Source organism: Xenopus laevis, chromosome 5S (assembly GCF_017654675.1).
Source record: "Xenopus laevis strain J_2021 chromosome 5S, Xenopus_laevis_v10.1, whole genome shotgun sequence".
Lineage (NCBI taxonomy): Eukaryota > Metazoa > Chordata > Amphibia > Anura > Pipidae > Xenopus > Xenopus laevis.
The window spans coordinates 113,217,712-113,275,247 of NC_054380.1; the positions used below are offsets into that span (position 1 = coordinate 113,217,712).

The 57,536-nt window shown below is 40.4% G+C and overlaps 2 protein-coding genes across 2 annotated transcripts; one reads left to right on the forward strand and one right to left on the reverse strand.

Moving 5' to 3' along the window:
- The first annotated feature begins 269 nt into the window (after window positions 1-269).
- Window positions 270-27,570, forward strand: iws1.S (IWS1, SUPT6H interacting protein S homeolog). The gene is given in 14 exon segments (NM_001089061.1): window positions 270-418; window positions 2,584-2,687; window positions 6,917-8,027; window positions 17,693-17,885; window positions 18,200-18,257; window positions 19,132-19,241; window positions 19,473-19,623; window positions 20,555-20,637; window positions 22,012-22,141; window positions 22,250-22,367; window positions 22,775-22,886; window positions 23,295-23,351; window positions 23,988-24,099; window positions 27,128-27,570. Coding segments are annotated over 14 exon segments (2,505 nt in total). The 5' UTR covers window positions 270-384; the 3' UTR covers window positions 27,260-27,570.
- Window positions 27,571-42,191: 14,621 nt separating this feature from the next.
- On the reverse strand, window positions 42,192-54,873 carry proc.S (protein C, inactivator of coagulation factors Va and VIIIa S homeolog). The gene is given in 9 exon segments (NM_001086955.2): window positions 42,192-43,129; window positions 44,560-44,674; window positions 46,641-46,738; window positions 47,856-47,996; window positions 48,520-48,630; window positions 50,709-50,733; window positions 51,759-51,919; window positions 53,580-53,666; window positions 54,833-54,873. Coding segments are annotated over 9 exon segments (1,368 nt in total). The 5' UTR covers window positions 54,840-54,873; the 3' UTR covers window positions 42,192-42,506.
- Between the last annotated feature and the right edge of the window lie 2,663 nt (window positions 54,874-57,536).

Sequence of the window (57,536 nt, forward strand, 5' to 3'; positions counted from 1 at the left end):
ATAATAAAAAATGAAAACCAATTGCAAATTGTCTCAGAATATCACGCTCTACATCATACTAAAAGTTATCTCAAAGTTGAACAACCCCTTTAACAAATTAGACAAGGGGAAAATACGTAGTTGAGGAAATCCCGCTTTAGGGAATGCCACGCACAGGAGCACATCAGCTGACTATTCGTAGGACTTTGCGGCTGCGCTTTCTAGCCCCGCCCCGTCTCCCTATGACCTTTGCGCAGGCGCTTTACGAATTTCTACATTTCCGGCCTGATGGCTTCTCCATTGACATATAGAGTGTAGCGAGGTGTTTGGGAAGTATTGGGGGTTATAGGTTTTGTTGTGGGGAAATCGGAAGTTTATCGTAAACTGGCTCAGTAAGATTGAGCCATGGAGGCGGATAATTACAGCCCGGAACATTCAGGTAATGAGTGCGTGACATATATAGAGATGGTGCATGGGATTCCCGCCCGTGTGACCAGACTGCTGCCTAATTGGTGTTGTTCAAGTAACAGCGCACGTGATTTCTGCTGGGGATCATGGGAGACGTAGTTACATAGTAGTGAGACCAGTGCAATGCTCGTGATTGATGAGAGGGATCATGTTGATGATAAAGGCGTCTGGGCTGCCTGATATTTCGCTTCCTGGGAGTCATGGGGACATGATTTGTCACATCCTCTTTAATTGTGTTACAGATTATTAGTACTAATTGTAGTGATGTCTGACTGACTGCCGTGTCCCCCGCTTCTACAGTTTCCCCTCGTGTAGCTCTGTAGATACCCAAGGATCCTCAGATTCCTCAGTAAAGGGGAGAACAAGCCTGCAGTCTAAGCTTTGCTTACCAAGAGCATGCTGGGAGTTGCAGTTAGAGGAAGCATGCTGGGAGTTGCAGTTAGAGGAAGCATGCTGGGAGTTACAGTTCGAGAGGGAGCATGCTGGGAGTTACAGTTCAAGAGGGAGCATGCTGGGAGTTCCAGTTCGAGAGGGAGCATGCTGGGAGTTGCAGTTCGAGAGGGAGCATGCTGGGAGTTGCAGTTCGAGAGGGAGCATGCTGGGAGTTGGTCGCCAGAGGGCTGCAGCCGTATAAATACTAAACATACTATACAAACACATTTTCAGGGACCTGGAAAAAATTTGTAAAATCTGGGAAATGTATAATGCATTATATATATATATTGGTGGTACCACAGAAAAACAATGTAAAATACTGGAAAACTTTAAATGAGGTTATGTAACAAACTGTAGTAGTGTTTTTGAAGCAAACATGGAAATGTTACCAGTGCTTTTTGGCTCCTTTTAGCCCATCTCACCCTAACCAGGTTCAGTTTTCTACAATGTATATACTAAACATACTATACAAACACATTCCCAACTGCTGTCCTTTATGTTTTTCTTTCTTCCCTAAGGGGCACCTCTGATGCCTCAGGGCAAATGCCCTCTCTTACCTTAAAACTGGCCCTAAAAGTTCAAAACTAATCTGATTTAAGTGAGAAGGGAAGTTTACCTTTATATATTAGAATATAACGAAGTCCCTGAGCGAGTAGCTTTTCATTCAGACTGGCAAGTTTGTACAGAAATTGGGTGCATCCTTGGCAATGGCTCCTGCCCACAACTCTCCTCTGGGACTTGATGGGGGCTCCACAGATGCTGCCACAGAGCATATTAAAGGAAAACTATACCCCAAAATGAATACTAAAGCAACAGTTTATATCAAATTAAGTAGCATATTAAAGAATCTGACAAAACTGGAATACATATATATTTAAGAAAATATTGGACTTTTACATCTCTTGAACCACCCTTTTGTGTGTGCTGCCTCAGAGATCACCTGACCAGAAATATTACAGCTCTAACTGTAACAGGAAGAAGTGTGAGAGCAAAAGGCACAACTCTGTCTGTTAATTGGCTCATGTGACCTAACATGTATAGTTTGTTTTTTTTGTGCATCGTGAATCCTACGATCCCAGGGGGGTAGTGGCAATTTTGCAATGCAAATAATGCTAAAAAAGTATATTATTATGAAAATGGTTTATTTACATGAAGCAGGGTTTTACATATGAGCTGTTTTATGCAATATCTTTTTATAGAGACCTACATTGTTTGGGGGTTATAGTTTTCCTTTAATGCTATTAGAAGCAGATGACCTTTTTACCAATGCGGGATGAACTTTTTACCAATGGCGGAGGAAGTAGGACTTTTTCTTAAAGACATGAGCACATGCGTCGATTTCGGGTTCTTTGGAGCCCACAGTATTTAGTGGTTTTGAAGGGTATTTATACCACTTTATTTTTTATTTCAAAAGGGTTGCCCTATAACAAGTGGTTTTGAAGCAGCACCAAATGACCCCCTGCTATTTTCTGCTATGGTAGTTGCCTAAAAGCGTCTGTGCAAGTTGTTTTAAGTTGCACAAATTGTATATATATCAACTCTTGCATATCTCTCCTCTTTACTTTACAATATAATATTTGGAGGATGGTTAAGAAGCTTTATGAGTGGGAGCCTGTTCTAAGACCGCAGCTTCTGGGCCAGGCAGGTGATTCTCACATACAGCTTGTGACTGAACTAATCCATTTGCAAAATTTTGTTCAGATGATGGTGGTGCAACCCCAGTGCAAGATGAACGGGACTCTGCCTCCGATGATGAGGGAAATGAGCAAAGATCTGAACCAGGAAGCCCCGAGCACCAGTCAGAGGTTAGTGATTGTCTCAGTTTTGGTTTTTAAATGTTCTGCCGTGTTCCCACATTGCCTCTGTTAAATATTGCTGCTTAGGTATTAATATTTTAGTGGCAGCTCTCATTTCATGGTTAAATAAAATCCTCATCTGCTTTATTTTGCAGTAGGCAGTGACTGGTTTATAGAAACACTGGCAGAATGGACGTTGTTGGTTTGCAGGACCTATTATTGGAATTTACAAGCACTTTGTAGTTTCACCCCTAAAGTTGTGCTTGTCAGACTTCTTTTGTTTGTCTTTCATTAGAGGTTCAACATTTGCTCAGGGCTACCCCATAACCCATCTTTCTCACTCTACCATTTTATTTTTTTCTCTCTCTTTTCTACAAAATGTTCAGATCATGCACTCTGCACCCCACATTTAGGCACAGTGGGACTGTCCCCTTGCTTGTACCCTCTGTCCTTTTCCCCAGCACACTAGCTCCTATTATAGTTAAAGGAACAGTAACACCAACAAATGAAAGTGTTTTAAATTAATGGAAATATCATGGAGTGTTGCCTTGCACTGGTAAAACAGATCTGTTTGCTTCAGAAACACTACTATAGTTCATATAAACATGCTGCTGTGTAGCAATGGCGGAAATTGAAGGTTATATGGCACAGGTTAAATAGTGGATAATAGATAACACCATTATGTTCTACAGAGCTTACCTGCTGTGTAACCTGAGCCTTTTCTCCTTTGAATGGCTGCCCCCATTGCTACACAGCAGCTTATTTATATAAAAAATAATAGTGTTTCTAAAGCAAACACAGCAGTTTTACCATTGCAGGGCAACACTGCATTATATTTTATTACATTAAAACACTCATTTTTTGATGTTATTGTTCCTTTAAACATTAGCACCCAAAGAACCTATCCGCAAATTTGCATGTGCTGAGCCCAGTAACACAAATGTCCCCATAGGTATTACAACAGACATGTAATATGCTTGAGGGTTTGCCTATTTTGTTAGCTACTGTGCCTTTACTTAATGCACTCCCCTGCACTATGGGACTGTTTCATGAAAATATGTGCTAAATTGCACAATAGAAACCAATCAGTAATTCAGTTTTGAAAAGCTACTACAATCTGGAAATGAAAACAAAGACCAGCCGTGGGCAAATGTAATTTTTCCACCTATGTAAGTAAATCGGCCCTTGTGTCTTTTTTTCAGCTGAATATTTTGACGTGTTCAAAGCCAAAGGGATATAGTGTTTCTCTTCCTTTATCCCAGTCTAACTCAGGATATATGTGGACAGGACAAAGGGCTCTTGGACACACAGGTTTCCCCCTGCTCTGTTGATTTGAATCTGCCTGTGTGCGCACACATGGTGAAGCTGAAGTCAGCCTAGAGATGCCTCCTTTTCCATATCGGGGCTGACCTCTGTTTCATCTCCACTGCATGTGTGAGCACACAGGCTGATTCAAATCAACGGAGCCGGGGGCACTAAGCAGATCTGCTTCTCTCAGCCTGCAAAAATACGCAGACTGACAACACCTGGAGCCTTCAGCCTGTGTGCCAATAGCATAAGCAGGGGCTTTAGTGCAGCATTTGTGTAGGAAGGCCATCTACCCTCAGTGTACACCTTCACCAAGTTCTGTGGTTCCAGTGTGATAGGTTCTTTCTAAGACCAGGATGCAGTCTGTCTGCTTATACAAAAATGGAGGAACAGCAGATTAATCTAATAGTAACAAGGTATAACCACAAGGTCACTGTCTTCTCGCCTAGGCATCGATGCCATGACATTCTCTTTGAAGTTCCAGCTAGCCTACATATTACCCCCACTTATGTTGCCAAACATGCTGAAATAGATTTGCAGGGGGATTTCTACATCGAGCTGTGGATAGACTGCCTATGTCAAATAAGCACAGCCAGTCTTTATTAAAATGGAAAGAAGCCTCTAATATAACTTATTTATGGAGGGTATAAAATTTGTTGACTATACTATATGCTATACCTGGTTTAACTCTGCCACCAGTAATTGACTTGCATCTGGGCTCCCCAGATTTGCTGAATCATTGTTGGAAATTCAAATTTTACCCAAGGGTATATAGTTTCACTAGCCTAATTTACTCTAGAGGCAACTTGGCCCCACAACCACTGATAAAGATGCTTACATTATTACTAGGTTGATCATCCAGAATTAGAAACACAGATACCCACTCGTATCAAAGAGTTCCCTGCTATAAATGAGAACACATCGTACTGTCTGATGATCTGGGAAGCCTTTAAGGCATGCATAAGGGGTGAATAGCCCACCCAAAATATCTTAAAAAAAAACACAGAAATTCATATGCCACAACAGAAGCTTCATGTAACAATAATCCCTCTCCTGAAACCTTCCAAATATGACAAGACTCCTAGGCGGTGTTTCTTTTAACCCAAACAGAACCAGTTAAACAGGCTAGTCTCTATCACAGAGCCATATTAAAGGGAGTGTTCACCTTTAAATTAACTTTTAATTTTTGAAACAATTTTCAGTTGATTTAAATTTTTTTATTAATTGTAGTTTTTCAGTTATTTAGCTTTTTATTCAACAGCTTTCCAGTTTTCAATTACAGGAATCTGATGGTTAGGGTTCCAATTACCCTAGCAACCATGCATTGATTTGAATAAGCGATTGGAATATGAATAGAATAGGACCTGAATAGAAAGATGAGTAATAAAAAAAAAAAAATATTATTACATTTTATTAAATAAAATAAGAATACATTTGCAGCAGTACAGAGCATTTGTTTTTTAGATGGGGTCAGTGACCCCCATTTGAAATCTGGAAAGTCAGACTAAGGCAAATCATTCGACAAATATTAAAAAATAAAATATTACCAAGCAGGCTCTGATTGGTTGCTGTGTTAACTGCACTGGTTCAGTTTATTTTCTGTGTAAGTAAATTAGCTTCATTGTGCCAACAGTGAGAAGTTTATGGCTGTATCAGAAGTGATATTAAATTCCTGATATTTTCTTTCAGCGGAGTGGGAACTTTAGGATAAAATTGACTGTTATAAGCATATTTTAAAGGTGGTGTTCACCTTCTAGGGGAGTTCAGTTGGTTTCATTGTTCACCAGTAGCAGACTTTTTCCAATTACTTTCTATTTTTGGCTCTGCTGAGCAGAATCCCTGAGCTTCATTAAAGGAAGCTGTTAGAATTGATACAATAGTTTCTAATACTCCACAGATGCTGCTGAGAAATGTATCAGCTAATTGTATCAACTAAATTTATTATATTGTAACTGTTCAGATGCTCCTGGATCACTGAGTAACCAGACTGAAACACTAGAGACAAGAGGAAATTAAAGGGGAACTCTACAAAAACATAACTTGAGCTTTTTGAAAAGTAAACATAATTTCAGGCAACATTGCAGTATACATCAATTAAAAAATATGCAGACTTTTCATGGTTTTAATGGTTTCTGACAGTTCCCTAAGCCCAGCCCCCTGCTCTCCTGCTGATCTGACTACTCTGCAGAGCGTACTGACTACTGTTACTTTGTATCAACAGCCAGCTGTCCTCAGCCTGCATCCTCCACAAACCCCACAATTCCCTGCACGTGATTTCAATAAGGAGCAGAACATGACCATGCAATGCATTGTGGGTTATGTAGTTGCTGCATGCTGTCTGTAAGCTGTGGAGAAGTTGTTACTATTTGTAACATCAGTGTTTAGTCCCTCCTTCCCTGCCAGGATTTCAAATGATGCAGAAAGAGAAGAACTGTTAAACAGCTGGATTGCAGGCATTTATTCATACTTTTTGATGAAACGGATAACTGTGATGGGTATATTAGGGGTTTCTGTATTATGTAGGCCTCTTTATCAAATTTTGGTTTGGAAGACGGAGTTCCCCTTTAAGCTTAAATTTTGGGAAAATGGTAAAAGAAAGCAATTGTTTATGGTGAACAGTCTGAAAACAACTGAACAAAAGTGTTTGGCAGGTGAACAACCCCTTTAAGTAGTTAACATCATGGCACTACTGATATTCGAATGCTCTGCAAATATAGAATAGGTTCATTATTAGAAGAGAGAGCAGGGGCAATACACTGTATCTGTTGTGGTATGATGGCAATACTTTGATAACAATTTGTACACATCTAACAAGGGTTTGAATTATTCCCGCCAGTATATTTGTGTTCTGTTCTAAGCAAATGACTGGCTGCAGAAAGCTTTACTTGAGCAGCTACATGTTTTAAAATTTTTTATCTACCTCTTTGCAGGATGAGCACAGTGATGTTGAAGATCATAAACACAGCAGTGACAGTGGCTCTGACAATGAGAAAGGGACAGAACATGATTCAGAAGACGAGCACAGACCTCGCAATTCCAGTGACTTGGAAAATCATGATGCAAGTGATTCAGAGAATGAAGAAAGTCACAATCGCATTGCTAGCGATTCTGAAGATGATGGACGCAGACAGAAGAACAGTGATTCTGATCGTTCTCCTGTAAAAGGTGCTGCCAGTGACTCGGATGAAGAACCTGTAAGACACTGTGCAAGTGATTCTGAAGATGATGTGCCACGTAAACAACAAGCTAACGATTCAGAGGATGAACGGCACATTAAAAAAACAGCTAGTGACTCTGAGGATGAAGCTCCAGCTAAACATAGAGTAAGTGACACTGAGGATAAAGCTCCGCCTAAACAAGTAGCCAGTGACTCGGAGGATGAAGCTTCACCTAAACAGGTAGCCAGTGACTCCAAAGATGAAGCTCCACCTAAACATGCAGCCAGTGACTCAGAGGATGAGGCTCCACCTAAACTTGCAGGCAGTGACTCAGAGGATGAGGCCCCTGCTAAGCGTAAGGTTAGTAGCTCAGAAGATGAAACTCCATCTAAACATGCAGTCAGTGCCTCAAAGGTGAAGAAATCTGTTGGTTCAGAAGGTAAAACTCGTGGTAAGAGAGCCATTATTGATTCTGATGATGATGATGATGTTCCAGTTAAGCGTGCAGCTAGTGACTCAGAAGAAGAGACTCATCCTAAAGGGAAAGCAAGTGATTCGGAAGATGAAGCTCCTTCAAAGCAGCCCAGTGATTCTGAAGAGGAGACACCAGCCAAGGTTGCAGCCAACGACTCAGAGGATGAATTTCCACGAATGAAGAGAAAAATTGTGTCGTCTGATGACAGTGATGATGAGGATGACCGAAAACCTCTCCAAAAAAAGAAAAAGTCACCACGGCGAAGCTCAGAAAGTGACAGCAGTGACAAAGTGGATGGCAAAAAACTTCAGGCGTCCGAGAGCGATGAGGAGGGAGAGAAAGCTTCAAAGAAGAAGAAATCAAACATCGTTTCGGATAGTGAAGATGAAGATGCAGCTGATAAATCTGGTATTGTTGTTATTCTTTCAACTCAGCAGGGACTGTGAGTAATGTAGCCTGTTCTGTGTTTTTTTAAAAAGATGTCTACTTTAGTATTGCCATCTTATTCCTTAATACCAGTGATCCCAACCAGTTACTCACTAGTCGCATATTGCTCACCAACCCCTTGGATGTTGCTCTATGTGGCCTCAAAGCAGGTGTTTATTTTTAAATTTCAGGCTTAGATGCAAATTTTAATAGCATAAAAATGAGGTGTACTGCCAAACAGTGTGGGCTGCCAGTCAACATAGGGGCTACCAAATAGCCAATCATAGCCCTTATTTGGCACTCTTAGGGACTTTTCATGCTTGTGTTGCTCCCAACTCTTTTTACATTTGAATGTGGCTCACGTGCAGCAAAAAAACATTGCAGACCCCTGCTTTATACAGACCACTGATTGACACCTTGCATGATTGGTATAGTAAAGACACATACTTAATTTGGGTTGAAAAAAGGCCAAAGTCCATCAAGTTCAACCCCTCCAAATGAAACGTGTATTCAAACACACAATCACAGTGAACCCGCCATTCACTCACATAGACTATATATAACCAAATCTATATTATTTACAGATTTTATTATCACTATAGCCTTGAGTATTATGCTTGTCCAAGAAATTGTCCAAGCACCTTTTAAAAGGCATTAACCAAATCAGCCATCACAACATCATCCAGAAGTGCATTCCACAACCTCACTGTCCTCTATGTAAAGAACCACTTACAGTGCTTCAAATGAAAGTTCTTTTCTTCTAGTCTGAAGAGATGGCCTCTTGTTTCAGCAAAAAAAAACCCCTAGAGCCTTCCCAGTTAAGGAGACTCCCAACAAACTGCCATTTAGCTTGCGTTTATATTATAACTGCCATAGTGCATAACCTTGCATTTATCAACATTGAACCTCATTTTCCAGTTTGCTGCCCATTTTTCCAATTTAGTCAGATCACTCTGCAAAGTGTCCACATCCTGCATGGAACCTATAGTTTTGCACAATTTTGAATCGGCAAAAATAGAAACCATACTTTCAATGCCCACCTCCAGGTCGATAATAAACAAGTTAAATAGTAAAGGACCAAGAACAGAGCCCTGCAGTACTCCACTAACACTGGTCTATTTAAAGGAACAGTGCAGTGTGAAAATAAAAACTGTGTAAATAGTTGAGCTGTGCAAAATTAAAAAATGTTTTTACTATAGTTAGCCAAAAATGTAATGTATAAAGGCTGGAGTGACTGGATGTCTAACATAATAGCCAGAACACTACTTCCTGCTTTTCAGCTGTCTAACTCTGCGTTTGTCAGAATGGTAACCATTCTAACCAGTCAGTGGAAACCAAGAGAGCTGAAAAGCAGGAAGTAGTGTTCTGGCTATTATGTTAGACATCCAGTCACTCCAGCCTTTATACATTAAATTTTTGCCTAACTAACTATATTAGAAACATTTTGCACAGCCTATCTATTTACCCAGTTTTATTTTTACACTGAACAATTCCTCTAATCTATCTTTTAGCCATCACTTAAGAGCCGAGAAGTGGTTTAAGTGCTCTTAAGTGGTTTAAGTGCTCTTAAGTGGTTTAAGTGCTCTTAAGTGGGTTAAGTGCTCTTAAGCCGAGAACTTCTCGGCTCCTGGGTTCTCGGCTCTTAAGTGGGTTCAACCCGAGAACCCACTTAAGTGGGTTAAGTGCTCTTAAGTGGGTTAAGTGCTCTTAAGAGCCACTTAAGAGCACTTAACCCACTTCTCGGCTCTTAAGTGGTTGAACCCACCCAAGAGGTTGGACGAGTGTTTAAACGGGGGGGGCGATCTAGTGCTCTTAAGTGGGTTAAGTGCTCTTAAGTGGGTTAAGTGCTGTTAAGCCGGGTTCTCGGTTTGAACCCACTTAAGAGCCGAGAACCCAGGAGCCGAGAAGTGGGATAAGTGCTCTTAAGTGGGTTAAGTGCTCTTAAAGTGGGTTAAGAGAACCCGGCTTAAGCTCACTTAACCCACTTAAGAGCCGAGAACCCACTTAAGAGCACTTAACCCACTTGAGCACTCTTGGCATCTCAGCTCCTGGGTTCTCGGCTCTTAAGTGGGTGAACCCGAGAAGCTACTTAAGAGCACTTAAGAGCCGAGAAGCCACTTAGGAGCCCAGAAGTGCTCTTAAGTGGTTTAAGTGTTCTTAAGTGGGTTAAGTGCTCTTAAGTGGTTTAAGTGATGGATTGTACCGCAATGAAAGAGGAGAAAGAAAAGCCAAGAGGTTGAAGTGTTTAAACGGGGGTGGGGATCTAATGCTCTTAAGTGGGTTCTCGGCTCTTAAGTGGGTTAAGTGCTCTTAAGAGAACCCGGCTTAAGCTCACACTTAAGAGCACTTAACCCACTTCTCGGCTGTTAAGTGGCTTCTCGGCTCTTAAGGGCTCTTAAGTGGGTTAAGTGCTTTTAAGCCGAGAACTTCTCGGCTCCTGGGTTCTCGGCTCTTAAGTGGGTTCAACCCAAGAACCCACTTAAGTGGGTTAAGTGGTTTAAGTGATGGATTGCACCGCAATGAAAGAGGAGAAAGAAAAGCAAAGAGGTTGAAGTGTTTAAACGGGGGGGGGGGGGGCGATCTAGTGCTCTTAAGTGGGTTAAGTGCTCCCAGATCCCAGGAGCCGAGAACCCAGGAGCCGAGAAGCCACTTAAGAGCACTTAAGAGCCAAGAAGGTGCAATCCATCACTTAAACCACTTAAGAGCACTTAACCCACTTAAGTGGGTTCTCGGGTTGAACCCACTTAAGAGCCGAGAACCCAGGAGCCGAGAAGTTCTCGGCTTAAAAGCACTTAGCCCACTTAAGAGCACTTAGCCCACTTAAGAGCACTTAGCCCACTTAAGAGCACTTAGCCCACTTAAGCACTTAGCCCACTTAAGAGCACTTAGCCCACTTAAGAGCACTTAGCCCACTTAAGAGCACTTAGCCCACTTAAGAGCACTTAGCCCACTTAAGAGCACTTAGCCCACTTAAGAGCACTTAGCCCACTTAAGAGCACTTAGCCCACTTAAGAGCACTTAGCCCACTTAAGAGCACTTAGCCCACTTAAGAGCACTTAGCCCACTTAAGAGCACTTAGCCCACTTAAGAGCACTTAAACCACTTAAGAGTGCTCTTAAGTGGGTTAAGAGAACCCGGCTTAAGCTCACTTAACTCTGTTGCTCTATGTGGCCTCAAAGCAGGTGTTTGTTTTTAAATTTCAGGCTTGGATGCAAAGTTCAACCCAAGAACCCGTTACCCCACTTCTCGGCTCTTAACCCACTTCTCGGCTCCTGAGTGGCTTCTCGGCTCTTAAGGGCTCTTAAGTGGCGTCTCGGCTCCTGGGTTCTCGGCTCTTAAGTGGGTTCTCGGCTCTTAAGTGGGTTAAGTGCTCTTAAGCCGGGTTCTCGGGTTCAACCCACTTAAGAGCCGAGAACCCAGGAGCCGAGAAGCCACTTAAGAGCCGAGAAGTGGGTTAAGTGCTCTTAAGTGGGCTAAGTGCTCTTAAGTGGGCTAAGTGCTCTTAAGTGGGCTAAGTGCTCTTAAGTGGGCTAAGTGCTCTTAAGTGGGCTAAGTGCTCTTAAGTGGGCTAAGTGCTCTTAAGTGGGTTAAGTGCTCTTAAGAGGGTTAAGTGCTCTTAAGTGGGTTAAGTGCTTTTAAGCCGAGAACTTCTCGGCTCCTGGGTTCTCGGCTCTTAAGTGGGTTCAACCCGAGAACCCACTTAAGTGGGTTAAGTGATGGATTGCCCAGGAGCCGAGAAGTTCTCGGCTTAAAAGCACTTAACCCACTTAAGAGCCCTTAAGAGCCGAGATGCCACTTAACAGCCGAGAAGTGGGTTAAGTGCTCTTAAGTGGGTTAAGTGCTCTTAAGTGGGTTAAGTGCTCTTAAGTGGGTTAAGTGCTCTTAAGTGGGTTAAGTGCTCTTAAGTGGGTTAAGTGCTCTTAAGTGGGTTAAGTGCTCTTAAGTGGGTTAAGTGCTCTTAAGTGGGTTAAGTGCTCTTAAGCCGAGAACTTCTCGGCTCCTGGGTTCTCGGCTCTTAAGTGGGTTCAACCCGAGAACCCACTTAAGTGGGTTAAGTGCTCTTAAGTGGGTTAAGTGCTCTTAAGTGGGTTAAGTGCTTTTAAACCGAGAACTTCTCGGCTCCTGGGTTCTCGGCTCTTAAGTGGGTTCAACCCGAGAACCCACTTAAGTGGGTTAAGTGCTCTTAAGTGGGTTAAGAGAACCCGGCTTAAGCTCACTTAACTCTGTTGCTCTATGTGGCCTCAAAGCAGGTGTTTATTTTTAAATTTCAGGCTTGGATGCAAATTTTAATAGCATAAAAAAAAGGTGTACTGCCAAACAGTGTGGGCTGCCAGTCAACATAGGGGCTACCAAATAGCCAATCATAGCCCTTATTTGGCACTCTTAGGGACTTTTCATGCTTGTGTTGCTCCCAACTCTTTTTACATTTGAATGTGGCTCACGTGCAGCAAAAAAACATTGCAGACCCCTGCTTTATACAGACCACTGATTGACACCTTGCATGATTGGTATAGTAAAGACACATACTTAATTTGGGTTGAAAAAAGGCCAAAGTCCATCAAGTTCAACTTATAGATATATAGACTATATATAACCAAATCTATATTATTTACAGATTTTATTATCACTATAGCCTTGAGTATTATGCTTGTCCAAGAAATTGTCCAAGCACCTTTTAAAAGGCATTAACCAAATCAGCCATCACAACATCATCCAGAAGTGCATTCCACAACCTCACTGTCCTCCTATGTAAAGAACCACTTACGGTGCTTCAAATGAAAGTTCTTTTCTTCTAGTCTGAAGAGATGGCCTCTTGTTAGCAGCAAAAAAAAACCCCTAGAGCCTTCCCAGTTAAGGAGACTCCCAACAAACTGCCATTTAGCCTGCGTTTATATTATAACTGCCATAGTGCATAACCTTGCATTTATCAACATTGAACCTCATTTTCCAGTTTGCTGCCCAGTTTTCCAATTTAGTCAGATCACTCTGCAAAGTGTCCACATCCTGCATGGAACCTATAGTTTTGCACAATTTTGAATCGGCAAAAATATAAACCATACTTTCAATGCCCACCTCCAGGTCGATAATAAACAAGTTAAATAGTAAAGGACCAAGAACAGAGCCCTGCAGTACTCCACTAACACTGGTCTATTTAAAGGAACAGTGCAGTGTGAAAATAAAAACTGTGTAAATAGTTGAGCTGTGCAAAATTAAAAAATGTTTTTACTATAGTTAGCCAAAAATGTAATGTATAAAGGCTGGAGTGACTGGATGTCTAACATAATAGCCAGAACACTACTTCCTGCTTTTCAGCTGTCTAACTCTGCGTTTGTCAGAATGGTAACCATTCTAACCAGTCAGTGGAAACCAAGAGAGCTGAAAAGCAGGAAGTAGTGTTCTGGCTATTATGTTAGACATCCAGTCACTCCAGCCTTTATACATTACATTTTTGCCTAACTAACTATATTAGAAACATTTTGCACAGCCTATCTATTTACCCAGTTTTTATTTTTACACTGAACAATTCCTTTAATCTATCTTTTAGCCATCACTTAAACCACTTAAGAGCACTTAACCCACTTAAGAGCACTTAAACCACTTAAGAGCACTTAACCCACTTAAGAGCACTTAACCCACTTAAGAGCACTTAACCCACTTAAGAGCACTTAACCCACTTAAGAGCACTTAACCCACTTCTCGGCTGTTAAGTGGCTTCTCGGCTCTTAAGGGCTCTTAAGTGGGTTAAGTGCTCTTAAGTGGGTTCTCGGCTCTTAAGTGGGTTAAGTGCTCTTAAGTGGGTTAAGTGCTCTTAAGTGGGTTCTCGGCTCTTAAGTGGGTTAAGTGCTCTTAAGTGGGTTAAGTGCTCTTAAGTGGGTTAAGAGAACCCGGCTTAAGCTCACTTAACCCACTTAAGAGCACTTAACCCACTTAAGAGCACTTAACCCACTTAAGAGCACTTAACCCACTTAAGAGCACTTAACCCACTTAAGAGCACTCTCTGCGTCTCGGCTCCTGGGTTCTCGAGAAGCCACTTAGGAGCCCAGAAGTGCTCTTAAGTGGTTTAAGTGATCTTAAGTGGGTTAAGTGCTCTTAAGTGGTTTAAGTGATGGATTGTACCGCAATGAAAGAGGAGAAAGAAAAGCCAAGAGGTTGAAGTGTTTAAACGGGGGTGGGGATCTAGTGCTCTTAAGTGGGTTCTCGGCTCTTAAGTGGGTTAAGTGCTCTTAAGAGAACCCGGCTTAAGAGCACTTAACCCACTTAAGAGCACTTAACCCACTTAAGAGCACTTAACCCACTTAAGAGCACTTAACCCACTTAAGAGCACTTAACCCACTTAAGAGCACTTAACCCACTTAAGAGCACTTAACCCACTTAAGAGCACTTAACCCACTTAAGAGCACTTAACCCACTTAAGAGCACTTAACCCACTTAAGAGCACTTAACCCACTTAAGAGCACTTAACCCACTTAAGAGCACTTAACCCACTTCTCGGCTGTTAAGTCGCTTCTCGGCTCTTAAGGGCTCTTAAGTGGGTTAAGTGCTTTTAAGCCGAGAACTTCTCGGCTCCTGGGTTCTCGGCTCTTAAGTGGGTTCAACCCGAGAACCCACTTAAGTGGGTTAAGTTGTTTAAGTGATGGATTGTACCGCAATGAAAGAGGAGAAAGAAAAGCCAAGAGGTTGAAGTGTTTAAACGGGGGTGGGGATCTAGTGCTCTTAAGTGGGTTCTTGGCTCTTAAGTGGGTTAAGTGCTCTTAAGAGAACCCGGCTTAAGCTCACTTAACCCACTTAAGAGCACTTAACCCACTTAAGAGCACTTAACCCACTTAAGAGCACTTAACCCACTTAAGAGCACTTAACCCACTTAAGAGCACTTAACCCACTTAAGAGCACTTAACCCACTTAAGAGCACTTAACCCACTTAAGAGCACTTAACCCACTTAAGAGCACTTAACCCACTTAAGAGCACTTAACCCACTTAAGAGCACTTAACCCACTTAAGAGCACTTAACCCACTTAAGAGCACTTAACCCACTTCTTGGGTCTGAAGTGCTCTTAAGTGGCTTCTCGGCTCCTGGGTTCTCGGCTCCTGGGATCTCTGCTTTTAAGTGGGTGAACCCACTTAAGAGCCGAGAAGCCACTTAAGAGCCGAGAAGTGGGTTAAGTGCTCTTAAGTGGGTTAAGTGCTTTTAAGCCGAGAACTTCTCGGCTCCTAGGTTCTCGGCTCTTAAGTGGGTTCAACCCGAGAACCCACTTAAGTGGGTTAAGTGCTCTTAAGTGGGTTAAGAGAACCCGGCTTAAGCTCACTTAACTCTGTTGCTCTATGTGGCCTCAAAGCAGGTGTTTATATTTAAATTTCAGGCTTGGATGCAAAGTTCAACCCGAGAACCCGTTACCCCACTTCTCGGCTCTTAACCCACTTCTCGGCTCCTGAGTGGCGTCTCGGCTCCTGGGTTCTCGGCTCTTAAGTGGGTTCTCAGCTCTTAAGTGGGTTAAGTGCTCTTAAACTGGGTTCTCGGGTTGAACCCACTTAAGAGCCGAGAACCCAGGAGCCGAGAAGCCACTTAAGAGCCGAGAAGTGGGTTAAGTGCTCTTAAGTGGGTTAAGTGCTCTTAAGTGGGTTAAGTGCTCTTAAGTGGGTTAAGTGCTCTTAAGTGGGTTAAGTGCTCTTAAGTGGGTTAAGTGCTCTTAAGTGGGTTAAGTGCTCTTAAGTGGGTTAAGTGCTCTTAAGTGGGTTAAGTGCTCTTAAGTGGGTTAAGTGCTCTTAAGTGGGTTAAGTGCTCTTAAGTGGGTTAAGTGCTCTTAAGTGGGTTAAGTGCTCTTAAGTGGGTTAAGTGCTCTTAAGTGGGTTAAGTGCTCTTAAGTGGGTTAAGTGCTCTTAAGTGGGTTAAGTGCTCTTAAGTGGGTTAAGTGCTCTTAAGCCGAGAACTTCTCGGCTCTTACGTGGGTTCAACCCGAGAACCCACTTAAGTGCTCTTAAGTGGGTTAAGTGCTCTTAAGTGGGTTAAGTGCTTTTAAACCGAGAACTTCTCGGCTCCTGGGTTCTCGGCTCTTAAGTGGGTTCAACCCGAGAACCCACTTAAGTGGGTTAAGTGCTCTTAAGTGGGTTAAGAGAACCCGGCTTAAGCTCACTTAACTCTGTTGCTCTATGTGGCCTCAAAGCAGGTGTTTATTTTTAAATTTCAGGCTTGGATGCAAATTTTAATAGCATAAAAAAAAGGTGTACTGCCAAACAGTGTGGGCTGCCAGTCAACATAGGGGCTACCAAATAGCCAATCATAGCCCTTATTTGGCACTCTTAGGGACTTTTCATGCTTGTGTTGCTCCCAACTCTTTTTACATTTGAATGTGGCTCACGTGCAGCAAAAAAACATTGCAGACCCCTGCTTTATACAGACCACTGATTGACACCTTGCATGATTGGTATAGTAAAGACACATACTTAATTTGGGTTGAAAAAAGGCCAAAGTCCATCAAGTTCAACTTATAGATATATAGACTATATATAACCAAATCTATATTATTTACAGATTTTATTATCACTATAGCCTTGAGTATTATGCTTGTCCAAGAAATTGTCCAAGCACCTTTTAAAAGGCATTAACCAAATCAGCCAGGGGACGGGGTGATATCACTCCAACTTGCAGTAAAGAGTGATTGAAGTTTATCAGAGCACAAGTCACATGACTTGGGGCAGCTGGGAAATTGACAATATGTCTAGCCCCATGTCCGATTTCAAAATTGAATATAAAAAAATCTGTTTGCTCTTTTGAGAAATGGATTTCAGTGCAGAATTCTGCTGGAGCAGCACTATTAATTGATGCATTTTGAAAAGATTTTTTTTTCCCATGACAGTATCCTTTTAAGAGGGTTCTGAAGCCACTTAAGAGCGCTGAAGCCACTTAAGAGCAGCTAACCACTAGAGCAAGCTTCACTAGAGTCCCAGGGGTTCCATTTATACAGTTAGGTGCACAAGTTCAGCTGCACTAATCAAACCCCGTCCCCACCCACCTCAAACTGAGAGAAATCTAACTTCAAAGTAAAGCAGCTTCTGGCAAACTTGCTGTAAGCACAATAGCACGCCAAACTTTACTATAGTACCTAAGACCGAAAACATATTTTTAAAAATTACACCACAGAAGTTAAATCTACAAAACTTTCTTTAAAATCGCAATAAAAAAAAACAACTTTTTTGTGTAGGTTTGTTTGCTTTATTTGCTGTCACTAGCCTGTTCGTAATGATGCATGATGATAGTATGATGTGGAGTTGAATAATCTCTGTATATCACCATATTTTGGAAATAAAAGGCAGGATCTAAGTAGATCTGGATTATCTGTTTATTAGTCAAAATACCAAATGCCCACTTAATAATTCTCCTGTCTCTGTTGTTAAGTACTTCTGGCACAGTTTTTCTGTTTACTATTATAAATGAATTTTAATTAAATCAGTATATTGGTAAAAGATGGCGATCCCCTTTAATGACTTTTTCTAGTAGGTAGAAATATTATGGCATTAAAGGACCACAAACAGCATGGGCCCCATTTATAGGTCTGAACCCATAGGTTAAGACTCCCTGCTATCGTCGTAGAAGAAATAGGATGAATATACTTTCAATGTAAAAACCAACCCTCTTATATACCCATTGCAGGCAATAAAAAAAGCCGAATCCTGTCCGATGGAGAGGACTCTGACAGTGATGCAGCTTCTGAAAAACCAAAGCAAAAGAAGAAAAAGTCTGCCTCATCCGACAGTGAGGAGGAGGATGAACGGAAATCTAAAACAGAGACAAAAAGTGCAGATAAATTGTTTGGGAGTGAAAGTGATTCTGAAAATGAGGAGGAGTGAGTATTGACAAATTGTATTTTGTACAATAAAGTGGTATTTGTTACCAGTATTAAAGTGTGGCCAATAGTCTACATGAGCCTGATGTCTCGACTATAATTTCATACATGAGCTTCTCTTTGATCCAGTGATTCTGGTGTGACAGATCTGCTTATAAGCGTGTGGCCAAATTTGAAAGATAGACAACAATTTTGACTTTGGTCCATTTGTCTGCCTCATTCTCTTGCAGACTTGTAGTTTGCTACATTTACCATGTTTGATACCATCCGGCAGTCTTGAGACTGATTTTTTTATTTTTTTTGTTTTTCCCCAGGAATCTAATTGCAGATATTTTTGGTGAGTCTGGGGATGAAGAAGAAGAAGAATTTACGGTAAACATCTTTGTTACTATTGCAGTATGTGATTGTAGTAGCATCATTATAGACTATGTCCTTTTGCCTTCTCTAGTTGTTTTGTCTTTAGTTATTAAAGGGATATTGTCATGATTTTTATGATGTAGTTTTTATTTCTAAATTACACTGCAAATAATTCACTTTACAATATAAAATGTCATTCCTGAACCAGCAAGTATTTTTTTTAGTTGTAATATTGGTGTGTAGGCAACCATCTCAGGTCATTTTGCCTGGTCATGCGCTTTCAGAAAGAGCCAGCACTTTAGGATGGAACTGCTTTCTGGCAGGCTGTTGTTTCTCCTAATGTAACTGAATGTGGGACCTGGATTTTACTATTGAGTGCAGTTCTTAGATCTACCAGGCAGCTGTTATCTTGTGTTAGGGAGCTGCTACCTGATTATCTTCCCATTATTCTGGTGTTAGGCTGCTGGGGGGGGAAGGGAAGGGGTGATTTCACTCCCAACTTGCAGTACAGCAGTAAAGAGTGACTACAATTTTATCAGAGCACAAGCCATGACTGGGGGAGCTGGGATACTGACAATATGTCTAGCCCCATGTCCGATTTCAAAATTAAATATTAAAAATCTGTTTGCTCTTTTGAGAAATGGATTTCAGTGCAGAAATCTGCTGGAGCAGCACTATTAACTGATGCGTTTTGAAAAAAACTGTTTTTTACATGACAGTGTCCCTTTAAGTAATAAGCAGGTTGTTTTAAAACCATGTGATGGTTGTCGTGCTGTCGTTTCATGTTTTTATTTTTATTCTCCTCCATTTGCCACCACTTTCTTCCCACACTTCTTATTGGAATTTAAAGAACAAGGTTTGACTTGCAATCTACCATTTTTCTCTGAAGGGCTTCAACCAAGAAGATCTGGAAGGGGAGAAGACAGTTACTTCAGTTAACAGGCAGCAAGCTGCCGCTGCAGATTCAGACTCTGATGATGACATGAAATCTGGAAAAATGTAATGCCCATGGACATTGTCTAGTTATAAACATAAATGCCATGCTTTCTGCCTTGTAAACTATGGCTTCTCAGTCAAAAATATCCTGTTGATGCTTTATTACATTTTATGCTTACTAAATTCTTACTTATTAAGATGTTGTTGTGTAAGACTTTGTTTACTGGCGTAGAAATAATGAACATTATAAGTGACCTGTCTCATTACAGATGTTTATTCCATTTTGCCTTCCAGGGGTGATTATAAATCCGATTTTGACTTAATGTTAGAAAGGAAGAAGAGCATGAGTGGCAAGCAGAGGAGAAATCGTGATGGTGGCACATTTATCAGTGATGCGGACGATGTAGTTAATGCTATGATAATGAAGATGACTGAAGCAGCTGAGGTGAGTTCATGCCCTTGGTATATAGAGTGAATGGGTCCTGAGGAGCCTTAAATATTTTTTTATTCATTTATTTTGAGCAGGCAACAACTATGAAGTGTTTTATTTGGTTTCTTTAGACCAGGGCTCCCCAACATTTGTAACCCATGTTCCATCTTTAAAAGTAAAAATAAGTTTAAGCATGTGAAAAGTTCCTGAGGGTGCCAAATATGGGCTGTAATTGACTGTTGGTAGCCCCTATGTGGACTGGCAGCCTACAGGAGGCTCTGTTTGGCAGTACACCTGGTTTTTGCGCAACCAAAACTTGCCTCCAACTCAGGATTTCAAAAATAAGCCCCTGCTTTGAGGCCACTGGGAGGGACATACAATTGATTGGTGAGCAACATGTTACTCACGAACTGCTTCAGACCTTTACATTGTGACATACTAAATCTGCCTGATGAGACTGGATACACTTAAGTGATTGCATAATCTTATTTTGGTCCCAATTGTCCATTTTCGACAGTTGTTGTTCATTAGCAGGCTCCATGATCAAATCTCAACAGGGAACCATATTTTAGTTAGACTCCATATACAGACTCTTAAGGTAAAACTTCATTTGATTCCATTCAGATTTTAATGAGACAACCTCATAGTTTTTATTCATATGAAGACCATTTCAGTGTGTTGTTCAAATGTGTGCATTGAATAGTCTTGTATTATTCAATAATTATTTTATGTCCTCTGACTGTAATATGGGACAGAACATGATTAAACTGAATTAGATGATTGTTTTCCAATACATTTAAAGAGCTGGACACATTTACCGAATGGATTCTCAAAAATGTCTGCTCTACATTACCAGTAGTTGCTCAGCTAGCTGGCAGTGGAGCGATACAGGTTTGCCATGTCTTCAACTTCGAAGCAACATAAATGTCACAATTCTGTATTATAGGAGGACAGAAACCTTAACTCCAGCAAGAAACCTGCACTAAAGAAACTCACTTTGCTTCCTACAGTTGTGATGCACCTCAAAAAGTAAGTACCCTCTAATATGGAGGTAGGTGGTGTTAGAGGCTTGTTTTTTAAGGTAATTTTGCCACATTCTCAGAAATGCTGATTCATAAAGTTTAGGCGTAAATGAGCGATTGCACTACAATTTACAGATAGGGTTCCCACCTTTTGTGGGAAAAAAATACCGGCCTTCCTATATATTTGTTTTTTTCCCTTTTAATAACATTGGGATCAACCATCATTTTTACCGACTAGGCCGGTAAAATACCGGCCAGGTGGCAACTCTATTCACAGGACAAGGTCCTGAGGCTGTAGTATGATCGGATCATTATCCCCTGTATTGGATCATCCCAATTTAATCAGGTAGAGATCCTCAACAAACAAGCGGATCTTAACTGAGTTGTTCAGTATAAAAACTGCGTAAATAGGCTGTCCAAAATAAAAACATTTTCAATATAGTTAGCCACAAATGTAATGTATAAAGGCTGGAGTGACTGGATGTCTAACATAATAGCCAGAACACCACATATGGGTCATAACTGTTTGCTTTTGAATCTGACCTTCATAAACAATCTATTTGATCAGTTTTGTCCCATATGGGCCACTTAAAGTGATACTGACACAAAAAATTGTCTTTTCAAAATATGAATTTACATTAAAAGTTACCTATAGGTCATGTTGATCGTTTTTCATTGATGATCTTTTGTAAATAATTGTTACGTGGAGTTCCTAAACCTGACTGTTTTGCCAACCTGACTGTCCCTTCTAAACCTGTTAGTTAGAGTTTAACGGACTCCTGCTGCACAAATAGGGCAGCCTCCTCATAGAGCAACACGGGACTAGGAATGGTAATGTAAAAATACTTTTATGGCAAAATTATAAATAGCATTAAAAGACAACGTTATGATAGATCTATAAAAAGGTTATTTTCTGATGTCAGTCGCTTTAAAGTCGCTGACTAAGAGTTAGAGGCTGTAAAATTGGGTTCTGGGCGATTTATCAGACATCTGTTCAATCCAGCCTTTACAGATTACATTTTTGGCAAACTATATTACAAACTTTTTTTATTTTGCACATACTATCTATCCAGTTTTTATTTTTACACTGAACTGTTCCTTTAAGGAGTATGGCTAGCTTAATTGGGTAGCCTGTCTAAATTCTGATTTCATTAGTCCTACTGCAGGTAACCGATCAGAACTATTAGCTGCTGTTGGTTCAGAATATTTATTTATATCCTTCTCCACTTCCCCATACTATGGTTTCCTCTGTAAGGCATAATGTGTGTTTTTTTTTTTTAAGGTCTAGGCTTATTTTACAGAGCTTGAAAGTCATTGGGTGTACTATTTTTTTATGTATTTGTATTTTTTATTTCATGATCCTTAACTGATTTTTTGACAGGCAAGATCTGAAGGAGACATTTATTGACAGTGGTGTCATGTCTGCCATTAAAGAATGGCTCACTCCCCTCCCTGATCGTAGTTTGCCGGCATTAAAGATTAGAGAGGAGCTGCTTAAAATACTTCAAGAGGTATATGCGTTTTGCTTGCTTTCTTCATCAAGAGGGTAGCTTTGCTGTCTTTCCTTTTGCTGCACACTTTCTCTTTTTACAATGGTATTATTTATTCTCATCCTTAAGCTTCCCAGTGTGAGCCAGGAAACTTTAAAGCACAGTGGCATTGGCAGAGCTATCATGTATCTCTACAAACACCCAAAAGAATCAAGACCAAATAAAGATATTGCTGGAAAGCTGATAAGTATGTACAAAGACTCTACATGTATGATGATAACCATGAAAGTACTGCCTTATTCTAAAGAAGGGTTGACTGAACTTTAACTGCAACCCCATTTGTAGGTCAATAGTATTTTGTGGGCTGAATTTTAGACATCCTCCGTTTACAGAAATCTTTTTACTAGTCATTATATTTAGTTACTTTGCTTACAGATACAATATACAATGTCATAATTAGCAGGGTAGACAGGAGTGATTAAAATTAATATTTGGGCTGTAGTGGTAAAATGCCCTTTTCCAAATATCAGATCTTTACTCCTGTTTGCTGAAAACCAAGAAAGAAAGAAAGAAACTGTGATTATAAGCCACAGATCTAGCCTGTTTTTATTTTTTAAACGTTAGTCTCTCAAAGTAATGTGTCCATCTTTTCAGATGAATGGTCCCGGCCCATATTTGGGCTCACATCTAACTATAAGGGAATGACTAGAGAAGAGAGAGAGCAGAGAGATATTGAGCAAATGCCACAGCGCCGAAGAATGAGCAGGTAAAATATGCCAGTAATACAGACCTGCAGTTACATCCTGAAACTACTGACGCTCCCCTCACGCATTGAAAAGTACTGTATGTCTCACCCAAGGTCTCCAGGTTATTATGCTGAATAATGAAGGATTTGGAGAGTATTACATAGTACATAGGTAGTACCCCCCCGCCTATGAAATAAACTTAAGTCCAAGGTTGTTACGTAGGCATAAGGGCTATTACCTATGTACTATGTGATGTATTCTAATTCCTTCATTGTTCTGCGTAACTTCTCTTTTATGTGTTTTTTTTTTTTCCTATTCTGCCAAACCATGTTTACGTATAAAGGTAGCGTTTAAATGCTACAAAGGTTGCGTATAGAGATTTTCCCCAAGTTAACCTGTTTCTGCTGAACTTATTACTTTTTCTACAGTTCAGGGGGGCAGACACCACGCCGGGACCTCGATAAAGTTTTGACAGGAGAAGAGAAGTAAGTATGATGGCAGGGATGCTTCTGTTCTATCTGTTTTTTTAAAATCAATATTTTCCTATGATTTTGTTCTAAAACACTGATGGATCACTGCTTTGTTTTTACCTGTATTCTTCTTCCTGTAATGAGGATAGTTTCACTAAATAGAAATAATGTGCTCTGTACAATGAACCGGAACTGCAGTCAGCCTTTCAGATAGAGGGGATCATTGTACAGAGGGCTTATTTGTGGACTGGTCATGTCTCCTACCTTTTCCTGGCACACTTTACAAAAACCACAGGAAGGTAAATAGTGAAACTGCTGTTAGTGTTTGCCCTGTTTAGAGCAAAAAAAAATAAAATAACCATAGGTATTTCTTAAAATAATTTTCAAGTATTTGGTGTACAATACCTATTTGTGTTGAACAAGGCTTGTACACGGCCACTTTACTTTTGTATCCAAATCAATTTGATTGACTCTTTAAATTGTCTCCTAAGCAATTTGCCAAAAATGGTTACAAGTTCAAACTGGTTACATTTCAGCAGTTGTTTAGGTTTTTACTATTTGCACAATGCAGTGGAACACATACAGTACCTGTATATAGAGTAGTTCTGTTATCTTGTTGAATGTATTTTCTATTATCCTTGTCTCTATTAGAGCTCTGCGACCAGGTGAGCCAGGATTCTGTGCTCGTGCCAGAGTTCCTCTACCCTCAAACAAAGATTATGTAGTCCGTCCGAAGTGGAACGTAGAAATGGAAACCTCTCAGGTGAGTTGCCTCTTTTAATGTACCTTTAGGTTGATCTGAGATCTGTTCTGAACCTAGGCATATCCAAAGTTTTCCCTTTAAATGTACCTTTCCAATGTTTTCTTCTTTATCACTTGGAAATAAACCATGAGCCCTACAAAGGGATCCATTTCATACCTTAACCATTTTGTACTCGTGTTTTGCCTTTCCTTTCTCCTCCTTTTTTCTTTTTGCTCTTTTCTGTCCCCTTTGGTGGATTCTTGACTCAGTATGGAAGTGCTCGGAAAGGAATAAGCCGCTTGGAGAAGCATAAGAGACGTTTTGCTGAGCAGAAAAGGCTCACGAAAACAGCTCATGTTGTCAAATTCAGCATTGAGGGGAATAGAATGCCCCTGTGAGATGTGATCAGCAAACCTCTGAGTCTGCTTGAGAGGTATCCTCTATTAGCCCCTCTCCTGGTGTGAGTTAAGAAGGTCCTGTGTGTGCGGTGCATGCACTAATAAATTCAGATTTGAACCATTTCTTCTAACTCAGCAGCTTGTCCTGTTTGGCTTGTCTGACAATAAACGTAGTAGTGCCTCAACAACTATAATGATTGTAAAATCACAGAATAAATACAAAACTGATTTGGCTTAGGCAACCACTAGCCACCTGATACAAAGTAGGACAAGTGAATAGGAGAAGAATAACAACAGAAAACCTGACCAGTACAAAACAGGGAAGAGGGGGAAAAAATTAATCCTAGTGGAAAGATGAACAGGGGCTTAATCGCATAAAAATGGGGGAGACCCAAAATCCCTGCAGTCTGTTGGCATATACTGTATAATATATAGTGCAATGATATATATGGTATCATTCCATCATGGCATAAGTTATATGTGTAATCTTCTTACTAGGGGATATTTATGGCGAAATGTCCTGGAGCTCAGAGTAGCTCAGTATGAGTTTTTCAGTTGCAATAAGGGGCAGATTTATCAAGGGTCGAATTTCAAAGTGCAAAAAAACTTTGAAATTCTACCATCGAATAGGCTATTCCGACATTCGAATTCAAAGGATTTTTAAGATCGCACGATTTCACTTTGCTTTCTAAAAACTTAGCCAAATGTTGGCTATATATTCTAGGAGGTCCCCATAGGCTAACATAGCAATTCGGCAGGTTTAAGGTGGCGGTGTTGAAGTCAAAGTTTTTTAAAGAGACAGTACTTCGATGGTCGAATAGTCAAAGCATTTTCACTTTGAAACAAAGTCCTATTCGATGGTCAAGTACCCAAAAATTACTTTGAAATTCGAGGTTTTTCAATTGGAATATTCACTTCGACCCTTTCTATATGTGCCCCTAAATGAATAACTTTCCACTGAAAATTGTATTTCAATACATTAGGCAAACTGCAAGCTTGAACAACACACACTTTATACAATGTCATTTAAAGTACATTATTACGGATAATTTTAGTTAATTTTAATAGTCCTTGGTGTTGCAGTTTAACAGCAACGGGAAGACTGTAGGTTGAACATACCTCTCATAACCTTGTCAATGATAGGGGTGTATTATTCTTCCTAATACATATGAATGTCTCTGTGTAAAACATAAAATTGCAGTCTTCATTCTTATATTGGAGACAGTAGAACTAAATATAATAGTCATACAAATCTTTTTGTACAGGGGAACATGGAGTGGTTGTTGCGATGAGTAAAAAGCATATAATGCACATTTCCCATGTGCCATACTAGTTTTACTATTCTATCTGGATAATGATATTTACATGCCATTGTGAATTGCTGATTACTTAATACCGGGAGTGTGGAAAAAGATCAGACCAAGTTAAAGTCCAAAATAATTACATGTTACAATCAGAAAGGGTGCTGCAGGAGTTGAACCTCCATTCTTCCCACACATTTGTTAACACAGTTAAGAGGCATTGTTAATGCAAAATTGTCCTTAAAGGGCATGTAAAGGCAAAAAAATTAAATCCCATTTTTACTTTCTTTAATGAAAAAGAAACCTAGCTCCAATATACTTCAATTAAAAAATGTGTACCATTTTAATAAGAATCCTGATGGTATGCAGTTAAATTCTCCCTCCATTTACCTCTATGGATAGGAATTGTCAGATGGTCCCCAACTGCTCTGCAGGGAAACGAGCCTTCCCAGCTTTGCAGAATTCAAGCAGTTTTGTTTGTTTCCCTTTAGAGCAGTCAGCGACTGTGTTAAGATTTGTATTGGATTTTATTTTTGCCTTTACATCCCCTTTACTGTTTCCAACTCCAGCTGCAGGGACAAAGATCATACAGATAAACTGGGATTCTGATTGAAGGATTATTTTACTGCAGCCATTGGTTCTGCAGAGTTGGAGAAAGTTTGTATCAAACAATACAAAAAGTATAAAATCCACATCAGATTACATGACAACACAGGACCCAGTGCAGTCTGCATATTCTGGTTATTAATAAATCTTGCTGTATCGGCTTCTGGCAGATATTTGACTTGTGCTGTTTTGATTATTTAGGACGATCCCTAAGCAGCCCAGACCACACTGAGCATGTGCACAGTCTTAGTCTTGCAAAGATGTTTAACAAAGTTACAAGATGGTGACCCCGTGTGGCAACTTTGAAAGCATAAATCATTTGTTTGATTAGGCTTGTGGTGCAGTTATTTTATGTTTAGTATACAAAATACAACATTTCTAGCCTTATTCTATTTCAGACTGCATGCATGGCCAATGCATACAAAGTTAATGGTCCTTGCATTTGTTTGCTCCCTGACTGCTTCTATTTTTATTTTAGCCACTCCTACAGAGACCACACCCCAAATTTTATAGAGCTATCCCACCTAACAAATAGTGACTTTGGGCAGAAATGACGTTATATTACAACAAAGTTAATGTGTAGTTTGTCTATGACAAGGCAACATCATGCACACGCTTGGCATCTGAGTGAATTAAATAATAAGGGAAATACTTGAAGGTTTAGGGAGTCTTAAACCGCTCACAGTCGTGGGTAGTGTCCCCCCTAGTTATGCTTCTCTAACTTTCTCTGTATTTATTTTTCAGTACCAGGGAAGTGCTAAAAAAGGAGTGAGCCGAATTAACAAACAGATGAGAAAGTTTGTAGACATCAAGAAGAAGAACCGATTTGGTCACGCTGTGAAAATCAGCATTGAAGGAAATAAAATGCCCTTGTGACACTGCTGGTTGACCACAGAAATGCCTCACAAGTGTGTCTTAGCTTTGGGGCATAATCCTGCTAAGATCATTAAATTGGACTCTTTGGAGACATTTCCCAATATTTTTAAACTTCTTTTCCCATCCCCTCCATGTAAATTTGTGCAAAGCCTTCCAGAGGAGCCAGCCTTTGCTGCTTCCCATTGGTTCCTTTCAGAAGACAAACTGTGCTCCTTATTTCCAGGTTGTATTTAATGCTGTTTGTACAGATCAGTTTTCTTCGTACCTCGGTGTCTGGAAATCAGACAATAAAATTCTATCTTGTTTTCTAATGCTGTCAGCTGATCTGACCAGATTTTGGATGCAACAGATTAATCGCTTGAACCCATGACTTAATCAACTGGGGAAAACTTGTCTCCACCAACTTCTCATTCATTTTGTCATCATAACATTAAAGGACATGTAAAGGCAAAAATACAAAATCTTTTCTTTAATGAAAAAGAAACCTATCTCCAATATACTTTAATTAAAAAATGTGTACTGTTTTTATATAAGAAACCTGACTGTATGCAGTGAAATTCTCCCTTCATTTACTGCTGTGGATAGGAATAGTCACACAGTCCCTAACTGCTCTGGGGAAACAATCATATTTATGAACAGCAGGGGGAGCCCCCACCTTACTTCTCAGCCATGCAGAACTCAAGCAGTTTTGTTTTTTTCCCTGTAGAGCAGTCGGCAACTGTGTAGAGATTTGTATTGGATTTTATTTTTGTCTTTACATTCCCTTTACTATTTCCAACTCCAGCTGCAGGGACGAAGCTCATGGAGCCAGATTTAAACAAATAAACTGGAATTCTATTTGGAGGATTATTTTGCTGCAGCCACTGGTTCTGCAGATTTAGAGAAAGTTTGTATTAAACAATACAAAAACTATAAAATCCACATTAGATGACAACACAGGACCCAGTGCAGTCTGCATATTCTGATTATTAATCAGTCTTGCTGTATCGGCCTCTGTCAGATATTATTTGACTTGTGCTATTTTTATAATTTATGATGATCCCTAAGCAGCTCAGACCACACTGAGCATGTGCACAGTCTTGGTCTTGCAAAGATGTTTAACAAAGTTACAAGATGGTGACCCCCTATGGCCAACTTTGAAAGCATAAATTATTTGTTTGATTAGGCTTGTGGTGCAGTAAGTTTATGTTTAGTATACAAAATACAGCATTTCTAGCCTTATTCTATCTTAGATTTACTTTCCCTTTAAGGGATGTGAAGCTTGGAAATTAGAAGACGTATGTGCTTTAGAGTGCCTTGTTTTCAATGTCACCAGGAACATGACAACTTTAGAAGCCTCCTCAGGTGAGGGTAAAGGTTCCTTGCATCTCATGTATAGAACTTTTCAATATGTGTAGACATTCACTAATGAATAAACATCTGCTTTCTACATTCCCAAACATGACGGAAGCATCAAATCCCATGTCCGTTGCTATGATCAATATACAATAGCTGCATACATGGAAAACTGCCATGACATCACAAATGAAGCAAAGTGCTCAATAGTTGTGCTTTCAGCATATATGTTTTAATTATTTTTAGGGATAAGTGGATTCCTAACACCAAACAATATATTCACTGGGAAAGCCTTTTCCCAGGGTTAAATGCAGAAAGAAAATGAAATGGAATGTCTAAGATGCTGTTAAATATACCTGTCACCATATTTCACTAGTAAACAAGGAAAATATTGCAATTTAAAATTCACCTTTAATTTAAGACTAACACTTAGGGGCAGATTTATCAAGGAGACCAACTGAAATTAAGTTGGTTTTTTTTTTTTGGCCGAATAGGTCCTTTTTAGATTGAATAAGTTCGTATTCGTTTAAATTCGAATCCGACGAATTGAATCAATAGCGCATTCGATCAAAGTTTCTTCTTCAGTTAGAGCCGGCGACCCTCTTCCCTGTGCCGCTTCAGAAATATACAAAAAAGGTAAAAAATTTAATTTCAGTATTAGAAAAAGTTACAAATAGAAAGTAATTGGGGAAAAAAAAGAATTTTTATTTTGGTAAACTGCCTGAACTGAGAAAAGTGATGGAAGGTGGACATCCCCTTTTACTCAAAGAATGAAAACATAATTTTGCCTCTTTATAGGTCCCTGGTGAGGCCTCAGCTGGCGTATGCAGTGCAGTTTTGGACTCCAGTCCTTCTAAGAATAAAAATGAGCTGGAGAGAGTGCAGAGACTAAGTGCAACTAAACTGGTTAAGGGAATGGAGCATTTAAACTATGAGGAAACACAGTTGAGATTGTGGTTGTTTTCTCTGGAGAAAATGGGCTTGTGAAGGAGCCAGCAGTGTGGGATATGTTTTTCAAAAGAAAAGATCAACGCACCAAAAGCAACCCCTTTAGGGTGGTGGCAGATTTGGGGGAGATAAGTCACCCAGCAACAAATCTCCTCTTCTTCGGACGACTAATCTTCCCGAAAAGTCTTCCGGCAAGAATGTGAATTGCTGGAGGTATGGCATTTGGATCACTTTGTTTTCCAAAGTCACCCGAAGTTGCCATCCCGCTGGCGATTCATAATCTCGCCCCGAAGAAGAAATTTGTCGCCAGGCGACTAATCTCCCTGAATTTGCCTGTGTGCCCTGACCCTTAGATGAGAGGACTTTCATTTGAATCAGTCTAGGTGGTTCTTCATGCTAAGGGAAATGAGATTGTGATTCTATTGGTGGATTTAAGGGACACACTGAGCTACAAGTAGCAGCTACTTGTGGCAACAAAATGTCCACAAAATATCCTGCCTTAGACAATACTGAGAACTGCCTCTGCTAAAACATGTCTTGGTAAAGCCAATTATCACTATTATCTATTTTGCTGCTGTGACAAGTAACTACTGCTAGTGTCATGGTTGTTTTATTGGACAAGCATATCAAAGGCTAATATAGGAACAGTAACATTAAAAAATTAAATTGTTTTAAAGTAATAAACAATGCAGTGTTGCCCAGTACTAGTGAAACTGCTGTGTTTGCTTCAGACACACTACTATTGTTTATATAAAGAAGCTGCTGTGTAGCCATGGGGGCAGCCATTCAAAAGAGAAAAGGTTCAGGTTACACAGCAGATAAGCTCTGTAGAAAATAATGGTGTTATCTGTTATCCACTATTTAACCTGTGCATATAGCCTTTTTTCTGCCATTGCTACTCGGCAGCTTGTTTATATGAACTATATATAATTTTTACCAAAAACAGTGATCGATCAGGTTAGTGATGTCGGACTGCTATATTCTACATGACAAATAATTTACTAGTAGATGTAGTAGAGTAATAGAAAACCAACAGACCAAACGGTCATGACATGCTGCTGATTCTGTGTCATTGAATCATTCATTAAAGCTTGTTCCAAATAATAGCAGTGTTCAAAATAATCGCTTGTTCTAAATAATAGTGTGGAGTTCAATTAGTGAGGCTAGTCATTCTGTGAAAAAACAGGTGTCAATTACAGCCCTTATTTAAGGAAGGAAGGAGCAAAAAACCAGTGTGCTGCTGGTTATAGTGCATTTTCCTGGACATACTCTATATGCCGTGTGTAATGTACTGAACTTAGCACAATGCTCTTCTTGTTCTTTGGCCATGTTCTGTGGGGCCAAGACATTGTGGGTTGTGTACCACTAAGTAAATACAAATTATAATGGATATGTCGCTCCTCACATCCCACTTCTCCCCTACAGTGAACCACTCACTGCAAATCTGAAGGTGTAATCGGGATAAATATTTTTTGATATCACTCCACCGACCAGCACTGTCCCTATTGGATTACTCAGAGTTTCTCCCAGGCCAGGAAATTGGAACTGTTTCTTGGTGGAGACAGAACAATTTTTCCACTTTATACCGACTAACTCTGGTTAATAAGCTTATCTCTAACCAAACTCTAACTGAAAGATATGCCCATTACTGAAATCTTCAGATACGCCACTATTTTTTATCAATAGGGGGAATAAACGAAAGGACCTGCTCAATCCCACAGTTTATGAAAAGTTATGTTTGCATCCCCTCCCACATAAAGGGGCTATCTACCAAATTTATAAAATATTAGTCCACCAAACGCCCCTAAAAGTATTGAATTATGTCAGACAGTGGGAGCAAGATCTGCATGTATGCTTAGAGGAAATCTCTTGGCTTTATATTCTCCATGATATGGTTAAATGCTTCCCTAACATCCTGATATAAGAAACATCCCATAAGGTCATGATTAGATGGTACTTAGTAGCAGAGAAGTTATCAAAATGGTACCCATCTACTTCCCCCAACATGTTTTAGGGACTGCGGGCAGATAGGCTCCTTAATGCATATATGGTGGCATTGCCCTAAAGCAACAAGACTTTGGTCTAGAATTTATATAATGATCACTAGTGTCACTGGGCTAATACTAAAGAATTCCCCCTCTGAAACTTTATGGGAAAGTGGTAGGTGGGAATAAAAACTGTACGATAGAACACTAATTAGATACATATTCTCAGCAGCAAAACCGACAATACGTCAAAACTAGGTTTGATAACTACCTAATGATGGAGAGACTCACTAGCATAGCCAACAGTGATTTAGACACTTTAAAAAAGATATGGGATCCCTGGATCCAATACAGGGGGTTGACAGCAGACTAACTCTGGAATAAAATACTAACTGCAAGCTGGACCATAACCCGACTGCCCTGTTTTACGCTGGATAATGTATGGAAGTTCTAGAACAGAACACACACAACCCCAGAAGAATAGCCAAAATGGCAAAGTTTTAGCCAATGATCAGCTCCAGGAAGATCAAAGAAGGTCTATATTTACCTGTTATACTGATACAATTATAAGATGCTTATGTGAAGCCAAGCTATCAGCAAGAAGTCCCATTATTAAAAAAGACATGTTGAAGAGGTTACAATTTGCCAAAGAATTGACTGGCCTAAAGAGAAATGGAGCAATATTTTGTGGACTGATGAAAGCAAGACTAGGATTTAGGGGCCACGGACAGTTTGTCAGACCCCAAACACTGAATTCAAGTCACAGTACAGAGTGAAACATGGTGGCACAAGTATCATGATATGGGGATGTTTCTCATACTATGGTGTTGGGCCTATTTATCACATACCAGGGATAATGGATCAGTTTCACTACATCAAAATACTTGAAGAGGTCCTACAACTACCCCAAACTCAACAACCTTCTTAGTTCCAGACCAACAAGATTGATGTTATGGAGTGGCCAGCCCAATCCACGGACTTGTGGGGTGACATAAAAATACTGTTTCTAAGGCAAAGCCAATAAATGCTGAAGAATTGTGGAATGTAACAGGTGCAAGCAGTCAGGCCGGATTTGTGGAAAGGCCAGAATTTTAGGGCGGCAGAATTTTAGGGGCAACATGCCGCAGGGATAAGCCTTGTGTATGTGTGCACACGCATATAAAAGGTGGAGGCTGAAGGGGAAAATGGGGGTAACAAATGGTCCGGGCCCTATGTATAAATCCGGCCCTGCCAGAAGTTGGACGACTCCAGACCTTCAGTGGCTCCGGCTTCTGCTGTGGGAGGGCAAGTGGTGTGACAGAGTTGGCAACTTGAGTAGTTAAGGCCACTTGCACATGGTGAGTTTTCCCCCTGCTCCTAGATAAGACACGCAGAAAAAAAGAAAAAGCAATCTGAAGCCTTCTGTGAAAATTAGCACTTTTGCGTTTGCACTGGCAGCAGGTCATATTTCTTCACTGGCAGCAAAAAATGCACCATGTGTCAGTAACCAAAGGATCAAAAAAAGACAAATGCTGGTGACCAGTTCTCTAGTTTACGTGGTAAATGGGCAGCCCCATAAGATTAGTGCCTTCAGCCCTTCCTGTCCCACTTCCTGTTAGTTCTTTGCAGCAATTTTCACACCAATTTAGAAGTGTGTGCCAGAATGACTTACTGCTACTAATTGTTCTAAAATTATCTCCCTGTCTACCTGGGTTACTTACAGTACCTACAGTATGTGCCTGTGGGAAGCATCCCTTTTCCAAGGCTGGAGGAAGCAATATTCCATAGTCCACACCCAAACAAACGGCATTATGGCAGGTTTCACACCCCTCATTCTTAACAAGAAGCAAATACACACTGTATAAGGATGTCTATAGTACTATAATGTATGTCTTACATACTTTTGTTTGCCAAAATCACACTTGAGAGGAGACTGTATATTTAGTGGACAGGGGGTAAATGCAAAATAACAAAAAAAAATTTTAAACAAAAATAACAAAATGCCTGTCCACCCAGAAAAGAGCATCAGGGCTCAAACAACCGTTTAAACTTCATTAAATCAGTTCTGTTAGTTATAACATAGGAATTTGTTATGTTTTGGGTATGCTGGGATGAGTAGAGTATAACAGTGCTTTATTAGCAGGCTCATGCAGCCATTACACAACAGTAAGCCATTCTTAGCACAAGCTGTATAGAAAGTATACACAGTATAAGTCTTGAGCACAGTGACATCTACAGGCCATTTGTATAAACACCACGTATTCCCCCTATAGTAGGAAAGCATTTGAACAACTAGAATAAACAGCAACAATTAAACAGTATGCATTTTAAAACAATATTATACATTCTTCACATCACAAAGTCCTTGGTCCATGCAGGTAGTTTTCTGATTCTCTCAGTACACCTTATAGGTTCACTTTCTTCAGGCCTATTGCAGTTGACATAAGGAGTAGGAAAATGTCCTTCATCAAATGGAGCTTCTCCAAAGTCATATCTAACAGGAGCAAGACGACTTGCATTCCATATGCGTCCATCAGACAGTTCATATGTGTATGGTCCTCGCTGGCGTCTCACTTCAAGTGGTGTAGTAAATTTAGATTGTCCTTGTTTCAGTATTCCTGGTTTCTTAATTCTGACTAAAGATCCAGGCTGAAAGTACATTTCTCTTGCACCATGTTTTCTGTCAGTATAAGACTTGCATTTGGCTTGTTGATGTTTCACAATGTCAGCAGTAGATGATTTTGTAGGCACAGTATTTTGTGGAAGTTTGATGTCTGCAACATGTAACTTAGTGCACATCTGTCTGCCATGTGATAATTCAGCTGGAGATGATTGAGTTGTTGCATGGCACGTTGCTCTGTAGTAATGTAGGAACTCTGTTGTAAATACTTTCCAAGATTTCCGAGTAAGATTTGTTGTCTGTAGTGCTTCTTTCAGACTTCTGTTGAATCACTTGATTTCTCCATTGGCTTGTGGGTAATACACTGAAGATTTCCTATGCACAATATTTCTCTCTCTCAGAAAGGATTCAAACTCATATGAGACAAACTGTGGTCCATTGTCTGATATTAACTCCTTTGGATTACCTTCTCTGCTGAAGACTGTAGAGAGAAATGTTATTGCTGTAGCTGATGTTATAAGAGAAACAAATGCAATTTCGGTCCATTTACTGTAATAGTCTATCAAGGTTATAGCAAATCTGCAGTCTATAGGAGCATCTGTAAAAGGACCAGCAATATCAATAGCAAGTTTTTCCCATGCTGAATCAGGGAATGGTACTGGTTTTACATCTGGTCTCAACTTAACTTTGTGTACAAAGTTCTTTGCACAGCCCAGTGAAGTGTTGCTTTGTGGTGAATTTTAGATACTGGCTGTGTGGCAGGCACTGGTGCTGTAGTAATGAGACCGTCAACTAATTGTGGGTTTATTGCAGCAAAGAGATCCCTTCCAAGTATAGCAGTACCCTTATTCACAATGTAAAAGTCAAATTTTGCAGTATTTGATTCAAATTGTACAGTCACTGGCAAGCAACCAAGCACAGGGATTGGATCCTTTAAGTAACTGACTAGTTTTAGGGCAGGTGCAACAAACGGATCTTTTGCAAAGTATTTCAAGAAAATATCCTTTGGTAGTATAGAAACAGCTGAACCTGTATCAAGCATCAGGTTAATGGAGTGTCCCTTGGCAGCAGAAGCAGTACTGACACTGACAGTGCATATAAACTTGTCTTGAATAAATTTATCAGCTTTATCCACACTTAATACTGTAACATTTGAACCAGTGACCAGTGCCGATTCTTACCTAAGGGCCGCCTGAGGCGGCTCCTGCAATGCCGCCGCCCCCTTGCCGACTTACCTGTCGGGAGGGGAGGCAGGAACACTAATACGGAGAGCGCAATTGCACTCTCTCGCATTAGTAAAGCCGAATTTCCAGTTTAAAAAAATGGAAATTCGGCTCTTAAAGGTACCAGGAGCGGCTTTTTGCCGCCCCTAGAAACCTCTCCGGCGTTGCCGCCTGAGGCGAGCGTCTCAGCTCGCCTCATTGGCGGTGCGCCCCTGGCAGTGACTTCATGAACATCTTTAGCAGAACTACAGCAGATTTTAGCAAAATGTCCTACCTGCATTTGCGGCACTGTACAGCTTTTGCAGGACATGTAGCATAATTTGCAGTGTGTTGCGTTGAACCACAGCGAAAGCAGTATTTTGCTGCACAGTGTTGCAGTGAATCCATTTCCTTAGCACTGTATTTTGCCTGTGACTGTGCATTATTAGGCCCCAGTGCTGGATTCACAGTCTGTACTTTCCCAGCAGTTTCCTGACTGAGAGTTTTAGCCTCTGCCACTGCTGATTCAATTTGGCTAGCAACTGTAATAGCCTTTGCAAGGGTTAAATCTTGCTCTAGGAGCAGTCTCTCTCTAATGCGTGGTGAATTAGTTTTTTCCACTATTTGGCCTCTTAGCATTTCATCTGTTAAGTTACCAGACTCACAGGTAACAACCAGCTCCCTCAAAGCTGCTGCAAATTGTTCTGTGGATTCACCATTACATTGTCCAAGTTGGCGGAATTTATATGTTTCAGCAACCACATTTACTCTTGCATTGCAGCAAGTGCAATGTGCAAATCTCATCAGGTAATGGTAATGTATAGAATAGCTCCCAGGCAGTGAATAAGTAAAGCACACTTTCTAGCAGCAGAAATCTCCCCTTGGTCAGCAGCAATAATGTAATTTTCAAACATACGGATCCAAGCAGTAAAAGGTATGGTAGGTTTACCAGGGTTTGGAAGAAAAGCTGCAGGCTGCTGCAGAGTTAGAAGAGACATCTCGGCGCGAATTTGTTATGTTTTGCTAGCCGAGGATGAGTAGAGTATAACAGTGCTCTATTAGCAGGTTCATGCAGCCATTATACTTCAACGGTAACCAACTGTAATACTTTAAGCAGTATAGAAAGTACTATGTATACACAGTATAACTCATGTGCACAGTGACACCTACAGGCCATTTGTATAAACACCACAATTTTCCCTACTATTTCTGCTATCCCACAGCCACAGTTCCTAACGATAGACTATTATCCCACTGTTACTATAGGCACCATCTCTCCCTACTATACCTGCTATCTCACAGTCACAGGCCCTTCCCAGAGACTATTATCCCACTGTTACTATAGGCACCATCTCTCCCTACTATACCTGCTATCCTATCTCAAAGTCACAGTCCCTTCCCAGAGACTATTATCCCACTGTTACTATATCCACCATCTCTCCCTACTATACCTGCTATCCCACAGTCACACTCCCTTCCCAGAGACTATTATCCCACTGTTACTATAGACACCATCTCTCCCTACTATACCTGCTATCCCACAGTCACACTCCCTTCCCAGAGACTATTATCCCACAGTCACTATAGGCATCATCTCTCCCTACTATAACTGCTATCCCTCAGCCACAGTCCCTTCCCAGAGACTATTATCCCACTGTTACTATAGACACCATCTCTCCCTACTATACCTGCTATCCCATAGTCACAGTCCCTTCCCAGAGACTATTATCCCCACTGTTACTACAGGCACCTTCTCTCCCTACTATACCGACTATCCCACAGTCACACTCCCTTCCCAGAGACTATTATCCCACTGTTACTATAGGTACCATCTCTCCCTACTATCCCACAGTTACAATCCCTTCCCAGAGACTATTATCCCATTGTTACTATAGGCACCATCTCTCCCTACTATACCTGCTATCCCAGAGGTTATTATGCTCACCTGCTATCCTCCTCTAAGGTGTTAGCTACTGACAAAATATATTTTATTTTCAGCACCTACCTTGTTCAAAATATATCTGGGAAGGGCTCAATGTCATAAGGGGTTGGCACTTGCTTTGTATGGAATTAGGAAAATGTACTTTCTCACTGTGAGTGGGCAGCACAGTGAGGTCTGTAGAGCACCCCTAGTTAATCTTTACTTCAAGCAAATATTGACAGTGATTACACAAAGCAGTGGTAAATCACACACATTTTTTGGAGATGCCAGTAAGAGGGAGAGGATATTGTTGAAGTATTTCGCTCTACAGAAAATATTAAATAGTATTTGGTAATAAAAAAGGTGATGCAGTGAACCTTTTAATTCAGCTATTAACATGCAGCTAATATTCTGCTTTAAATATGCTTTGGATTCGAACAAACTGAATTCAGCATTTGGCGCACCCCTAAAAAAAACTCTTCAAAACAGATATCAAAAAGTAAAGGTTTACCGTGCATTATTTTGTATTAACTATTGTAAATGATCCACAGGAATTTTTTCCCGTAAGTCTGCAATGACTTAAATGAATGTTTCTGGATCTTCTCCTTCATCATGCGTGTTGCACAAGTTGCAATAAGAATGTACTGTAAATGAATGCACCTGGGCCATCCTGTACATAGCTGCCGGATGTTACATAGTGGAGTAAAAATTAGGAGCTGCCCCTAACCCCTGAAAAGAGAGCAAAATGGTGATATCCCTGTGATAATGCAGCCAGCTGGCCACCCCCCAAAATTTGCAACCCTAGGCCTGGGCCTTTGTGGCCTGCCCACAAATCTGGGCCTGAATACTGTACACAGGTTCAGCTCAGTGTTCCAACGTCTAAAAGATTGGACAAAACTGTTCTAGTTTTTTGCCTGTTCTTAAAACATATTTTCACTACAGAATATTTCACAATAGTATATAGTATATACTGTATATAATAAGGGATGCACCGAATTCAGGATTCAGACTTTTTATGCAGGATTCAGTCGAATCCTTCTGCCCGGTTCCGTATTCGGCTGAATCTTTCGCGAAGGATTCGGGGGTTTGGCCGAATCCAAAATAGTGGATTCGGTGCATCCCTATATATAATAAATATGTTTTCTCTCAATTTATAACATAAACAATTACTACTATCGTTAAATAGTGAAAAAGTGAACTCTACCATTCACCCATTGATAAATCCCACAGGAAAGAATAGAAAGTGGTTGAATATTCGGTGGTAAAGTCTAATCTCAAATTTTGATAACTCTGCCCCCAAAGTGACTTTGGGTAAAATGTAGATGTATATTCATAGAGGCTTTGCCTCTCTTTAACTGCTGATCCCAGCCGTACAATCGTTTTTACATTATTGTAGTTACTTATATTTATGCCTTTGTTACTCCTTTGAGTTGCCACATACAGTACTGATTCCCTCTACTGAGGAATTCACCATAGTCCTCAAAGGACAAGCAGCTTCAGCTGGATCATACAGTTCTACAGCAGCCGTCTTTTCTCACAATCCACAGAGAAAAATACACAAACAAACTGGATGTGTCAACTTGTATTTATTTTTGCCCTTATAGACTAAACATATTCAATACAACTAAAATTTAGCTTTTTGAACTTCTATATAACTAGGAACCTGCTGGGCCCTTTATACTACTGACCCTCGGCAGCCTCTATCGCTGCTCTCTCTGGTTTTGATGCCCTTTGCCTTCTGTTGAGCTGCAATTCTCACTTGTACTGATGATGTGCAGATCTGCATAGTGTAAGGTAATAAATGATTAACTTGCATAGTGAAGCGGCAGAAAAACAGTCTTTCTTTATGGCAGGGATTCTGAATATACACTCAGGATTAGAGAACTCTAAGTACAGTATCTTATATATGTATTTATAGCTTCCAAAAATACTGAGCCGCACTGAGTTCCCCTAACCAGTAAATCATTTTCTGTCTAATTGCTGGAGTCTCTTTTGTTTTTTTATTTTTAAACCTTTCATGGATATTAAAGGGGAACTAACACAAATGAAAATATTCTATGTTTGCATGGTTTGCAGTAGGACTAGTTAAAAATGACTATTAGTTTTAAAGATACAGTAATGTTTTTTTCCTTGGTTTTCATCATTTGTGGGTGGAGAAGCAGCCCTGGAAGGGAATTCCAACTGATGTTCCTGTCTCATCACTGTGTGACATCAATAAATTATGAACGGATATAGTGAAAGATGATGGAGCAGTGTTCCACAGGAAATACTAACTAGTCTGCGGATGCTGGGAGATAGTGTATAGTGCATTTTAATTGACAAGCAGCAGCAGTACTCTATTTGTTAATTCTGTACCTGTGGGATATGAACTGCTCTTAGTTCTGTGCAGAGGCTGCCGCACAGTCCAGATAAAAAAATAATTTAAGAAAAAAAAACAGTATCTGATCTCATTAGCTTTTCTGAGCGCAGGCACAGACTGAGATTCAAACCCATTTTAATGTACAGATATGTGATCCATTATCAGGAAACCTGTTATCCAGAGAGTTCAGAATTACAGAAAGGTCATCTCCCATAGACTCCATTATAATCAAATTTTAAAAATGATTTCCTTTTTCTTTATAATAATAAAACAGTTGTACTTGATCCAAACTAAGGTATAATTAATCCTTATTGGAAGCAAAACCAGCCTATTGGGTTTATTTAATGTTTACATGATTTTCTAGTAGACTTAAGATATGAACATCCAAATTACAGAAAGACCCGTTAGCGAGGAAAGCCCCAGGTCTCGAGCATCAAAACACCTAAACATCCCATGTGCCATAGCCCTTACCATTTGATTCCGTATCAGTTTATTGAAATTTGTTCACACTACAATAAGGGGGTTATTTATCAATGTTTGAATTCTAGAGTAACGTGAATGGTTTTTAAACTCTAAGAAATTCGATTTTATTCACAATTTGAATGTTATGTTATTTATGAAAATAAATCGAATAGTCCTGACCCAAAAACTTAAATCGAATTTGAATCAAGTTTTCCGCCAGAAAAAAAACTTGACTTTTGCGGTCAATTTTATTTTTTGCTGTGTGTCAAATTTTAATAATAATAATAATAATAATTAAGTAGTTCAAGGGACCTCTGCCATTGACTTCTACATGAACTTGGCAGGATTTAGGTGAAGAGTAGTCAAATTAGAATTGTTTTGAGATGTGATAAATCTCACATTTGAATTCAAATTCGAGTTTGTAGTTTTAAATTTGAATTCGGGAGTTTTGACCCAAAAAAAAATTTAAATTTCCATTGAAACCTTAGTAAATCTGCCCATTAATGTCATTTGTTCCCGATTCACTAAAGGCTGAAACTTTTCCAAAATCTGGGCTGGTGCTCCATCTTATAACCTCCCCTTTCCAGTGCTGAACTCTGTGCCCTCGACTTGGCTCATGATATAAATACTGCTGCTGGTTCCGTCGGAGCACATTACATGCTGATCTAGTAGAAATAAAGGGTATGGGACCCCCGGGCCCCCCAGTCTGACTCTGCTTTAGCCACGGCACAGTTCTGCCAATGCATGTACCACCAATCAGTACCATTGCTTCAACAGTACCAACTTACTTTCCAGATAAAGACATCCTATATTAAAATCTAATGTTTTTGCATGCACTACCCTTCTGTTGGCAGCTCTTGTCGACAATCATTCACAATTGCAAGTTAGAAGTCTTCTTTGTTCTGTCCTTCTGGTAAAGGAGAATATGTGTACATGTATGGCCAGTGTAATATTACTTGATACTGTTCTAGACTGGCATGACAGCAATGTACAACAGCATCAATATCATAATATATTTTAATGATGCTATTAAGGGTTATTTTCATCATAAAATAACCCCACTTTATAGCAATGCCATTTATTTTGTTATACAATCGTTCAAAGGACTCCCTTATTTGCTATAACATTAGAGGCTGAGATTTTATTTTTATAATGACCTGGTTGTCCGCAAACATTTTTCTGGGGTGAGGGGGGGGCAAAGTAATCAAACAAAACCAACCTGTTCTTCTAGACTACACCCGTATACAATAACTAGGTGCCATGTTTGCAGGAAATCTGTTTTTTGGCAAAGCCGATAAAGTCACTCACAATTTACATAATTGTATAACTAGGTGGGCTGTTATTTAAGTAGAGATTATAAATCACAAAACTCGCATTGCTGCAAAGGTTTTTTTGGCCACATGGACACACCTGTAAATACTACACCCATTTTACCAAATCATACCCCAGCCATGCCAGTATAATTATTACAGAAGTTACATAATAACTCAAAATGAGCCTGAAAAACCACTAAACAAAACTACAGAAATGTATAATCTGCATATTAACCAGAGATCTGAGACAAGTGAGGAAGACAAAATTCTAGTAGGGGGGGTGGGAGTGCCCCTGTTTGCAGACACCCATGACCTGGTCACGCCACTATCGTTATCATTTCTCAGAACATGCTTTTTATGCTTTTTAGCATTGTCCAGATTTTTTTTGTAGAAACTCCAGGAAAGAACGATGTCTACTATACTACAGGTATGGGACCTGTTATCCAGAGTTCTTGGGACCTGGGGGTTTCTGGATAATGGATCTTTCTCTAATTTGGATCTTCATCCCCTAAATCTACTAGAAAATCATGGAAACATTAAATAAACCCAATAGGCTGGTTTTGTTTCCAATGAGGATTAATTATATCTTAGTTGGGATCAAGTACAAGCGACTGTTTTATTATTACAGAGAAAAAGGAAAATCCTTTTTAAATATTTGGATCAATTGATTATAATGGAGTCTATGGGAGCCTGCCTTTCCGTAATTCAGAGCTTTCTGGGTAACTGGTTTCTGGATAACAAATCCCATACCTGTATCAGTGTATATTAACTTCTGTTGAGGCAGAATAATTAAAGAGAATGTTTTTGCAGGCACAGTTTATATCCCCTTTATTAGGTTATGTTGTTCCGTACAGTTTATTTGTATATAGAAACTGCAATTTTTAACATCAGATCTTGTGCGTGAACAGTCTCTGGTAACATGGCGGAATACTTGCCTGGTTTTCCCAAGCCTTTAATTTAAAGAACAGCACCCTTGGACTTGGAGGTATTCTTCTGCTGAGTAAGGAAAGCTTAATTCGTTTTCTAGATTCATTATTACCAATTTAATGTTCTTTAATTTTGACAAGAAAAGTGTTACTTGGCACGAAAACATACATTTAAATTGGGGTCACCATCTTGTTTTCTAAGGTCGGGCTTTCCGGGATTTGTTGATGTTTTGCTTTTCTGCCTGGGATATCTCAGAGAGACGACGGGCCTCTTCATCCTCGATCTTTTGTGTAATCCAGTCCAGATAACGGTTGACTTTGGTATAAACACCAAAATTATCAATTCTCCCACAGCCTTCCCCCCAGCTTACCAGCCCCAGCAGAAACCAGGATCCTCCATACTTAGTGACCATAGGCCCACCGCTGTCACCATAGCAGGCGTCTTGTATATGTCCCAGGCGCCCCGCACACAGCATATTGTCAGACAATCTATCATTTAGGGTTTCAGCGCATTGATTATGAGAAACAACAGGGATCTGGATGTAGCTGAGTACACTAGAAAAGTTTAGGGCCTTTTCATCTTCTCTGCCCCAGCCGGAAACCACGACTACAGTGCCATTCACCATCAGGGTATTTTCAGCAAGGTCCAGACTGGGCAGACATATGGGCAGGATATATTTGTTATAGACAACTGGCTGCACGAGGCGCAGTAGGGCGATATCATTATCATTGGTGTCACTTCGATACTCAGGATGGATAATGATCTTGACCACAGCAAACTGCTGCTCTGTATCCTCCAACTTGCGTATGTCGTATTCACCTACAGCGGGTGCAGGTAAAAGAGGTGCAACCGTGAGCAGCAAAGAAAAGCAAACGTTAAAAACGTTTTACTAGAAAATGCTCCAGTACATGTACAAAATGGAGAAAGAGCTATGTGTAAATCGATCTCATTCTCATACAGATCGAATGCCTAAATCTTTAATGTTAAAAGCAGAGCTCTAGGCAGCCTATTGGGTTTATTTAATATTTACATGATTTTCTAGTAGACTTATGGTATGAAGATCCAAATTATTAAAAAATCCATTATCCGGAAAACCCCAGGTCCTGAGGATTCTGGATAACAGGTCCCATACCTGTACTACATTGTGTCAACAGCCAGAACCAGCAGGACATATACTGCATTCACTAGTAAATAAATAATAACTTTCACATAATCAACACTTTCTGATGAATGTATATTGGAATGTTGATTAGAATTACATTTTGCTTTCATAAATTAACATTTTATTTTTACCTTCACCCAGTTTTACCTTTGCCAAATGAGTGGAGATTGTAACTCTAAGCAACTTTACAATATTTATAAAACATTGTAAATGGTTTTAGAGGTATTAGCAAAAGCAATGGCTATTGAAAACATAATTTGTCTTTCTATGTTCTGCATGGGTGGTTCTGACTCTTGAAACAATGTTTCCCTGAGAGTGAGATGAAGAACAGCGCATTTTGTTCTTTTAACCTTTAAAGTGGTCCCTGCTCTTTTAAAGGGATCCTGTCATAGGAAAACATGTTTTTTTCAAAACACATCAGTTAATAGTGCTACTCCAGCAGAATTCTGCACTGAAATCCATTTCTAAAGAGAGCAAACAATTTTTTTTATATTCAATTTTGAAATCTGACATGGGGCTAGACATTTTGTCAATTTCCCAGCTGCCCCTGGTCATGTGACTTGTGCCTGCACTTTAGGAGAGAAATGCTTTCTGGCAGGCTGCTGTTTTTCCTTCTCAATGTAACTGAATGTGTCTCAGTGGGACATGGGTTTTTACTATTGAGTGTTGTTCTTAGATCTACCAGGCAGCTGTTATCTTGTGTTAGGGAGCTGCTATTTGGTTATCTATCTGTTCTTTTGTTTGGCTGCTGGGGGGGAGGGAAATGGAGGGGGTGATATCACTCCAACTTGCAGTACAGCAGTAAAGAGTGACTGAAGTTTATCAGAGCACAAGTCACATGACTGGGGGCAGCTGGGAAATTGACAATATGTCTAGCCCCATGTCAGATTTCAAAATTGAATATAAAAAAAATTGTTTGCTCTTTTGAGAAATGGATTTCAGTGCAGAATTCTGCTGGGGCAGCACTATTAACTGATTCATTTTGATTTTTTTTCTCTCCCATGACAGTATCCCTTTAAGCTTTATAAATGATACTGATGGACTCTAGTAGCTGTAGACAAAGCTTTACACCCAAATAGATTCTTACCAAGTCGGACACTGTACTTTCCAGTATATGTAACGCAATGGGCTGCAGTCAGAACCCAGGAAGGATGAATCAGGACCCCTCCACATTTCATCTTCTTCTCATAACGCAGCATGGCCTGAAGGGCAAACACAAGACAGATCTCCTGGGTCACATCAGAAATGATAAAAGAGCATAACAATTCTTTGGAAAGCCATATGTGGCTACAGCTGGACAGCTCTGAACTAGAGACAGGTAGAGATAGAGTTGTAATTAATGGGTCAGAACGCACATAACAGGTAAGTTAAAGGAACAGTAACACCAAGTGTTTAAAAGGAAGGACCAGTGGTATAACTAGGTATTCCTGGGCATCACAGCAAATAATTTTTCAGGCCCCCAAAATGTTTAGCAGTTGATTTGTTTTACCATTATTTAATGAAACTGTATATGAATTAGGGCCTTATGGGGCCCCTATACCTCCTGGGCCCCCTGTAGCAGCAGGGTCTGCTTCCTCTGTAGTTACACCCCTGGGAAGGACAATATAATGTACTGTTGCCCTGCACTGGCAAAACTGGTGTATTTGCTTCAGAAACACTACTATAGTTTATATAAACAAGCTGCTGTGTAGCAATGGGGGCAGCCATTCAAGGACAGGATACACAATAGATAACAGATAAGTTCTGAAGAATCCTATTCTATACTACAGAGCTTATCTGTTATCTACTGTGTATCCTGTGCCTTTTCTCCTTTTTTCCAGCTTGAATGGCTGCCCCCATGGTTACACAGCAGCTTGTTTATATAAACTATAGTAGAGTTTCTGAAGCAAAAACACCAGATTTACCAGTGCAGGGCAACAGTACACAGTGTCGGACTGGGATGCCAGGGGCCCACCAGAAAACCTTAGACTAGAGTTGTGCACGGAACCAATTTGTTAAACCCGAACTTGACCCGCGACCCAAATACTTACCTGCTTGTACCCGCTTCCATGACCCGACCCGCAAGTACCTTATCCGCAACCCAATCTGCGACCCGCTGACCATCAAGAAACCGGGGAGTGCTGTCATTGTAAACTGGAAGTGACATCTTTAGAAGTTGGCGTGATTAGAAAAAAAGGAGTAAAACAGAAAGTGCTGTCGTTGTAAACTGGAAGTGAACTCATTGGAAGCAGGACCGGATTTCCTATCCAGGTGCCCTTAGGCTGGCTCCGCTTGTCCCCCCTTCCCTGACTCCTTCTACTCCCCTTCCCCTCCTTGTCCCCTCCCCATCTCCCCGTCCCCATCTCTTTCTCCTCCCAGTCCCGTCCCCTCCCCATCTCCTTCTCCTCCTTGTCCCTTCCCTGTCTCCTTCTCCTACCTGTCCCCTTCCCCATATCTTTCTCCTCCCCGTCTCGTCTCCTTCTCCTCTCGATTCTGTCTCCTTCTCCCCCCCTTCCCCATCTTCTTCTCCTCCATGTCTCCTCCCCTTCCCCTCTATGTCCCCTACCCTCACTTCCTGTGAGTGTGCTCATGCACGCATAGAACTGCAATGGAGACCTTTTTGTGAGTAGGCGCGATCAGAAAAAAAGGAGTTAAACTCGGTATTGAATAGACCCGTGACCCAAACCGCGACCCGCAAACCCGAAGAACCAATGACCCGCGTCTTTACCCACTACCGAAACTTCTGCAACCGGCAGGTTTTTGCGGGTAACCCGCGGGTACCCGACCCGCTTCCGGACTCTACCTTAGACTGTGGGCCCACCTTAGAGCATAGACTCACTTTATTCCATTATTCCTCCTCTCCTCAATCAACACTCTTTATTATCCCAGTCTTTTATATACTTAATATATTCTTACTTATTCGGCATTTGTTTCCCATAAAGAAATAGGGAATGACCACTGACATCTGGGCCCACCGAGAGTTTTCCTGGTATCCCGGTGGGCCAGTCCATGACAGTACATTATATTTATATTACTTTAGGACACTTTCATTTTTTGGTGTTACGGTTCCTTTAAGGCAGCAATTATTTGGTAGGCTGAAAAGTTTTCATAAAAGATATTCCCACATTTGTATATGGTGATTTGAAAGTACCCTGCACCCCATCCCTACTAATGAAGCAATGCACTTACCTGCCAAGGAGTATCCCCTTTGCGTCCTTGCTTTGCACCAATAAGACGGGCATTATAGTCATAGTCTACAATTTTCGATTTCCCACAGGGGAATTCCACTGCAAGACACCATGAAATAGGGGAACTTCTGTTAGCTATACCCACTGAAACAAAATGTATTTCTGAAAGAACTAATTAATGATCAGGGACCCAATGGGCTCCCACCAGTGCAGTAATGAACAGCAACCAATCAGCAATTAGCTGTGATCAGTTTAAAGGTAGAAAATAAAAGTAATTTCTCCAGACTCTCTTATATTATGCCAAAAAAATGATCGTACTCAAATGGAATAGACCAGCTGCACCTACTATAGAGTTGTGGAAAGCACTGATCAACGCAGCTTTACCATTTTATAAAGAAGCTTATGTAGCCCGGGGATGTCAGGACAAATTTATAAACATTTGGCTGTTCTGGATAATAAACTCTGACACAAACAGTCCCAAGGTTCTCTAGTCAAACAGTGTATTAACCAATGTTGTTGGAATAATAAAGTGACTATTCCTTCCCCACCACTCCATATCATGCCCCTCACTCTACTACCACTCCATATCATCCCCCTCACTCTATTACCACTCCATATCATCCCCCACACTCTATTACCACCCCATATCATCCCCCTCACTCTACCATCCCCCTCACTCTACCAACCCTCCATATCATCCTCTCACTCTACATATGGGTAACTTGGCTGTACAGAAATATAGTAGAATAGCATCACACACTGTACCCTCTTAATAACTGAGTTTTTAAAACTTGAGGAGTAGGCCAGTTTCATTTGGATATTTACATTTTAGATAAAAAGAACCACAGCAATCAAACAGAAAGCTCTGTAAGGTAACACGTTTATTGTAATTGATATTTTTGTATTATTTATCTTTCCATTCAGGCCTCTACTATTCATCTTTCAAGCTTTCATTCAAACCAATGCTTGGTTACTAGTGTAAATTCTACCCTAGCAACATCAAGTTAAATAATTCTGTCTACACTATATTAAAAGTTAACCCCTATAAACACTCTTTAAAAGCCCTGTAGAGTTCTCCAAGGGCCAGGGATGCTGCAGACAGCAAGTTGCTAAGCAAATGCCAGACTATGGCCCTGTAGAGCACATTGAACTTTACTGTGATACTTAATTGTGCAGCCAATCACTGCAGTGGCATCAGCAAGGGGTTACAGCTTACCTACTGGTTGGCACGTGTGGTGGTCTTCATCTAACTTGTATCCCATGGCACAGCTGCACACACGCCTCGTGCTATTCATTGGCTGGGTGCAGAAGTGGCTACATCCTCCATTATTCAATGAGCAGTTGGAATACACAACCTCTAATAACAAATAAAGAAACAACTATTATATAAAATATCACAGCAGACAGTAGGAAATAGAAGACAATTTACAGTCATACTGTCATACCTGAGGGTAACACACAAGACATTTCCGGTCAGACAGTCCGGTCTGGATTTCCTTAATCGGAAAACCAGGCAGGCAGTTTTGACCCAGACAGCTTCTTGGAAAACCAGCTGCCTGGGTCAAAAAACAGACAGGTCTCTGATTGAAATCAATGCATGGTTGCTAGGGTACTTTGGGCCCTAGTAACCAGATTGCCAACTGGGGATCTGCTGAATGAACGAACAGCTAAATTCCTCTAAAACCATAATTAATAAAATTGTCTTAAATTATCACTCTCTAATCATACTAAAATTAATATAAAGATGAACAAGCCCTTTAAATATATTATGCAAATGCCAATATAAAAAAAACCTGCATTACTGTACAACAATTACTTTACCTCAATTTTCCTTAATGACAGAGACATGAATAGCAGGCTGCATTACTTCAGATACTCACCATAGCCACACAGACGCCCTTCCCAGCCCTCATTACAGATGCAGTCGAATCTTCCAATCCCATCCTTGCACTCTGCATTGACACATGGATTGGACTGACATTGATCCCCATCTGGAAAATGTGCAAACCATCACTTACTTACCGTATACACAGTATTTCTCTACCCTTTCCTTATCTTGTCTGAAGGGTTTAAAGCAGGGCTGTCCAACTAGTGGCCCACATGCCCCCTTTTGTGGCCCCCCACATGAAAGTCTGCCTGTTGCAATTGCTTAATTTGTATAAGATTTAAAAGGTATCCATACTGAAATTAAATTACCCTTGCATTGTTTACACCTGTGACACTTCTATTGTTTACACCACTAAAGCCTGTACCGTTCACACCTGAGACCCAGACTGAAACTGCCCACATTGTTTACCTGTTCATCCTCAGACAAACTGCTGTATGTAGCACAGTATGAACTGTTCATGTTAGAGTGGTCCTGATAGGTTTCCCTGTCTCCTGCTCTATTCTACCTTCCCTATGCTCCCTGTGTGTGCCATACTCTGCCTGTCGTCTGCTCCCTGTGTGTGCCATATTCTGCCTGTCCTATGCTCCCTGTCTCCTGCTCTATTCTGCTTTCCCTATGCTCCCTGTGTGTGCCATACTATGCCTTCCCTATGCTCCTTGTGTGTGCCATACTCTGCCTTCCCTATGCTCCTTGTGTGTGCCATACTCTGCCTTCCCTATGCTCCTTGTGTGTGCCATACTCTGCCTTCCCTATGCTCCTTGTGTGTGCCATACTCTGCTTGCCCTATGCTCCCTGTGTGTGCCATCTGCCTGCCCTATGCTCCTTGTGTGCTCCATACTCTGCCTGTCATACGTTCCCTGTGTGTGCCATAATCTGCTTGCCCTATACTATCTGTGTGTGTCATACTCTACCTGCCTTATGTTTCCTGTGTGTGCCATTCTCTGCCCGCCCTATGCTCTATGTGTGTTATCCACAGGGGAGGAGGCAACATATGAATTTATGGTATATTTAAGGGTATGACACATATGAATAATATGTGATATTGCTGCAGTGAGTACCAACCATTTGTTTTTTTGGTGGGCTACCACTGTTAATGTGGACATATTCTTAAAAATTCTTGAGATTACATGGGTTTGATTTAAAGTGGTCAACACTGGATTCCATTATTAGCCCTCCACCACGTAGGCCAGAAAAATTCAAGCCCTTGGTACTACAAATTTGGACAGCACAGGTTTAAAGGGATGGTTGGCTTTTCTACATCCACATAGGGATTATTGCATCCACAGATTTCTATTAAACACCCCCGAAAGAGATATAAATAATTATATATGCCTCTTATATACAAGTCTATGCAAATTCTTTAGCATCCGCATAAAGAATCACATCTCCCATCATCTAAAAACAGCCAATGACCAGCTGAAAAATGCTTGTCCAGTAAGATATAGAGCCAGGGCCAGATTTCCTTGCCAGCAGCCCCTTGCCCGTGCCCCTAATCCGCACTGTCCTAGCGCCCCTAATCCGCACGGTCCTAGCGGCCACACTGGGGAGCTGCCATATTTTACTACCCGAGGCCCGGGCTTTGTGGCCTTGCCACAAATCCAGGCCTGTATGGAGCCAGAAATGCGGACTAGAGTCCTGCAATGTAAGATGGCGCCCCCCGTGGGTTTGCAGGTCGCCCTTACTGTGTCAGCTTCTACTTCCAGCATCCACTATTCATAGACGCGCACCTGCCCCGCCCCCATTTGTCACATGATGTGGGTGCAGGTGTTTGAAGAGAAATGCTGGTAGGGTTCTGCTTGGGTGCTGATTGGCTTTATGTCGACCTGCACATCACTAGTGCCCAGCAATTCATGCACAGACAACCAGCAATGCGCACAGCATGATTGGCACAAGGGTAGAAGAAAACAGAAAAGATGGGTCTATATGTACACATGTAACTAGCACTAAGTAGGTTTCACTTAGACAAAAACTTGATGGACGCAGAAGCCTGCCGTCAGTAGGGTAATGGGGGTACTGAAGCTAGAGGCCCCATGGCAGAGTTAAGTTACTGAGTTACTAAGTTAGCTACTATGTTAGTAGTAGGAGGTCTCATGATTACCTATAGTGGCCCTTTGGATACAGGTCTATTTTTCAACCTACTGGCTTGTTACACTGAACCATTAATTTAGCATTGCAACTTACCAAAATATTTTGCCCAAAAGTTGAGCTGAAAACAAACAGAGAAACATGTAAATCACAGTGGATTTCAAACAGATAGGATGTGACCAGCTCAGAATCATTAGGTGTAGTTCGTCTTTAAGTTAACTGTTAATGTATTTTAGATTAATTCCTAGCAACTTTTCAACTGCTCTTCATTTTTTTTAACTTTGTATTGTTTTCGAACAAGAAGATAAATAATTAAAAAAAACTACAAATAATAAAAAATGAAGACCAAGTGCAGATTGTCTCAGAATATCACTCTCTACATCAAACTAGAAGTTAATTTGAAGGTGAACAACCCCTTTAATCCCAGTACTGGGAAAAGGCTGGGAGCTCTAGAAAGAGCCCATTCATTGTATGTTTTTTAAAGTCAATGGGGCAGATTCACTAAAGCGAAAATTGTCACCAGCAAATGCTTCACAAACTTCGCCAGGCGCAAATTCGTTGCCACTACACTAATTCACTAAAATGTGAAGTTGTGTCCTGGGTGCCGAACGCCGGCATCTTTTCGCTAGTGTTACTTTGGCAGTGTGAAAGTTTGTAAAATTCGCACTTTACTGAATTTGCGGAGTAACGAGCATTCGCCGGAGTGAAAAGTGCAAACGAGTGCTAGCGACGGTCCCGGTCGCTAAAGAATTGTGGCACCTGTTAGTGAATTGGCGATGTCCCTGCAGATGATATTTCTGGCAAATTTTCACTGGCGACGACCACTTCTCCCTTAAATGAATCTGCCCCAATGTGTGTTTTACATACAGTATAATCTTTAAAATGTAAGTAGAACCAAAACAAGTCTAGAATAACTCCTGTCCAAAGCGAGAGTTTCTTACATTTTTGGAACCAATAATGATAATGGTGATTCACCCAAACATTTTCTCAGCAAATGGGATAGGATAGAGCTCTGTACATAAAACATTTCTTAGCCTTGGGAAAATGAGCACATTGTGCTTAGGTAAGAATTAAGCAGTGTAGTATTTCCACTTGATGACATGGAGCAAAGATATAATAATACAGTGAATCTATGAGATTTCTTACTGTGTCCTCTTTAGTCTCAAAAATTTCGAAGGCCTCCTCGAAATCGCACTTCTCCTCTATGCACTCGCGTTCCAGGGAGCCCGGCTTTAGCTCCTCCATGAAGTTAAAAGCACGCTTCCGAACTTTCAGCACGTGATTGGCCTCCTGTCTGCTGGAGAAGACTGAAAAGGGACAACATATCTGATAAACCCTGGATGGGCGCCCCTACAATCTTTTCTGAAGGGGAAGGTGTATTAAAGCACAGGAACATTGTGTTTTCTGTGTTCGGGGCAGAAAGAATTGAGGACACAAATGAAAAATAAGGGACTATAAGCACACAAGTTACAAAAAAACATACCCTGGCATTCGCATTGCTAGGGTCAGTGACCCTTTTATTTAATCAACAAATTGCAACATCTCAGGTAGTTTTAATGTTACATCCGCATTTAGTTTGGGGTAAGATCCACGGACTAGTAAATGAGTGGGTGGCAGTGTAAATGGTCTTTTCATTTCTGCAGAGCCAGAATAAAAATAATCCTGTGAACATAACACTGCCTTGTCTGCCATAGCTGGAGTTAGATAAGAAAATGCAGTTGCATTGCAGCAGGAGTCCCCAACCTTTGAGCCACATTTAAATGTAAAAAGAGTCAGGGAGCAACACAAGCATGAAAATACTGTAGTTCCTAGTGGTCCCAAATAAGTGTGGTGATTGCCTATTTGGTAGAGTATATGTGGACTGGCAGTCTAGAGAAGGCTTTGTTTGGCAGTACACATGGCTTTTATGCAATCAAAACTTTCCTCCAAGCCATGAATTAAAACTAAGCACCTGCTTTGAGGCCAATGGCAGCAACAACCAAGGAGTTGGAGAACAACATGTTGCTCATGAGCCACTGGTTGGCGAACACTGTATTACAGGATGACTTGACCAAATTTTGAGATGGAAATATTACATACAAAGATCTCCATAGGACACCCACCCACTGTGCTTTTATCCCAGCTATCAACCTTGTAATATATGCTAAAGGGAATATTTACCTTCTACTTTTAAATAGGATATATTGTAGATGGCTATATTCTAAGCCATTTGAAACTGAGATCTGGTTGTTGGGCTTACACTTACCCAACACTGAGTTGAAAGTCATTTTAGGAGAGGTCCTGAATATTATTCTAGCCTCAGAAGAAGATAACTTTGTACATTTAATGTTGGAGAGGTAGAAAGGAAAGGTCAACTATAAACTGAATTGTCAAATGCTATTTCTGTTGTAATGTTTGTTTTCCAGTATCAATAATGAAGTAAAATAAGTAAAAAAAAAAATACAAAACACGATATGAAAGCCAAATGCAGATTGCCTCATCATTTCACTGCCAATTAAAAAAATTGTAGACAGTGGTAATTACAATATGTATTGTTTACATATATTTGGAAATACTTGGACTGTAAAGCGGTCTACAATTGTGTTGAGACAATCACACAGACCAGCTCACCACTTTAACTAGGGATACATGAAACTAAATGCTATACAATAGCTCAGCTCATCATATTAATGTGAACCTTCATGTAAATCTGCTCTTTAACATGCTGATAAATTATTTTTTTTTGAAAGAGAAAGGGTCAGACAGTCCTACCAAATATCTGGCTATGGATTTAGTGGCGAATCCAATTGCTTGCTGGGCCAACCCTTTTCCAGCATCCATTGATACAACAACATCAGGAATTCCCTACATTGGATTAACAGGTCCCATCTTCCATTCTATCACTGTATTGTAAGTGATGAAGTTACACTTTACCAAACATGGCAGCTTATAAATCACTGAGTTGCCTCACCACCCACTGACACTTACCTGGACTGCTTTCTGCATTTGGAGACACCCAAATGACCAGAATTAAATGAAAAATAAGAAGCCACCATATTCTGTAGAAGGGTAAACCTGTGAGTTGGTACAAAGTAAAGTTACATTCACTAGTTGGGAAATCATTCATTGTATTTTAGTACTATCTTTATAGTAATACAAAACAAATGTATTTGAGGGGTCCAGATGTTAAGGGCAGAGCCACATTCTGCTATTTCGGAAGATTAGACGCTCAGGGTCAAATTGCTTCTTCTTTGTGCGACTAATCTCCTTGAAGTGCCTTCCCACCGGCTAGAATGTAAATCGCCGGTGGGATGGCACTCACCCATAGTTGCGTCTCTGCCCTTATAGTTCTACCAATATATATTGAAACTAGTCATTAATTAGGACGCCATTGGCCCCTAACTCATCTACATTCCTAAATCCTCCTTTAGACACAAGATCTGCTTCCTTTATAGTTCCGCCCCTGGATAGGAAACAGATGATCAGTTCAGTTTGGCTGTTGATGTGTGTTGTCAGATTGTACTGATATCCAGCAGATCAACTGATTGTTCAGGTAACAGAGTTAGTGAGTTTAAGGTCCACAATGTGTGGGCAACTAATCTTACAGGTTTGACATAAAAGCTGTAACATTATAACAATATTAATCACAGTACATTATATTCTGTTATGACTTGAATGCTGTATTATATAAGGTAATCATGTCTCCAGTCTGATCATTTTCTAGGCTAAATATAGATAATAAATCTGATCTGCACCCCAGAAACAGATAAATCAGGGAATCTAAAAAAAATTTGGCCTTCATGTTGCACAGCTAATTGATATTTAAACAAAGGCAGGGAAATTCACTTCTGGATTTTCTGTTATAAATAATATAGCGCATACAAAGTACAGGTATGGGATCCATTATCCAGAAACCCGTCTCCCATAGACTCCATTATAATAAAAGAATCCAAATTTATTAAGAATGGTTTCCTTTTTCTCTGTAATAATAAAACAGTAGCTTGTAGTTGATCCAAACTAAGATATAATTAATCCTCACTGGAAGAAACCAAGCCTATTGGGTTTATTTAATGTTTCCATGATTTTCTAGTAGACTTGAGGTATGAAGATCCAAATTATGAATAGATCCATTATACGGAAAACCCCAGGTCCCCACCATTCTGGATAACAGGTCACATTCCTGTACTTATATAAGAGCGCTATGCTTTTTTAAAAGGCCTATGGTCCTATATAATACTTACAGTTCATGCTTGCATGTATCCAGAGAGTGCCTTGTTAGTACTGGGAGCTGGAAGTTCTGTCTCTTTGTTTGGAGTCTACAGATTTAGCCATAAGCAGCGGGTCAGAATTCAGGTTAATCCATAACCTCAAATATTGACTTAGTGTGTTCTGTCCATCCATGTGCAAACAGGAGGCTGCCTACAAAAAACCTGCAAGAGCAGGCCAAGCTGCAGATCATAATGAAGCATATAGTTATTTTCTAGAGGAGTGACCTATCTGTAAAATAAAGACATTCTCGAAGTAGATGAGGAGCTACATGGCCATAAAAAGCTCATGAGAGAGAGATGAGAGAGCATGAGAATACAGGTATGGGACCTGTTATCCAGAATGCTCAGGACCTGGGGTTTTCCGGATAACGGATCTTTCCGTAAATTGAGTCTTCATGCCTTAAGTCTACTAGAAATTCATTTAAACATTAAATAAACCCAATAGGCTGGTTTTGCTTCCAATAAGGATTAATTATAGCTTAGTTGGGATCAAGTACAATCTATTGTTTTATTATTACAGAGAAAAAGGAAGTCATTTTTAAAAATTTGGATTATTTGGATAAAATGGAGTCTATGGGAGACAGCCATTTCGGAGCTTTCTGGATATCGGGTTTCCGGATAAGGGATCCTATACCTGTACTAGGGACCTGGTGTTTTCCAGATAAAGGATCTTCATACCTTAAGAAATTTATATAAACATGAAATAAACCCAGAAGACTGGTTCTGCTTCCAATAAGGATTAATTATATCTTAGTTTGGATCAATCACGTGGTACTGTTTTACTACAATAGAGAAAAAGGAAATCATTTTTAACAATTTGGAGAATTTGAATATAATGTCTACAGGAGACAGTCTTTCTGTAAAGTCATATCCTATAACTGTATTTTCAACTTTTCCACTGATTACACAGAAATTGTTTTGGACAGATTTGTGTTTACTGCACTGGGTAACTCTATGAAAAGGCCACAGAACTAGATTGCACAAGAGCAGATTGTGACATATATACTTATCTATACAATGTTTAGAACAATAGCAATCACTGTTTTTGGTAAAAATTATATGTCTATATGGCAAATAATTTACTAGTAATTTACCAGTATGTGCTGCTGATTCTGTGTAATTGAAAGATTAATTGAGGCTTGTTCCATATAATAGCAGTATTCAAAATAATAATCGCTTGTTGCAAATAATAGACGTGTGGAGTTCAATTAGTGAGGCCAGTCATTCTGTGATAAAATAAGGGCAAATGTTGTACATTCTGTTTTGGAGAGAGGAAACATAAAGAAGTGTAGAAAGTGATAGGCTGCTAAGCTAAAATGATCTCAAATGCTGTAAAATGGCAACCAAAACAAGACGTCATTCAAATGGATATAAGAATAGCCAAAATGGCAAAGACTCAGCCAATGATCAGCTCCAGGAAGATCAAAGAAGGTGTAAAGTTACCTGTGATACTGTTATAATTAGAAGAGGCCTATGTGAAACCAAGGTCAGCAAGAAGCCCTCAAAGTCCCATTGTTGAAAAAAGTCATGTGCTGAAGAGCTTACAATTCCAAAGAACACATTGTCTGGCCTAAAGAGACGGCGCAACATTTTGTGGACTGATGAAACAAGATTGTTCTTTTTGGATCTAGGGGCTGCAGTTTCTGAGGCAAAACCAAGACATGCAGAAGAATTTTGGAATGTAACAGGTGCTAGAAGTTCAGGGGCAATTCAGACACCTAAGCCTCCCTGAGGAGGGTCCTGTGATCAGCACCACCCCCCACCGCTCTTACCATCTTCCGTCAGAGTGGATTGGGAGCAGATCCCACTCGCATCGCTAGTACAGAAAATGCAATGCAATTGCAGAAGAATTTTGGAATGCAACAGGTGCTAGAAGTTCAGGGGCAATTCAGACACCTAAGCCTCCCTGAGGTGGGTCCTGTGATCAGCCATTCAGAGGTGGATTTGCTGGTGTGTTTTGGGTCATTGTCCTGCTGCAGCACCCAAAATCGCTTCAGCTTGAGTTGACGAACAGATGGCTGGACATTCTCCTTCAGGATTTTTTGGTAGACAGTAGAATTCATGGTTCCATCTATCACAGCAAGTCTTCCAGGTCCTGAAGCAGCAAAACAACCCCAGACCATCACACTACCACCACCATATTTTACTGTTGGTATGATGTTCTTTTTCTGAAATGCTGTGTTACTTTTACGCCAGATGTAACGGGACGCGCACCTTCCAAAAAGTTCAACTTTTGTCTCGTCGGTCCACAAGGTATTTTCCCAAAAGTCTTGGCAATCATTGAGATGTTTTTTAGCAAAATTGAGACGAGCCTTAATGTTCTTTTTGCTTAAAAGTGGTTTGCGCCTTGGAAATCTGCCATGCAGGCTGTTTTTGCCCAGTCTCTTTCTTATGGTGGAGTCGTGAACACCGACCTTAATTGAGGCAAGTGAGGCCTGCAGTTCTTTAGATGTTGTCCTGGGGTCTTTTGTGGCCTCTCGGATGAGTTGTCTCTGCGCTCTTGGGGTAATTTTGGTCGGCCGGCCACTCCTGGGAAGGTTCACCACTGTTCCGTGTTTTGGCCATTTGTGGATAATGGCTCTCACTGTGGTTCGCTGGAGTCCCAAAGCTTTAGAAATGGCTTTATAACCTTTGAAATTGAACTCAGGTGTGATAAACCACAGTTAAGTTATTTTTT